The following is a 50,471-nucleotide window of genomic DNA, read 5'->3' as shown; positions in this document are numbered from 1 at the left end:
CAGTCATCTCTGCACCTGACTGGACATTACCATTCGAACTAATGTGTGATGCCAGTGACCATGCCATTGGTGCAGTGTTGGGACAGAGGCATAACAAGCTTCTGCATGTCATTTACTATGCTAGCCGTGTTTTAAATGATGCACAGAAGAATTACACAACCACAGAAAAAGAGTTACTTTTTATGCCATATGCCATTGACAAGTTTAGATCCTATTTAGTAGGTTCAAAAGTGATTGTGTATACTGACCATGCTGCTCTTAAATACCTAAGCAGGATTTACTCACAAAGCAGGATTCAAAACCCAGGCTCATAAGATGGGTGTTGCTTCTGCAAGAGTTTGATATAAAAATAAGAGACAGAAAAGGGACAGAGAACCAGGTAGCTAATCACCTGTCCCGGATAGAACCAGTAGCAGGGGCGTCCCACCCTCCTACTGAGATCTCTGAAACCTTTCCGGATGAGCAACTCTTCGCCATTCAGGAAGCACCATGGTTTGCAGACAGGAAAAGGAAGAAGCATGAAAGGCTTCTCTCAATACAGAGTCAAATAAAACCCCCCACATTCAAACTCTAAGTTTGGTGTTAAGAGGCCATCATCATGTTCTGAGTATCTGTGAGGCTCCATGAGAGCCCACTGTCAACCTACTGACATTAAAGAAGCGCTTGTTGGGAGGCAACCCAATTTTACTTATCTATGTTAATTTCTATTTTCCATTGTTATTTTATGTTTTCTATAGGTTGATGATCATGTGAAGTCACAAAAATAATAAAAAAAGCATAAAAATTCGAAAAATATAATGAAAATGGCACACCCTAGAGGAGAAGCCTACTGGCGTTTAAACGCCAGTAAAGGCAGCAGAATGGGCGTTAAACGCCCAGTCTGGCACCATTCTGGGCGTTTAACGCCAGAAATGGGCACCAGACTAGCTTTTAACGCCAGAAAAGGGCAAGAAGCTGGCGTTAAACGCCAGGATTGGCAGCAGTGGGCGTTTTGCACGCCTAACAGGTGCAGAGATGAGAAATCCTTGACACCTCAGGATCTGTGGACCCCACAGGATCCCCACCAACCTCAACTCACTCTCTCCCTTCACCAAACCACTTTCTCTCCCAAACCCACCCATACATGGCCAAAACCCAACCCTCTCTCCACCCCTATATAAACCCATCTTCACTCCTTCATTTTCACACTTCCTACACACTACTCCACCCACCTTGGCCGAAACCTTCACTACCCTCCATCCCCTCCATTTCTTCTTCTTCTCCTATTTTCTTTCTTCTTTATCTCGAGGACGAGCAAACCTTCTAAGTTTGGTGTGGTGAAAGCGTTGCTTTTTATTTTTCTATAACCATTTATGGCACCAAAGGCCGGAGAAACCTCTAGAAAGAGGAAAGGGAAGGCAAAAGCTTCCACTTTCGAGTCATGGGAGATGGAGAGATTCATCTCAAAGGTCCATCAAAGACCACTTCTATGAAGTGTGGCCAAGACTCCTCATTGATGAGGACACGCCCATCACTAAGAAAAGGATGGAGCAAACAAGAGAGCCCACTCATGAACCTCAACAAGAGCATGAGGAATTTCCTCATCATGAAATCCCTGAGATACCTCAAGGGATGAAATTTCCTCCACAAAACTATTGGGAGCAAATCAACACCTCCTTGGGAGAATTAAGTTCCAATATGGGACAACTAAGGGTGGAGCACCAAGAGCATTCCATCCTCCTCCATGAAATTAGAGAAGACCAAAGAACCATGAGAGAGGAGCAACAAAGGCAAGGAAGAGACATTGAGGAGCTCAAGCACTCCATTAGATCTTCAAGAGAAAGAACAAGCCGCCATCACTAAGGTGGACCCGTTCTTTAATCTCCTTGTTCTTTATTTTCTATTTTTTGAAAATTATGCTTTATGTTTATCTATGTTTGTGTCTTTATTACATGATCATTAGTGTCTAAGTGTCTATGCCTTGAATCTATGAAAATGAATCCATCACCTTTCTTAAATGAAAAATGTTTTTAATTGAAAAAGAAAAAGAAGTTCATGAATTTCAGATTTTAAAACAGTTTAATTATTTTGATGTGGTGGCAATACTATTGTTTTTCTGAATGAATGCTTGAACAGTGCATATTTTTTGAAATTGTTGATTCATGAATGTTAAAATTGTTGGCTCTTGAAAGAATGATGGAAAAGGAGAAATGTTATTTGATAATCTGAAAAATCATAAAATTGATTCTTGAAGCAAGAAAAAGCAGTGAAAAGCTTGTAGAAAAAAATATATATATGCGAAAAAAATGAATGAAAAAAAAGATAAAGAAAGAAAAAGAAAAAGCAAGCAGAAAAAGCCAATAGACCTTTAAACCAAAAGGCAAGGGTAAAACACGGCCAAGACTCATAAAGTAGCTGTGTTCAAGAATCAACATACTTAACTAGGAGAATCAATAACACTATCTGGATTCTGAGTTCCTATAGAAGCCAATCATTCTGAACTGCAAGGGATAAAGTGAGATGCCAAAACTGTTCAGAGGCAAAAAAGCTAAAAGCCCGCTCATCTAATTAATACTGATCTTCATATATGTTTTTGGAATTCATTGTATATTCTCTTCTTTTTATCCTATTTGATTTTCAGTTGCTTGGGGACAAGCAACAATTTAAGTTTGGTGTTGTGATGAGCGGATAATTTATACGCTTTTTGGCATTGTTTTTAGTATGTTTTTAGTATATTTTAGTTAGTTTTTATTATGTTTTTATTAGTTTTTAAATAAAAATCACTTTTCTGGACTTTACTATGAGTTTGTGTTTTTCTTTGATTTCAGGTATTTTCTGGCTGAAATTGAGGGACCTGAGCAAAAATCTGATTTAGAGGCTGAAAAAGGACTGCAGATGTTGTTGGATTCTGACCTCCCTGCACTCGAAGTGGATTTTCTGGAGCTACAAAAGCCCAATTGGCGCGCTCTCAATTGCGTTGGAAAGTAGACATCCTGGGATTTCCAGAAATATATAATAGTCCATACTTTGCCTGAGATTTGATGGCTCAAACAGGCGTTCCAAGTCAGCTCAAGAATTCTGGCGTTTAACTCCAGAACTGGCACAAAAGCTGGAGTTAAACGCCCAAACTGGCACAAAAGCTGGCGTTTAACTCCAAGAAAAGTCTCTACACATGAAAGCTTCAATGCTCAGCCCAAGCACACACCAAGTGGGCCCCTGAAGTGGATTTTTACACTAAACACCCTAGCTTACTCATTTTCTGTAACCCTAGGTCACCAGTTTACTATAAAAATTATTTTTAGTGATTCATCTTCTACCTCATGATATTTTACACGTTTCATATTGTATCTTCTACGGCATGAGTCTCTAAACCCCATTGTTGGGGGTGAGGAGCTCTGCTGTTCTTCATGAATTAATGCAATTACTACTGTTTTCCATTCTATCACTCTTGCTTCTATCCTAAGATATTCATTCGCACTTCAACCTGATGAATGTGATGATCCGTGACAATCATCATCATTCTCACCTATGAACGCGTGACTGACAACCACCTCCGTTCTACATGCAATCAAGCTTGAATGTGTATCTCTTGGGTTTCTAATCTAAGATTGGAACCTTCGTGGTATAAGCTAGAATTATTGGCGGTCATTCCTGAGATCAGGAACGTCTAAACCTTGTCTGTGGTATTCTGAGTAGGATCTGGGAAGGGATGACTGTGATGAGTTTCAAACTCGTGATTGTTGGGCGTGTGACAGACGCAAAAGGATTAATGGATCCTATTCCAGCATGATCGAGAACCGACAGATGATTAGCCGTGCGGTGACAGCACATTTGGAACATTTTCACTGAGAGGACGGGAAGTAGCCATTGACAACGGTGATGCCCAACATAAAGCTTGCCATGGAAGGAGCCTTGCGTGCATGAAGAAGAAGATAGTAGGAAAGCAGAGATTCAGAGGACAAAGCATCTCTAACGCCTCAACCTGTTCTTCATTACTGCATAACAAGTATTTATTTCATGTTCTTTTACTTTTTACAATCAAATCTGAGAATTATTGATATCCTTACTAAGAGTTACAAGATAACCATAGCTTGCTTCAAGCCGACAATCTCCGTGGGATCGATCCTTACTCACGTAAGGTATTACTTGGACGACCCAGTGCACTTGCTGGTTAGTTGTACGGAGTTGCAAAAGTGTGATTGTAATTCCGTGCACCACCAGCCAAATTGGTATATCTGGCGCTTGACAGAGGCTTCTTGGAATGCGTCCAATCCTTCTGGAGCAGGGGGGGAGATCTAAAGCTCGCTGAATGGCCCATTCGGATATAGGGACTTGCTTTTGACGGACGTAGACAGACTGCAGGACTGGCATGTGAAAATTAGAGTAGAATTCAACTACCCATGAGAGGTTGACCTGCCGTGGCTACCTCCGTAAGAATCTCCATTGTCTGCGCTCAATGCGGGGCTCTACAAAATCAACAATGTGGGTAGGGAGGATGAGTAGGTGCTCATTGTTGTAGTTTCGCTCAGCCAGGATGGGGAACATCTGCTCAAAGTAGTGGTTAGTGAACCGTGCAATGTCCCTTACTGGAAAGGCTTTCTCGGTTTCATCGACGTTGATATCCTCTTGACCCGATTTATTCTCGGTTTCAAGTGACGGGTTGTGCAATTGGCGCGAAGGCAGCTGACGAACGGAATTTCTGCTAGTAAAGAATTTCACAAATTAGCTCTCGTTGCTAGTATAGTTTCTAAACCAACAAAGAATTCTTTCGTACAAAAACTTGTTTGTCACTAAAGCAAACCTAATAAAATTAATAACCGAAGTATTTAAACCTCGGGTCGTCTCTCAAGAAATTGCAGGGAGGTGGAATTATTATTGCTTATGAGATTGTATCTTTTTGGAGTTTTTGAAATAAGGAACAAGAAAAGTAAATTGCAAGAAATTAAATTAATAACTAATAAAGCTCTTGGCAAGGTATGAGAACTGGAAATCATGTCCTAGTTATCCTTATCAATTGTGATGAAAATTGTTCATTACTCCCACTTAGTTAACCCTTACTAAATAAAGAAAAGTCAAGTGGACTAATCAATTTGATTCCTCAAGTCCTAGTCAACTCCTAAGGAAAGGCTAGCTTTAGAGAGATCCAAATCAACCAGCAAATTTCAATTATCAACCGACAAAGGAGTTTGATAACTCAAGTGTCACCAATTACTCAACCAAAGCCAAAAGAAGAGAAATCCAAATTAAATTGAAAGCATCAATCACATAAATTGAAGAAAGTAATCATAAATCTGAAATACCTTAATTTGCATTAAATAGAAAATCAAAGTAATCATGAGAATTCATAAACCAAATAGCAACATAAAGTAATCAATAAGGAAAATAGATAAACTAGAATGCTAGAATAAATAAAAGTAGAAGAGAAACTAAATTAAAGAAATATTGAACCTGGAATTGAGAAGAGATAATCCTAAAACTAAGAGAAATCCTAAATCATAAAACCTAGAGAGAGGAGAGAGCCTCTCTCTCTGTAGAAAACTACATCTAAAACCTAAAATTGTGAATAATGAGAAGTTGTGTGAATGAATGGATGGATTCTTCCACTTTATAGCCTCTAATCTGTATTTTTTGGGCCAAAAACTGGGTCAAAAACAGCCCAAAAATTGCCCCCAGCGATTTCTGATACGTCCAGCACGCGACAAAGTCACGCGTACGCGTGAATTGAATTTTCTCCAGGTCATGCGTACGCGTGATCCACACGTGCGCGTCGCCTATCTTCGGGGCAGCTATGGAAAATTATATACCGTTGTAAAACTTCGGACGTTAGCTTTCCAACACAACTGAAACCGCCTCATTTGGACTTTTGTAGCTCAAGTTATCGTCGAATTAGTACCAAGAGGTCAGGCTGGACAGCTCAGCAATTCCTTCAGTTTCTTGTATTCCTTCCACTTTTGCATGCTTCCTTTCCATCCTCTAAGCCATTCCTGCCCTATAAATCCTGAAATCACTTAACACACATATCAAGACATCGAATGGTAATAAGAGAAGATTATTAATTAGTAATTTAAGGCCAAAGAAGCATGTTTTCAATTATATCACAGAATTAGGAAGGATTTGTAAAACCATGCAAATTGTATGAGTAAGTGTGCAAAGAACTGATAAAAACCACTCAATTGAGTACAAGATAAACCATAAAATAGTGGTTTATCAATCTCCGATCCCCACACTTAAATATTAGCATGTCCTCATGCTAAGCTCAGGAGAAGCTATAAGAGAGTGAAGATGAATGGTAAAACTTATGAAATGCAACCTATCCATATGAATGTAACTAAATGCAAAAATACTTCTACCTACTTGGTTAAAAGTAAACAAATTCTCCAAGACAAACATAAATCAGATTTGACTAGTTCAAATCACACAATAAAAGACAAGTAAACTTGTAAGAAGATAACTCATGAAAGCAGGGAACATAGAATCAAGCATTGAGCTCTCACTAGTAGTGTATATGCACTCAAATATCTCAAGTGTCTAAAGTTAATTCACTATACTCTTCTCTAGTCATGCTTTCTAAACGTTGTTCTTCATCTAACCAATCAACAAAAATTTAGTATACCAATGCAAACATCATGAGGTCTTTTCAAGGTTGTAATGTGGCTAAGGTCAGGGTGAGGATATATGTATGGCTAAGTGAGCTATAATATGAATCTTTGACTAACCTAAGCTCTCACCTAACACACACACGCGCACTCTATGTAACTCTAGAATCATGCCTAGCTACCCAAAATTCCCACTTTTTCATCACATACTCATGTACCAAATATTTCTTTAGTTTTATCACGTATGCATTGATCTTTTATTAAACTTAGCATTGGGGTAATTTTCCCCAATTTTTTTATTTATATTATATATATTTTTTCTCTTTTTCTTTTTTTCTTTTTCTCTTTCTTTTTTCTTTTTTTCTTTTTCTCTTTCTTTTTTCTTTTTTTCTTTTTCTCTTTCTTTTTTCTTTTTTTCTTTTTCTCTTTCTTTTTTCTTTTTTTCTTTTTCTCTTTCTTTTTTCTTTTTTTCTTTTTCTCTTTCTTTTTTCTTTTTTTCTTTTTCTCTTTCTTTTTTCTTTTTTTCTTTTTCTCTTTCTTTTTTCTTTTTTTCTTTTTCTCTTTCTTTTTTCTTTTTTTCTTTTTTTTTATTTTTTATTTTTTTATTTTTTATATTTTTTTTATGATTAAAAGTAAATATAACATATCAATGTACATGAATTTTTAATTTTTCTGATCTCACATGAGTAGGTACCAAAATTTCTAATATTTTATCAAAGTAGAAGCATAACACATTCCCTATTAACCCATGTTCCCACAGTTTCTCCACACTTAGTTGATACACAATCTCTATCTTAAACTAACCAAAGATTCAATTGGGGTATTTAATTGTTTTTCCGCTTAAGGCTAGTGATGTGGTAAAATAAATGGAGATTAAAATGCTCAAGGTGGCTAACAAAGGTGATTGAAAGGGTAGGCTATTTGGGATAAGTGAGCTAATAACAAATGATGGCCTCAATCATATGCATACATATAAATACACTAAACATTGGACATATAGAGTGGAACAAAATATAGATTACAATGATAGAGAAGAAAACACACAAGAATAAAATATTATGGTTAAATAGTGTAACCATATAATTAAGCTCAAATCTCACTAGGTTGTGTGTTCTTAGCTATAAACTATGTTCCAAATTACAATCTTCAAACAAGTTTGACACAAAATTTTTTTAATTTAGATTAGTGAAATGCTATAAAAAGGGTCTTGAAAAAGAAAATATTACTTCAACCAAGTAGTAGCTAAATGCACAAAATTAAACAAACATGCAATCAAAATGCAAATGCAACAACTAAATTAACATAGAAAATTAAACATTGGTGTTGAAAAGAAAATAACTAACCCACGGAAGTCGGTATCGACCTCCCCACACTTAAAGATTTCACCGTCCTCGGTGCATGCTGAGATGTGCAAGTGGACGAGCTGCTACAACTGATGCTTTTCTCCAAAAATTGTGCAGATGGACTTGTCTGTCGCCCCATATAGAAGTTCTTCCTTTCCCTTCTCGGTGGTCATCCTGAAAGAAGAGGAAAAAAAGAGAAAAGTAACCCAGAAATAAAGATAAGAAAACAGATAAAGTATGGGTGGATTAATGCCAAATAACGAAAGTCTCAAATACATGGTAGCTACAACAAGCAAGTGAGAAAACAGTAGAAGCAGATGACATATCAATAATGCAAAAATTGCAATAATGGGGGAGAGATAGTGGGTAATGAAAGACAATGTAAGTGTATATCAATGCAAGTGGAATATAAGTATCATAAAGGAGTAGCATTGACTTAAATAAGATTACCCAATCAGAGTTAAACAAGTCATGAAGCACCAGAATAATGGAAGAAAAGATGCAATAGTTGAAAAAAATATTTAACACCAATGATAAAGTAGGAAATTAGAAAAGAAGATGAAAATGTGAATAGAATTAAAATGCAATGAAAGAAAGTATGCAAATAAATTAAGTAAAATAAAATGAAAGAGAATAAGGATGAGAAGAAAGTGAGAAAAGAAGAAGAAAGTGAGAAAGGAGGAAGAAAGAAGGAGAAAAGAGAGAAGAAAGGAGAAAGGGGATGAAAAATCGGGACGCGACGCGCGCGCGCATGGCACGCGTGTGCGTGAAAACTGCATTAACCATGTGACGCATACGCGTCACCCACGCGTATGCATGGGTGGTCTGGAAGCGAAAGGACGCGCACGCGTCAGGGATGCGTACGCGTGGATGACCTTGTGCCTCTAGCACAGTTCCAGCGTGGGGGCAGCACGACTTTCTGTCCAACACATTCTTTACACCGATTTCCCTATCCACGCGTGCGCGTGCTTGATGCGTACGCGTGGATTTCACTTGTGGCAGATGACGCGAATTGTGCGCAGAGCACACCAGCCACACGATTCCATCACAACTTTCTATTCGTTGGATAGGGAAGTGAAATTGCTATCGACGCCCACGCGTGGCCTGTGCGCACGCGTGGTTTGCCCTTTTTTTTATATGCAAAATGCAGAATGCAGCATGAAGATGCTAATGCAAACATTATGAATGACACTAATAAAATTAAAATAAAATAAACTAGGAATAAAAGGAATGATTATACCATGGTGGGTTGTCTCCCACCTAGCACTTTTAGTTAAAGTCCTTAAGTTGGACATATGGTGAGCTCCTTGTCATGGTGGCTTGTGCTTGAACTCATCCTGAAACTTCCAACAATGCTTGGACTTCCAATAAGCTCTATCAATACCAAGTAAATTTTCCAAGCTTTGATGGATTTCTTCACAAGCTTTGAGCTCCCAAAATTGATCCTCATATATTCTTGGATCCCAAATCTTGATTCTACACCCGTCTTCAAGTTGATCATCATGATTCCATCCGGGTGGTAAGCAATCCGAATTCTTACTAAGGCATATAAACAGCTTCCTAGACCCATTCATTCGAGCTCTGCACCAACCCTTGCATTTAGATTTTTAGCTCCCAACCACAACGAACCTAAGATTGTGTTGCCAACCACTAACCGTCTCCCTCTTACTCTTAAAGCCACAAAGAGCTCTAAGTTGCCCATCCGTCTCAAGCAGAGCATATTCAAGTGGGAAAGTAAAGGTTAAGGATAAGTATTTTACCCACTTGAATGTTGTATTGGATGGTAATGGCTTTGGAGGAGAGGTCTCCAACAGCTTTGGCAAGGTGATTTCAAGCTCCATTCCCTTGTGCTCTCCCTTGGCATCCTCCACCTCTTTGCAAGCTTCTTCAATTCCAACCTCTTCCTCTTGGTAGCTTTTTTCCAATTCAATCTCTTTTTCATTGCTTACCAAGGGCATGGGAGGTTGTGCCTCTTCTTCTTTAATCTCCATCTCTTGATCAGCCTCTTCAAAGTCTTCAACCATGATATGCCTTGGAGGTTGTACACCCTCCTCAACATCAATTTCAAATGTCTTGGAAGGAGGCTCTATGACTCGAGGTTCCCATGGAGGTTCAGCATCTCCTAAGTCTGCAACCACTTCTTCTTCTTTACGTATTACTGCTTTGTCCAGTTGTTTTAGTATAAAACCGTACTCCTCCTTGATGATTTCCTTTCCCTGACAACTCCTTTCAACTATTCCTTCATCTTCAAGGGTCTCTCCTACCTCCACATTTTGGGCCTTCTCTTGCTCTTCTGGAAATAGGACCGCGTGTAACCAATCCATTGCGACCCTAAGGCGATCCCTTCTCTCTTGTTCTATGTCACTAGCATAATTGGGATCGTGTTGCTCTTGGGTTGATGGATGTGGGTATTCTTCCACAGAGGGTGGTGGTGTACTAGAGCTTGAAGGTTGAGTATTGGGGGTAGAGGGTTGGTCCCTGCGGGATATAAGATTTTGGAGTTTAGAGGTGAGACTAATGAGATTAGAGATAAGTGTGTTGTTTAACAATGGAGGTTGGGGTGGATAAGAGGGTTCAGTATTTGGGAGGGAAGGTTCATAATAAGGAGGTGGTTCTGCTTGGTAAGGATATGGAGATGGTGAATATTGAGGTGGTGGTTCTGGGTATGGTTCATATGGTGGTTGGTGTGGTGGATAAGGGGCTTGTGAGTTTGGTGGTTCAAAGGTATGTTGTGGAGGTGGTTCATAAGCATAGGGTGGGCTTGTTGGTAACTACAAGGGAGTCTACCATATCTATCATCTTGGTACGTACCTCGAAATGGCTCTTGACCATAGTAATTTGGTGGAGGTTGGTTGTCACGAAAAGGTCCATCATAACTATTGTCTTGGTATGCATCATAGAATGGTTGTTGGTTATAGCGCATTGGAGGGGGTTGTTGCCAAGAGGGTTGATCAAATCCTTGTGGCTCCTCCCATCTTTGATTCTTCCAACCTTGATGTCTGTTCTCATTATAGTTTCCATTCCTTACAACAACATTGGAACTAAACTTAAAGCCAGAGGGGTGAGAATTCATAGTAGCAACAGAAATAAAAACTAATAGAAATTAATGAAAATAAACTCCTAAAACTAGAAACATGAACAAAGAGCGAAAAAGCAAAATTATTTACAATAACCAATAATAAGGCATACGTTTGCAATTCCCCGGCAACGGCGCCATTTTGACGAACGAAATTTCTGCTAGTAAAGAATTTCACAAATAAGATCTTGTTGCTAGTATAGTTTCTAAACCAACAAAGAATCCTTTCATACAAAAACTTATTTGTCACTAAAGCAAACCCAATAAAATTAATAACCGAAGTATTTAAACCTCGGGTCGTCTCTCAAGGAATTGCAGGGAGGTGGAATTATTATTGGTTATGAGATTGTATCTTTTTGGAGTTTTTGAAATAAGGAACAAGAAAAGTAAATTGCAAGAAATTAAATTAATAACTAATAAAGCTCTTGGCAAGGTATGAGAACTGGAAATCCTATCCTAGTTATCCTTATCAATTGTGATGAGAATTGTTCATTACTCCCACTTAGTTAACCCTTACTAAATAAAGGAAAGTCAAGTGGACTAATCAATTTGATTCCTCAAGTCCTAGTCAACTCCTAAGGAAAGGCTAGCTTTAAAAGGATCCAAACCAACTAGCAAATTCCAATTATCAATCGACAAAGGAGTTTGATAACTCAAGTGTCACCAATTACTCAACCAAAGTCAAAAGAAGAGAAATCTAAATTAAATTGAAAGCATCAATCACATAAATTGAAGAAAGTAATCATAAATCTGAAATACTTTAATTTGCATTAAATAGAAAATCAAATTAAACATGAGAATTCATAAACCAAATAGCAACATAAAGTAATCAATAAGGGAAATAGATAAACTAGAATGCTAGAATAAATAAAAGTAGAAGAGAAACTAAATTAAAGGAACATTGAACCTGGAATTGAGAAGAGATAATCCTAAAACTAAGAGAAATCCTAAATCCTAAAACCTAGAGAGAGGAGAGAGGCTAGAGAGAGGAGAGAGCCTCTCTCTCTGTAGAAAACTACATCTAAAACCTAAAATTGTGAATAATGAGAAGTTGTGTGAATGAATGGATGGATTCTCCTACTTTATAGCCTCTAATATGTCTTTTCTGGGCCGAAAACTGGGTCAAAAACAGCCCAGAAATCGCCCCCAGCGATTTCTGATACGTCCAGCACGCGGCAAAGTCACGCGTATGTGTCGTCCACGCGTACGCGTGGATTGAATTTTCTCCAGGTCATGTGCGCATGATCCACGCGTGCGTGTCGCCTATCTTTGGGGTAGCTATAGCAAATTATATATCGTTGTGAAGCCCCGGACGTTATCTTTCCAACGCAACTAGAACCGCCTCATTTGGACCTCTATAGCTCAAGTTATCATCGAATTAGTACCAAGAGGTCAGGTTGGACAGCTCAGCAATTCCTTTAGTTTCTTGTATTCCTTCCACTTTTGCATGCTTCCTTTCCATCCTCTAAGCCATTCTTGCCCTATAAACCCTGAAATCACTTAACACACATATCAAGGCATCGAATGATAATAAGAGAGGATTATTAATTAGCAATTTAAGGCCAAAGAAGCATGTTTTCAACTATATCACAGAATTAGGAAGGATTTATAAAACCATGCAAATTGTATGAGTAAGTGTGCAAAGAATTGATAAAAACCACTTAATTGAGCACAAGATAAACCATAAAATAGTGGTTTATCAGCAGCCTCATGCACGCACAACTTTCTATTTGAGACGCACATGTTCCAAAGTTTTTAACGACGCGTGCGCGTCAGGGACGCGTACGCGTGGATGGCCTAGATGGGAAAACGATGTGTACACGTCAGGGACGCATACGCGTGATAGGATTTGTGCTTCCAGCATAATTCCAGCCCCATACCATTATAACTCTTTGGCCATACACTCATTTACGCCGATTTGCAGGGTCACGCGTATGCGTGGGAGACACGTACGCGTGGACGGGTGAAATCGCAAGCGATGCCTACGCGTGGGCTTTGTTTGTGCCTAAAGCACGCCTCCAACCCTGCTCCCATGCAACTCTCTATTCAATTTTTATTTTTCACGCACACCCATATGACGCGTACGCATCATGGACGCTCGTGCGTCACGTGCCTCATTTTTTTTTTTTTTTGCAGAATGCAGAATCCAGAAATTATGACTGAACACTGATAAACTAAAATAAAACTAAGAAAAATGAAAGATCGTACCATGGTGGATTGTCTCCCACCTAGCACTTTTCTTTTACGTCCTTAAGTTGGACGGTCCACAAGCTCAATCTTCTTCTGTTGGTGGATCTTCCAAGAGGAAGATCTCTAGCTCCTTGGTGTTGTTCATCTTCTCACCATGATACAGCTTTAAGTGATGTCCATTGACCTTGATGAAATTGGAGCTTGAAGGATGACTCAGGTGAAAGACTCCGTATGGCTCTGTCTTCTCTACTCTGTAGGGGCCTTCCCATCTGGATCTCAGCTTGCCTGGCATGAGCCTCAGTCTGGAGTTGTAAAGGAGAACTAACAACTAACTCCCCGGGTCTAAACTCTCTTCTCTTGATATGCTTGTCATGACAGCCTTCACCTTCTCTTTGTATAGTCTGGAGTTGTCATATGCTTCGAGTCGAAGGGTCTCCAGTTCTGCCAATTGCAGCTTCCTTTCAGCACCAGCCTTCTCAAATCCCATGTTGATCTCTCTTACCGCCTAGAATGCTTTATGCTCTACCTCTACTGGGAGGTGACAGGCCTTTCCATAAACCAGGTGGAAGGGGCTCATCCCGATTGGTGTCTTGTACGCTGTCCGATATGCCCAAAGCGCATCTTGTAGCCTGGTGCTCCAGTCTTTTCTATGAGGCTTGACAATCTTCTCTAGGATACGCTTTATCTCTATGTTCGACACCTCCGCTTGTCCATTGGTCTGGGGAGTGGTAAGATGTTACTACCTTGTGCACAATCCCATGCTTCTTCAGTAAGCCTGCTAATCTCCTGTTACAAAAGTGAGTGCCTTGATCACTCACGATTGCTCGTGGTGATCCAAAGCAACAGATAATATGATTTCTAACAAAGGAGACAATAGTGTTAACATCATCAGTACGGGTAGAAATTGCTTCCACCCATTTAGAAACATAATCTATAGCTAACAGTATATATAAAAAACCGCTAGAGTTTGGGAATGGACCCATGAAGTCAATACTCCAAACATAAAAAATTTTACAGAATAGCATAAGCTGTTGGGGCATCTCATCCCTCTTGGATATATTACCAAATCTTTGGCAGGAGGAACAAGATTTACAGAAGGCAGTAGCATCTTTAAAAAGAGTGGGCCACCAGAATCCACAGTCTAGAACTTTTCTAGTTGTTCTTTGAGGGACAAAATGTCCACCACTCTCAGATGAGTGGCAGGCCTCTAAAATGGACTGGAATTCTGATTGAGGCACACACCTCATAATTATCTGATCAACAGCATACCTCCATAAATAAGGGTCATCCCATATATAATATTTGGACTCGCTTTTCAGCTTGTCCCTTTGATGCTTAGTAAACTTGGGAGGGAAGGTATGACTAACTAGATAATTAGCTATAGGCGCATACCAAGGAACTACTTCAGATACTGCATGCAAGCTATCAAATGGAAAAGTATCATTGATAGGAGTGGAGTCACTCTTAATGTGCTCAAGGCAACTCAAGTGGTCCGCCACTAAATTCTGAGAACCACTCCTATCCTTAATTTCTAAATCAAATTCTTGCAGCAGCAGTATCTAACGTATTAGCCTTGGTTTGGACTCTTTTTTAGCTAATAAATATTTTAGAGCTGCATGGTCTGAGTACACTACCACCTTAGTACCAAGTAAATAGGTTCGGAATTTATCCAGAGCAAAAACAATAGCCAGAAGCTCTTTTTCAGTGGTAGTGTAATTAGACTGAGCAGTGTCTAATGTCTTAGAAGCATAAGTAATTACAAAAGGATCCTTACCTGCGTGCTGAGCCAGCGCTGCTCCGACTGTATGGTTGGAGGCATCACACATAATCTCAAAAGGCTGGCTCCAGTCTGGTCTTCTCACAATCGGAGCTTGAGTCAAGGTGATCTTCAGCTTATCAAACGCATTCATGCAGTCCTCACTCAGCTCGAATTCAACATTCTTCTGCAGCAATCTAGATAAAGGTAGTGCTACCTTACTGAAGTTCTTGATAAATCTCCGGTAGAAACCTGCATGGCCAAGGAATGAATGGACTTCCCTCACGGAGGAGGGGTAAAGTAGACTAGAAATGACATTTATCTTTGCTGGATCAACTGAAATACCAGTATTAGAGACATGTCCTAGAACAATACCTTGTTTAACCATAAAATGACATTTTTCAAAATTTAAAACAAGGTTTGAACTAACACACCTGTCTAATACTCTAGATAAACTATCCAAGCAAAGGCTAAATGAATCACCATACACACTAAAATTATCCATGAAAACTTCCATATAATCTTCAAGAAGATCAGAGAAAATACTCATCATGCACCTTTGGAAAGTAGCCGGTGCATTACATAAGCCAAAAAGCATCCTTTTGTATGCATACGTTCCAAAGGGACATGTAAAAGTAGTTTTCTCCTGATCTTCAGGAGTTATATGAATTTGAAAATATCCTGTATAACCATCTAAGAAGCAGTAGTATGATTTACCTGACAAACAATCAAGTATCTGATCGATAAATGGCAGGGGGTAGTGATCCTTGCGAGTAGCCTGGTTGAGGCGCTTGTAATCAATGCATACTCTCCAGGAATTCTGCACTCTAGTTGCTATGAGCTCTCCTTACTCGTTCTTCACTGTAGTGACTCCAGAATTCTTGGGCATCACTTGTACTGGGCTGACCCATTCGCTATCTGAGATTGGATAGATGATATCAACTTCCAGCAGTCTGGTCACTTCCTTCTTGACAACCTCCAAGATGGTGGGATTCAGTCTTCTTTGGGGTTGACGGACAGGCCTTGCTCCCTCTTCTAAAAATATCATGTGCTCACAGACTTGAGGGCTGATGCCTACTATATCCGCCAAGCTCCACCCAATTGCTTTCTTGTGTCTTCTCAGCACAGTAAGCAGTTGCTCCTCTTGTTGGGATGTGAGTTCCCTTGCAATGATAATTGGGAGCTTCTGATTATCCTCAAGGTAAGCATACTTGAGGTGGGGTGGAAGGGACTTTAATTCCAATTTCTGCTCATGGTTAGGCACTTGATCATCTGGAGCTAGCGATAATGGAAAAGTGTCCTCATTGTGTTCAGAGGGTGTCCCCACACTTGGACCTTGCTCCATGTGCATCTCTTTTATTTCTTTTTGGTAAACTGCAACTACAGTCTCTTCAATAATGTCGCACTAGAAGATGGAATGATCTTCCGGAGGGTGCTTCATAGCTTCATTCAAATTGAAGCACACTGCTTTGCCATCTATCTCAAAGGAGTAAGTTCCTGAGAATGTATCCAGCTTGAACTTTGAAGTCTTCAAGAATGGCCTTCCAAGCAGGATGGATGACGGTCTTCCTGAGTCATTAGGGGGCATCTCCAAGATATAGAAGTCAATGGGAAACGTGAGCCCCTTAATGCTTACCAGCACGTCTTCAGCAATTCCAACCACTGTGATGATGCTTTTATCTGCTAAAACAAAACGAGCTGCCGACCTTTTTAAGGGAGGGAGCCTCAAAGCATCATATATAGACAATGGCATAATACTCACGCACGCTCCTAAGTCACACATGCAGTCAGAAAATATTACACCCCCAATGGTACAGTTAACCATGCATGGACCTGGATCACTATATTTTTCAGGTATATCTCCCATTAAAGCAAATATGGAACTACCTAAGGGAATAGTTTCTAATTCATTAATTTTATCCTTATTCATGAATAAATCTTTTAGAAATTTTGCATATTTAGGTACTTGCTGAATAACAACAAAAAGGGGAACAATTACCTCAACCTTTTTAAAGATTTCTACCATTTTGGGATCGAATTCCATCTGCTTCCTGGATTTCCTTGCAAGGTGTGGAAAGGGGATAGGAATGGCGTCTCTTGTAGCTTCAGCTTCCTTTGGTGCTCCATTCCTTGGTTGAGTTGCTTCTACTTCAACCATGTCTTGTACTTCATCTTCCTCTTCAACATCCTCTTCTTCAACCATATCTTCCACTTGAATGTTTTCCTTTAAGCTTGGCTCCTCATGATTCCTTTCTTGCAGTGTAGTTTCGGACCTCAAAGTGATGACATTGATTCCACCTTTGGGGTTGGATAAGGGTTGAGAAGGAATTGCACTGGAGCTTGGAGGTTGATTGTTGGAAGTGTTCATTGATCCAATCTGTGAGGCAAGAGCTTGTACAGCAGAGGTCAGACCATTTAAGGTGGAGCTAAGTGTGCTCTCCATGGCCTTTTGTCTTTGCTCAATAGACTAAAGCAATTCGTCATTAGAAGAGGAAGGGGATATGTGATTTGAGGGGCCTGCTGTTGGTTATTCTGAGGCGCTTGGGACTGCCATAGATGAGGTGCTCTGTAAGGCTGGTTCTGGTTCTACTGATACTGGTTTTGCTGATTGTTATTATTATTCCACCTCTGATTCTCCTGGTTGTCTCTGCCTCCTCTGTTATAGTTGTCCCTCCAGCCTTGGTTGGAATTATCCATCCACCCCTGGTTGGAGTTGTCTTGCCAACCTTGGTTATGGTTCCCACCTTGGTTATAGTTGTCGCCTTGTTGATAATATCCTTGGTTCGGGCGGTCATAGAAATTGTGAGTAGCTACCAAGGTGTTGTCCTCTTGTTGGAGTTGCGGACACTCATCAGTATAATGACTAAAGCATGCACATATACCGCACACTCTCTGAGAAACCAGTTGTTGACTATGTTGTGGTGAGGGAGGCTGAGATTGTTGTTGATTCAGTTGTATCTGCTTCAGTAGGTTGGTCATCTCACACAGACTCTGTGTGAGAGCAGTAGTCTCATTGCCAGAGGAAACCTCTGCAACAGCCTTGGGGTGGTTATTCCTGTGCCTGTGATTCCGAGTGGACTCAGCTAGGTCGCTGATCAGTTGTCACACTTCATCTGCGGTCTTGTACTTTTTTAGAGAACCATTACTTGCACCATCCAATGTAGTCTTATCCCGAGGCTTCATGCCTTGAGTGAAGTAGCTGATCAACACCAACTTGTCAATCATGTGGTAGGGGCATGCATCCAGAAGATTCTTGAAGTGCTCCCAATACTCATAAAGAGTCTCTGATTCACTTTGGATAATGCAGGAAATCTCCTTCCTCAGTCTGTCTGTAACTTCAGCCGGAAAGTATTTTTTCAAGAATTCTCTCCTGAGCGTGTCCTAGTTGGTAACAACTGCTTCAGATTGAGTGTAGTACCACTCCCTCACCTTTCCCTCAGGAGAAAATGGGAAGGCGGTTAGCAGAATAGAAGTTTCATCTGCACCATGACGCCTAAAAGTAGAACAGGCTGTCTGAAAATCCCTGAGGTGCTTTATAGGCTCCTGAGCAGGTAAGCCATGAAACTTAGGTATCAAGTTGATTAGCGCAGTCTTCAGTTCAAAATCTGTAGCCAAATTTGAGTGACGCACTTGATACGATTGCAGTGTAAAGTTTGGAGCTCCAGCTTCCTGGAGAGTGATTCTTCTGGGCTCCGCCATATTACCTGCACATAAATCAACCGAATTAGTGGAAGAAAAGCTTATTTTTTTTTTCTCAAATGGCAGTTCAGATTCGCCCTCAGATGAGATTGGTGAATTGACAATAACTACTTCACCACCCTCAGAAGCTAACCGACGCCGAGCTTGCCTAATACGCGAAAGAGTTCTTTCAATTTCAGGATCAAATGCGGCTAAGCTCGGATCAGGCAGTGAACGCGTCATTCAACGAAAGAAACATAAAGCTCATGGTAATAAAATAAAATAAAATATGCAAAAATTAAAAATATGTACACCAACGAATAATTTAGCACACTATTGCAACTCCCCGGTAACGGCGCCAAAAATTGACGTGGCGGAAATTAGCCGATTAAGAAATTAGTATAAGAAATACGTTGCAAGTATAGTTCTTAACCAGCAAAAATCCGCTTATCAATTTAGAAGGGTTGTCACAAATTTAGAATAAAAATACTGGGAGTAGGAATCCCAGGTCGTCTCCCAACGAGTTGACAAAAGAGTGCTAATTTATTAGTCAGGAGTTTTCCGAGAATTTTTTTAAGAGTTGGAGGACAGGAAATTAAATGATTGTAATTTAAGGCAATAAAAACTAACGAGAGAGTTTAGGTAATCAAATAAAAGTCTTGACCGGGGGTAGATTAATTGGAAATTCTATCCTTGTTGGTTTTTCCCAAGTGGAATAGCAAGAGATTGTTGTTCGACTTAGTCATACCTTACTGAATAAAGGAAAGTTAAGCAACCAACTAATCAACTCTGAATCCCAAGTCCTAATCCTCTCCTTAGGAAGGATTAGAGTCAGAGACTAGAGAGTTAGCCAACAACTTCCAATTTAACTAATCACTTGAGTATTCCAACTCTAGGGTCTCCTTTTAATCAACCCCCAAGTCAAGTTGGAAGTCTACTCTATTGACATAAAAATTACTTGCACAGAATAAAAAAGGGAATAAAAGAAAGACATGATAAATTAAATAATAACTAAAAAGTAATTAAAAATAAAAATAGTACTTTGCATTAATAAATTCCAAAATTATAAACATACTTATCTGAGCAGAGTTAATGGGCAATAAAAAGTAAAGGATTAAGAAAACAAACTAGAATAATGGAACTTCAACGGAGGTAGGGACTCTTCTCAATATCCAAAGCAAAAGCATAAAAGGGCATAAAAACAAGAATTCTATGAGTGTGAAGAAAACCTAGAAGAAGTAGTGTTCTCTCTCTAAGATTCAAAACTAAAACTAAAACTATGCGTAATGTGAATGTGTCTTGAGTCTCTGCTTGTCCCCTGACTCTAGTCTGTGTTTCTAGACCAAAAATTGGGTCCAAACTCAGCCCAAAATCGCCCCCAGTATTTTCTGCTATTTCTGTAAGTCACGCATGTCACGCGTACACGTCAGTCACGCGTACGCGTCAGTTACACGTACGCGTCGTTTGTCATTTTCACGTGTCACGCGTACGTGTCAGGCACACGCACGCGTCGCTGTGAAAATCTCCAGATCTTGCGCACGCGTGAGCCGTGCGTGCGCGTCGATGCTCGCTGGTTATCTTCTTAGTCTCTTGTGCTCCTTCCATTTTCGCAAGCTCCCTTTCCATCCTTTAAGCCATTCCTGCCCTATAAAGCCTGAAAACACTTAACACACAGATCACGGCATCAAATGGTATAAAGGGGAATTAAAATATGCAATTTAAGGGCTTAGGAAGCAAGTTTTCATTATAGAACAATATCTGGGAAGGAATTATAAAACCATGCAAATAGTATGAATAAGTGTGCAAAGGCTTGATAAAAACCACTCAAATTAACACAAGATAAATCATAAAATAGTGGTTTATCAGGGAGCCTTTGAAAAGAGAGGATGAAGAGAGGCTGGATGAAGTTGGATATGATGATGTGGGTGGAGTCAGGAAACAAATGGCACAAATTCGTGAGTTGGTAGAGCTTCCCTTGAGGCATCCACAACTCTTTAAGTCGATTGGTGTGAAACCACCCAAAGGTATTCTACTTTATGGACCCCTGGTTTTGGGAAGACACTGATAGCAAGAGCTGTTGCTAATGAAACGGGAGCTTTCTTCTTTTGTATAAATGGACCGGAGATTATGTCCAAACTGGCAGGAGAGAGTGAAAGCAATCTGAGGAAAGCATTTGAAGAGGCTGAAAAGAATGCACCATCCATCATCTTCATTAATGAAATTGATTCTATTGCACCCAAGAGGGAGAAGACACATGGTGAAGTTGAAAGGAGGATTGTTTCACAGCTTTTGACTCTTATGGATGGATTGAAATCTCGTGCTCATGTCATTGTTATTGGAGCTACCAATCGCCCAAACAGCATTGACCCAGCATTGAGAAGGTTTGGTAGATTTGATAGGAAAATTGATATTGGTGTTCCTGATGAGGTTGGCCGACTTGAAGTTCTTCGTATACACACTAAAAACATGAAGCTCTCTGATGATGTAAGTTTCATTGTCTCTTAACTTTGTTGGTGTGTATACACTCTACCAGGTTGTGCATGCCATGCTGTGGCTCTGGTTGTAGGTTGTTCCTTAATTCTTTAATGTTCTTAATTTTCTGTTGCTTAACACTAGCGCCACTTTCCTGTAGGTTGATTTAGAGAGGATTTCTAAAGACACACACGGTTATGTTGGTGCAGACCTTGCTGCCCTTTGCATTGAAGCTGCTTTGCAATGCATTAGAGAGAAGATGGATGTCATTGACTTGGAAGATGAAACTATTGATGCTGAAATACTGAATTATATGGCAGTTACAAATAAGCATTTCCAGACCGCTCTTGGAACGAGCAACCCATCTGCTTTGCGTGAAACTGTAAGTGTTTGCTTTGTATCCCTATAGTCTCAAATCATTAGTTGATCAGGTGATATGGTTTTCCTACATTATGGTTTATTTTGTAACGAATTGCCTTTGTTGACACTTGACAGGTTGTTGAAGTTCCTAATATTAGTTGGGAGGACATTGGAGGCCTTGAGAATGTCAAGCGTGAGCTGCAAGAGGTAAATCTTGCTACTATGCACTTCACACTGTTGCTTATTTTACATATTTATTTAATTTCTAACTGCTTTTTTGTTTTTCTGTGGACTCAGACTGTTCAGTATCCTGTGGAGCACCCAGAAAAGTTTGAGAAGTTTGGCATGTCACCATCTAAAGGAGTCCTCTTCTATGGTCCTCCAGGATGTGGAAAAACTTTGTTAGCCAAAGCAATTGCTAATGAATGTTAAGCTAACTTCATCAGTGTGAAAGGCCCAGAATTACTTACAATGTGGTTTGGTGAAAGTGAAGCCAATGTTAGAGAAACTTTTGACAAGGCTAGACAGTCGGCTCTGTGTGTCCTCTTCTTCGATGAGCTCGACTCCATTGCCACTCAGGTTGGTTTTTCTTATTACATCACACTCTTAGTCTCTTACTCTATTAATATGCTACTAAATCAAACTGAGTTACATTGTAATGTTGTGGGACAAAGTTAATAGTTTACAATTGTTTGTATAAACATCACTGTGTCATTCATGTATAGAGAGGAAGCAGTGTTGGGGATGCTGGTGGTGCTGCTGACAGAGTTTTGAATCAACTTCTGACTGAAATGGATGGCATGTCAGCCAAAAAGACCGTGTTCATAATTGGGGCAACTAACAAACCGGACATCATGGACCCAGCACTTATTCGGCCAGGCCGTCTGGATCAATTGATCTATATTCCTCTTCCCGATGAGGATTCTCGTCACCAGATCTTCATGGCCTGCTTGAGGAAGTCACCTGTGTCCAAAGATGTTGATTTGAGAGCACTGGCCAGATATACTCAAGGATTCAGTGGTGCTGATATTATTGAGATATGCCAGCGAGCATGCAAATATGCTATTAGAGAAAACATCGAAAAGGTATACTTTTGATGCAACATTAGATTAAGTTGTCATTGGTCATTACAAAACTCTGATGAATTGTATGATTTACTTCAGGACATAGAACGAGAGAGGAGGAAAAGTGAGAAACGAAGATGTCGTAGATGACGAAGTTGCAGAGATAAATGATGCTCATTTTGAAGAGTCAATGAAGTTTGCCCGCAGGAGTGTCAGCGACGCAGATATTCGCAAATACCAGGCATTTGCTCGGACCTTACAGCAGTCGAGGGGATTCGGAAGTGAGTTTAGGTTTCCAGAAAGTGCTGAGAGGACTACTGGATCTGATCCCTTTGCAACTGCTGGGGGCGCAGCTGATGAGGATGATCTATATAGTTAGTCGGTTTTATAAGCTCTGTATTAGTGTCTCTAGACTTTCCCTTTAGTAACATCGGAGCCTCTTGTTTATTTTGCTTTTTGTATACTTAAAAATACTCATAAACATAAATTTAGAGATGATATGTTACGATGTTTATATTATGGATGGAATCATGGAATTTTTAGTTTTTAGATAATAATTGTGAAGTTCATGCATTCTTGCGTGGTCTCACACGGGATTCTCAACAACCATGTTGTTTGTGCAGTTACACATCTAAGTTTTTTTACAGTCAAGTTGGTTTAAACTCAACAAAAACCACTTTCATTACATCAAAATATTAACAAGTTTTTTTATCTAATTAAAGTTTTAGAATAAATAATTTTATAACATAGTAATAAAATAAAATTCTTAAATTAAAATATTTAGAGTTCTATCTTTATTCATTTCCCAAAAAAAATTACAGAAAACAAATTTGTCAAAATTCAATAATCAATACTAAAGCCCAATTTGGATAAAAAAAACTTAATTAAGCTCTTTTTAACGAAATAACTTAAACAATAAATGTTTATATGAAAAGTTGATTATAAATAAGTTATTTTGTTTTTTGATTTTTAGTTTTAAAAGTACTTATTTTATAGAAATGTGATAAAAAAAATAGTAGTATTATGAGAAAACTCGTTTTTTTAACTTCTTTATAAGCTCCTAAAAAACTTCTTAAAATGTTGTAATTTGATTTTAAAAATTACACTAGAAATAATTTTATAGGAGGCTCTATGGCCAATGTCGAAACATGCAGTGCAGATCAAGTTGAACGATGGGAAATTTTTCATGGTCTTACCATGGCTTGGCAAATGGGTATGAGACGAGTTATCGTCGAGACTGACCGAGAAGAAAGTGTTTTTGAATTGGCGAATGAAGGAAGATCCTGCAGAGAACATAATGCAATAATTAGAGAAATTAAAGAATTGATAGGAAGACCATGAAAAATAAAGATTCAGCTTGCTTATAGAGAATCGAATCGATGTGTTGATATCTTAGCTAAGCAAAGTCTTGATGAACGGCAAAGTTTTCAATTCCTAGATCTCCCGCCTGAATACATACGGTCCACCTTAGCTGAGGATGTGAAAGGGTTTAGTATAACCCGATCAATAGAGATAGTACAAGAAAGCACTTACACTTTCTTTGCTGTTTTGGTCTTTTGGTTTTTGTTATTTTTGTTTTGTTTTTGGTTTTCTTTGGACTTAAACCCCTTTAATTTACCAAAAAAAAAACAATTACTTTTGCTTTTATATATTTAATTTTTTATTTTCATACTTTTGTGAATAGAATCTAAAAGCAGCAAAAATATGCAATTATATATGTTCCTTTTGGTATACTCAAACTCACAAAAGGAAATAATTCTACAAATAAATTAAATTTATTCCGTCTCAACAAACAAATAAAAAACATTCTTAATGAATTTAACCTCAAAAGCCAACCTACCGATAAGTGTAAGATCTTACTTAAAGAAAATTAAACTTATTCATAACTATGATTTTAATTAATAAATAGTTTTAAATATTTAAGTCAAGTGATATAATATAAAGACTGACATATGATTTTGAAAAGTATTTTAGCATGAAGAAAAAGAGAGGATAAATATCTAATGAATTTTGTTTCTAAAATATTTTTCCTTTTGAATTTTGTTTTCTTTAATAGATGTAAGTTCACGGCCATTGATATTAAATAATAGTATGTCATATTGGCATTGTTGATTTGTTTCTAATTCAGACAAAATTATACAGTGATAGGAGATAACAATCATCACTGACGTACATTAGTATTGGTATTAGACAATTAGTCTTTTCTTTCACATATTTCTTTTGGTCTTTTGGAAAATTTTTGCTTTTGGCAATGCAATTGAGCCTTTAAATTAGGCCGATTAGTAAAAACAAACCCTAGTACGAGAGAGTACATGAGAGTACGTGAAATGGAGAGTAAGGAGAGCGGGAGAGGGTCTTCGAGGGTGGCACATAGCGAGGCAGCCGGCCATGTCGGCGGAAGCAATAAGGGGGAGAGCGGAGGGGGGCATGTATCAGGTGAAAAGGAGGGGATTAAAGGAGATGGTAACAAGACTCAAAGTCAGCGGATATTGTTCAGAGATAAAGTTGTTGGTGCCTCAGCAAGGAGAGCTTTGGAAATTGCTGATTCTCTTGATGGGATAAGATGGCTACAGTAGTTGGTAAGTAAGGTGATTCGGAGACACCAACTGTGACGTTCACTGAGGAAGCAAAAGAGATATTGGCAGAGCCTTACAAAGATGCCATCGTGATCAAAGTTCTTGGAAAAAATTTTAGTCACGCACAGGCTTAAAGGCGTCTGGAGAACCAAAGGAGGATATGAGGTACTAGATGTCGGTTTTGGCTATTTCTCAGTCAAATTTGATCTCTTGGATGATAGAGAGAAAGTTCTCCCTGGAGGACCGTGGATGATTACTGGAAGCTATGTTGCAGTTAAACCTTGGAGTTCTTCATTCAGACCTTGTGAAAACACTTTTGGGTCTACCATGGTTTGGATAAGAATCACATGTTTAAACATTAACTATTATCAAGAGAGAGCCATGAAAATGATTGCGTCAGCTGTTGGCAAACCGATCCGCATCGACTTAGAATGTGTGCAAATTAACTTGGGACTTCCAGTTATAAAAAAAATTCAAGTTGATGGTCATATGTATGACAGAGAATATGAGCACTTGAATTTAATTTGTGAAAAATGTAGCTGCTTTGGGCATGTCACAAGAGAATGTGCGAAAGAGAACAACAATGGCATTGGGAAGGAAAGCACGATGAAGGAAAAAAATTTGCCATCACTTTTTCCTGTAGATAACAATGAGAAAACGGTGGAAGGTAGTCAAATCCCAGTAAAAAATCAAAATTTAACTTTTGAATTTGGAATTAATGCCAAATCAATTCTAATTATGGAGAAGCATGGTGCAGCAGATCTTGTGCATGATATTTTTCAAGACTCACGTATGAAAAGGGATACTCGTGCAAAAGAGGGTGAATGGGTTACAGTTAGTAGAAAAGGCAAGGAAAAAGTGGGTAAAGGCCACAATGTGGTGCCAAAAAAGCCAATGTAGCAATATGCTCTAATTTGGTGAGTAAGAAATTTTTCTTTGGGTCTAATAACATGCATGCTGAATCCTCATCAAATGCAAAGGTGAAGTCCTTATCAAATGCAAAGGTGGGGCCTAAGAAAAAGAAAGATCCTCCATCCACGCTTGACTCTTTGGGAACAACTCAGGTGGCTTTCAAGGATCAGAGTACTCCCTTTTTTAAAGCAGAGCACAAAAGGCAGCGTCCTATTTCGCTTCAAAACTCACCTACTGAAGCATTATCAATGGATTCTCGAGTACAAAAAGAGCTTGATAAAGTTAGTGCAACAACAAACTTGGAGACCCAACCTCAACAGAAGAATGATGGTTCTGCGGTGCAAGTCCACAAGGAGACACTTGGAGACAAGGGTCCATGAACGTGAGGTAGAATGATTAAACATTCTAATTATTTAATTAATTTTTTTGGATTGTGACCATTTAAATATTATTAGTTGGAATGTTAGGGGGCGTCAAATAAGATGTCTCGGGTGCACTGTAAGGAGTTGGTACGAAAATTTCAACCAACTTTTTTTATTTTGGTGGAAACTCATATTGGGTTTGAAACTATGAAAGAATTTTGGGAGAGATTAGGCTATTATCCTGTAGGGATTGTAGATGCTGTTGGACACAAGGGAGGAATTTGGTTCCTCTCTGCTAATTTAAAATTTTCTTGTAAAATTCTTTGGGCTATGAATTAATGTGTAACTTTGGAAATTGATGGTGGTGGGCGAAGATGGATCTGCAGTGCGGTTTATGACAGCCCTCAAGCCACTAATAGAGTAGAATTATGGAGTCATCTGCTTGATATTGGTTTGTGCATTCAGGACCCGTGGGTGGTGGTTGGGGATTTTAATGATATTTTGAGTGTTCATGAGGTGAAAGGGGATAATTTCTATTCAAATCGCAGTAGTATTTTTGTAAGTACTCTAGATTCTTGTGGTCTTTTTGATCTAACAACCTCTGGAAGATGGTTTACTTGGTTCCGTAAAATTCAAGGAAACAAAGAAATTGCAAAGAGATTGGATAGAGCTTGCTGTACTACAGAATGACACCTTCTTTTTCCAGAAGCTTTTGTTGAAGTTCTCAGTCGTTCCCACTCTAATCATTGTCCCCTACTTATTCGATGTCAAGGAGTTCCTATCAAGAAAGGAAACCGGCCTTTTAGATTCCAAGCGGCATGGGCAACGCATCCTGATTACAAGGCCATTGTTCAGAAATCTTGGGATAGTACAGGCTTTGGCATCCATAGGAAGTTGCTGGGGTCCAAGAAGCTTCGTTGGAATTTAACTCTACGGTCTTCGGCAATATTTTTATTAAAAATAGGGAATTGGAGGGTTATTTGAATCGTATTCAACGAAAAATAGAAGCTGACGATGATCCGATTCTGAAGCACAAAGAGGAAGAATTGAGAGCTAAGTATAATATAGTTTTGGCCCAGGAAGAATTGCTTTGGTACCAGAAGTCAAGAGATCAATGGGTTCGGTATGGTGATAGAAATACTAGCTTTTTCCATATGCAAACCATCCTTAGAAGAAAATCTAACAAGGTTCATGGGTTGCTAGTCAGTGATGGGTCTTGGTCTGATGATCCGGAAGTTTTGCAAAGGGAGGTTGTTTATTTCTTCAAAAATATTTTTTGTTCTACTGAGCCTGTTGAGGTTAATTGCATGGGAGAAATTTCTATGCCATCTCTTAGCCAGGATGCGTGTGATAATTTGTCTAAACCAGTAACAATGTTGGAGGTTAAAGAAGCTCTGAATAATATGAGCTCGTTCAAAGCTCCTGGGCCAGATGGTTTTCAAGTTTTTTTCTTCAAGGAATATTGGGATGTGGTGGGTCATGAGGTATGGCGTACTGTTTAGAAAGCATTCTTAGGGGAGACGTTAAGTCATTCTTTGTTGGAAACTTTGATTATTCTTATCCCTAAGTGCGACCCTCCAACTAGATTGAAGGATTTTCGGCCAATAAGCCTTTGTAATGTAATTTATAAGCTAGTAACTAAAGTGCTGGTTAATAGATTACGACCATTTTTGGATGAGATTGTTAGCCCAACTCAGGGAGGGTTTATTCATGGTAGAGGAGCACCTGATAATATTATTGTCGCCCAAGAAGTTCTTCACTTTCTTAAGCGGACAAAGTCTAGAAAAGGAGCTATGGCTTTTAAGATTGATTTAGAAAAGGCTTATGATAGAGTTGATTGGAATTTTCTTGAGCACACTCTTCAATCTTTTGGCTTTCCTTCTCTAATTATTCGGCTTGTAATGAATTGTGTTCAGGCCTCAAATCTTTCCATCCTTTGGAATGGGAATAGATTGGACAGCTTCCAACCTCGCAGAGGGCTCAGGCAAGGAGATCCAATTTTTCCGTATTTATTTGTTTTGTGCATGGAGAGATTGGCGTGCTTCATTTCCAAACAAATTGACGAGGGTATTTGGGATGGTGTGGCTGTTTCTAGAGGGGGACCTAGAGTTTCTCACTTGATGTTTGCAGATGACCTCCTCCTTTTTTGTAAAGTGAAGAAAAGTCAAGTTCAGAATGTTGTGCACACCTTGGAGTTGTTCTGTAAAGCTTCAGGTATGAAGGTTAACATTGAAAAATCTAAAGCTATTTGTTCTAGAAATATCTCTAATAGAAGGAAGGAAATGTTGTCTGGTGTTTCTCATATTCCTTTTACTAGTGACCTAGGCAAATACTTGGGGGTGAACCTTAATCATCCTCGAGCTGCTAGATCTATTTTTTCGAACTCTTTAGAGAAGATCAAGAATAGGCTGGCTAGTTGGAAAGGTCGGCTCCTTAACATAGCAGGCAAGCTTTGCTTAATTAAATATGTTGCTTCTTCTCTTCCTATTTATCAGATGCAAGTGACTCTTTTTCCTACTTCGGTTTGTCAAAAGATTGATTCTGTACTTAGACAATTCTTGTGGAAGGGAAAGGTGGGGGAGCGTTGCTTAAATTTGGTCAAGTGGAGCAAAGTTGTCACTCCAAGAAAATATGGAGGATTGGGAATTAGAGATACTCAATGTGTAAATTTTGCTTTACTCGAAAAGCTTGTTTGGCAATTATTGCATAATAAAGATAAGTTTTGGGTAAGAATTATGTTGGCAAAATATTTATCTGGGAGTTCTTGCTTTTCACCCAAATTTTCTAATAATGTTTCAAGCACTTGGCGAGCGATTTATAAGACAATAGAAAAGCTTCGTGATGGTTTTGATTGGTGTACAGGCAGGATGTCTCAATCCTTTTGGTATCATGCTTGGCGACCATGTGAAACGCTAGCTCATTTGGTTCCTTTTGTGCACATTTCTGATTCTCACTTGAAGTTAGAAGATGTCTGGCACCATGGGCATTGGCGGTGGGATATTCTTTGCACAATGATTCCGGAAGAAGTTAAACTTGATTTGATGCTCTTTGATCATATCAAGCAGGCAGGAGATAAAACATGTTGCTTTTGGACAAACTCAAATACTCTCACCTACTCGACTAAAAGCGGGTGTGAATGGCTATTGAAGAAGAAATTTGGCTGGAATGATAATGAAAATTGGCTTTGGCTTTGGCACTTGAGAATACCGGAGAAGATAAAGTGTCTGCTCTGGCTTTGCCTCAACAACGGAGTTGCCACAGCTAGTTACCGGTTTCAAAGAGGTATTTCTACTTCTGATTTTTGTCAGAGATGTTATCTTGCTCTAGAGGATATTAACCACTGCTTTAGGACTTGCCAAAAAGCTCGTCAAATTTGGATTAGCTTAAATTTGGGAATGACCGCTGAGGACTCTAGTTTGGAATTTGTGTCTTGGATTCGTTCTAACCTCAACAAAAATAAGTTTCTCTTTGCAGCGGCCTTTTGGTGGATTTGGAGGGATAGGAACAATGACATCTTTTACCAAGATGATCCATGGAGTAAGGAGAAAATTGTTCACTTAGTTAAACATGCTGTTCGAGATTTCTCTAATGTTGTTATCAACCAAAAACATATTATTCCTTCTTCTTTGAAATATAACTGGGAACCACCTCCAATGAATGTCTGTAAAGTGAACTGCGATGCAAGCGTTTTTGAAAATGAGCAATTAGCTGGCTTTGGATGTATTATTAGAGACAGCATGGGAATTTGGATAAAAAGTTGTTCTGCCAGTATACCTCTTTCTAGTGTTCTCTGTTGTGAGCTTCATGCTATTTGGAGAGGGCTTGTTATGGCTTGGGATTGCGAGTGCAAAGAGGTCATATGTGAAACTGATAATCTTGATGCGTTTCTTCTTGTTTCGCGAGGCACAACCAACATGATTAGGAATGACTCTGGTTTGCTTGACAAAATCAAAGAGATGCTCTAGCGCAATTGGACAGCTACTTTAGTGCTCATCCAGCGAACAGCAAACAAAGCAGCTGATTTAATGGCTAAGACTGCTGTTTTAAACAAGCAGGTGTATCTAGAGTGGTTACTGCCTCCTAATAATTTAGACATTATTATTAGAGAGGAGTACTACTCTTTTTCTTAGGTCTTTTTTCTTTGTGTTATGTTCAGTCACCAAAAAAAATTAGGCCGGTTAGTAAACCTCCATATTAGAGATTTGGGCCTTCATGTTTTGGATAAGCCCGTCATAACGTTGACCCCAACAATTCCTAGCTACCGACCTACGCTAGTTCCCAAGAAATAAAATATTTTAAAATATTCTCAACTTTGGGTTGAATCCATAGAGACCTGGTTGAGTTTTTGTGTATGTTGGTGTGGGTCGAGTCCTCAAAATCAAAAAAATTTTCAACTTTAAAAATTAGCAATATACAAATAGATTTGGCTCCTCTGAAGTTATTCATTTATTTTAGTGGGAAAAATGACGCAATCTGAATTCTTGATAATTTAAATAATTCCGATCATCTTAAGTAAATAAATAATAAATAAATACATTAAACATATAAACTTAAACTACAACATTAGACATAAAACAAGCATTATAAACACATAAAAATATAAATAAATTAATTTAATTTATATCAATATAAATTTATTAGAGATCTATTAAACCAACATTACATTATTAGTAATTCTAAACGTCTTTTAATTTGTTATTAGTTACATTCTTATTTCAAATATAAAAAAATTGAGTACATTTATTTAAAAGAGATCGAGTACATTTACATTAGTATTTTTTTATATTAGAATAAAAAATAAACAGCTTTTGACCTATTTTAAATTAATTTATTTTATTTTTTACCAGACTTTTCAAAAAAATGTTAAGGATTCAAAAAGATGAAAAATTACTAATAATCACTATTAATTTTTTTCATGACAATTTTAAATGTGAGTTAGAGAAAACAAAAATAAATAAAAAAGAGCAACAATATCAAGAAGAACATGATAATAAAACATAAAAAAAAATATTAAATGTTGTGAAAAATAGAATTGAAAATAAAATTTTTCTTTNCCTATTATGAAAAAAATCTAAATATCTTCTACATTCAAAAAAAAAAAAAGATAATAATTAGAGAATAAAACTGTTATTTTATCTTTTTCTTTTCTTTTCTTATAAAATGAGGACTCACTCTTGAACAAAAATATCAGATTTTGAGCAAGCTAGCTGCTTGTGAGTTCTGTTGTCATCGGCACACACAACCATCAACCAAGTCTCTCTCCGATCTTCAGCTTCAGTTCCAATGTCTAATCAGGGCGAATCATCGGACCCGTAAGTCAACTCTTCCATTCTTCTATTTCCTTTCAAAATTCGTCTCTTTCACTCCCCGCTAAGTAGTTCTTCTTGTTCATTCCTTAGGTAACTTTTTTATTCTTTTGGGATTATTGAAGTTTTTGTTTTTTGTGAATTTAAATTTTCAGGAAATCGGGGAAGAAGGACTACTCAACGGCCATTCTTGAGCGGAAGAAGTCGCCGAACCGTCTTGTGGTGGATGAAGCCGTCAATGACGACAACTCAGTCGTGTCCATGCACCCTGATACCATGGAGAAGCTCCAGCTCTTCCGTGGCGACACTATCCTCATCAAGGTGACTTTCTTACCCTCCTCTATCTTCTTACTTACCTTCCTCTTGCTGTGTCTTAGCTCTTAACTCTTAATTGATTTATTCGATTCCCCACAAAAAGTATTCTTTTTCAAAGTCTCTTTTTGGGGTGCTGTTTTTGTTTTGTTCTTTCTTAGCGAATGGTGTTGTGAGATTTTGAGTTTTATACTGTGAAGTACTAGGCCATATATACTAAGAAGAAGATCATGATTGATTGACATGGTTGCAAATAGAATTGGATTAAATTTAAGATGTTATTTACGAAAATTTGTATCTAATGAAAGCATTTCGAGTTTGAAGTACAACTATCTAATTTATCTCTTATATTTGTTCTTTGTGTTGCAACTTCTAAGTCAGATGGGGTTTTTGATTTTATATGTTTGCAGGGCAAGAAAAGGAGGGATACTGTTTGCATAGCTCTTGCTGATGACACCTGTGAAGAGCCCAAGATCAGGATGAACAAAGTTGTGAGGTCGAATTTGCGGGTTCGTCTTGGAGATGTTGTGTCCGTGCACCAGTGCCCTGATGTGAAGTATGGGAAACGTGTGCACATTCTGCCTATTGATGATACCATTGAAGGTGTCACTGGCAATCTGTTTGATGCTTTCTTGAAACGTGAGTTTCTACCTTGAGCTTCTCTTAAGTTGCGGGTTTAGGGATAGCTACTGAATTTGACTTGCTTTATGAGCTTGCTCTTAGTGATGAGTACTTTAATTTGAGTATTTCTATTAATGTTATAAGACTTCGTTACTGTCAACGTGTTTTGCAAAATTTCTTACCTCTCTTAAAAGTCCTTACAAGTTGCAACTTTTTGTTTTGAATAGGCTATACATGACTTGTGTTTTTCACATTCACATTGCTTGTGTTATAATTATAGCAAGCTATTATTATTATTATTATTATTATTTGGAGAGACAGTAGTCTTGGCTTGTCAAACTTGGTATGATTGATTGTCACCTTTCTTGATATTTGATTGAATTGAATTGATTTGAATGCATGCCAAACTGACTTAGTAGTATATATAGAATCTACAATCTTCAGTTTCTTGGACGACATTGATATTACATGTGGAATATGATTATTTTGGTGCTTGTAAAATATTATAACTTTTTAATGTAAATTTTGCAGCTTACTTCTTGGAAGCTTATCGTCCTGTCAGAAAAGGAGATCTATTTCTTGTCCGTGGAGGGATGAGAAGTGTGGAGTTTAAGGTCATTGAAACTGATCCTGGGGAGTACTGTGTGGTTGCTCCAGATACTGAAATCTTCTGCCTGATATTACTGAGATATGCCAGCGAGCATGCAAATATGCTATTAGAGAAAACATCGAAAAGGTATACTTTTGATGCAACATTAGATTAAGTTGTCATTGGTCAATTACAAAACTCTGATGAATTGTATGATTTACTTCAGGACATAGAACGAGAGAGGAGGAAAAGCGAGAACCCTGAGGCCATGGACGAAGATGTCGTCGACGACGAAGTTGCAGAGATCAAGGCTGCTCATTTTGAAGAGTCAATGAAGTTTGCCCGCAGGAGTGTCAGCGACGCGGATATTCGCAAATACCAGGCATTTGCTCAGACCTTACAGCAGTCGAGGGGATTCGGAAGTGAGTTTAGGTTTCCAGAAACTGCTGAGAGGACTACTGGATCTGATCCCTTTGCAACTGCTGCTGGCGCAGCCGATGAAGATGATCTGTATAGTTAGTCGGTTTTATAAGCTCTGTATTAGTGTCTCTAGACTTTCCCTTTAGTAACATCGGAGCCTCCTGTTTATTTTGCTTTTAATATACTTAAAATACACATAAACATAAATTCAGAGCTGATATGTTACTATGTTTATATTATGGATGGAATTTTTAGTTTTTAGATAATAATTGTGAATGTCATGCATTCTTGCATGGTCTCACACCGGATTCTCAACAACCATGTTGTGTGTTTATTTAAAACCGTTGAAAGTATACCCTGAAGTGAATTGGATTCAATATGTAGATTATGACATAAGAAACTATTAAAGTGTGTCTAATACTTGGCATTGACTAGTGTTATATTTCAGCTGAGGGAAAGAACCATATACTGAAAATTGAAGTTTCTGGAAAAGTTTGCATCAACCAAATAATACAATTTAGTAGATAAGAAAATGAATTATTCTTCACGTTCAAGTAATTTTAACATTCAAGTTCATTCAAGTAATTTAGAGTTCGTGTTTTTTTCCCTCTCTTTCTTCTCCCTTGGCGGTGCTTTTTCTTCTTCTTTCAAATTCATTCATGCATGCGTTCTTGTTCTTCTTCTTCTTCTTCTTCATCACCAACACCACCACCATCTCATCCTCCTTCTTTTCTCATTTGAATTTCTTCTCCTCCTCCTCCATCATCATCATCATTATCGTTATCGTTATCATCATCTTATACATATCTTCGTTATCGTTATTGTTATTGTTGAATTTTTTCATGTTGATGAATGATGATGTTGTCTGATCCAAATTGATTTTCGATGTATTTTTGTTCATTATTCAATTTTGTTTGTGTGATTGTTTTCGAATTGAGTTAATTTTTCGTAATTGTTATGTAATTTCAGTTCATTTATGAGTGAATTAAGGTGCATTTGGACTCGTTCTCTTACACAATTCAAAACTTTTTCTCCTCGCTTCTTCTCTTTCATCTTTTTCTTCTTCATCTTCACCTTCTTATTTTATTTTCTCAAAATTCTTTTTTATTTATTCTCTTGAGAGGAATGAAATCAAGAAAAAGAGAAGAAAATATCAAACAAAAAAGAAGAAAAAATATATTAATGACGTTGTCTGATCCAAAATTGATTTTGGATGTGTTATTGTTCATGATTTAGTCTTATTTGTGTGCTTGTTTTCAAGCTGAGTTTATGTGTCGCAATCATTATCGTAAATTTCGGTTCATTTCTGAGTTAATTGTGTCGCAATTGTAATATAATTTCGGTTCATTTCTGAGTGAATTAAGGTGTATTTGGACTCGTTCTGCACAATTCAAAACTTTTTTTCCTTCCCCTCCTCATTTTCTACTGTTTCTTATTCTTCTTTTTCATCTTTTTCTTCTTTATCTTCTCCTTCTTATTTCATTTTTTTAAAATTCTTTTTGATTTACTCAAATTTAACACAATTTCTGAGTTCTGCATATTCTTTACCATTGTTCTCTGCTTCTCTTTCTTTCTGAGTTAATTGTGTCGCAATCATTACGTAATTTCGGTTCATTTTTAAATTAATTGTGTCGCAATAATTATATAATTTCGGTCTATTTCTGAATGAATTAAACTGCACTTGGACTCATTGTCCTACTCAATTCAAAACTCTTTCTCTCCACCTTCTACTCTAATAACAGCAATAACAACAGCAGCAAAAGAATGACAATGAGGAGAAAATAGCGAAAATGAAGAAGAAGGAGGAGGATCAAGGAGAAACTGCACTTGGACTCATTGTCCTGCTCAATTCAAAACTCTTTCTCCCCACCTTCTACTCTAATAACAGCAATAACAACAGCATGACAATGAGGAGAAAATAGCGAAAAAGAAGAAGAAGGAGGATCAAGGAGGAAGAGGAGGAACGCTAAGAAGAAAAGATGACGACGATAACGTAAAATCTGTGAACGTAAATGACTTGGAAGAATGATATATGTGCGTAATCAACTCTTCTTAATAAGAGTAGTTTTTGTTAATATTGGGTCTACTTGATTGAATGGCAATATTACTTGGATGTGTAGCACATTGTAAAAAAAACTGAAGTTTCTATAAAAAAGTTTACATCTACCAATAACATCATGAAATTGCATATATAGTACTCCATAGTTGGATTTTTAGTTAGACGGTTGAAGGTTTTAGTACTTGGTGTGACAAAAAAAAATAAAGCTAAATGTTGATTCACTCTTTGGTATAATATTTAGCCAATGTCTCGGGCATCATCCATGCACCATCATTGTCAAAATTGTAGGTGACAATATATATATGTCAATAACCAAAGTGATGAAAACAGACATAGTTAAATTTCTCATCTTTTCTAGCTACTGATACTGGTGTTGAAAAGCCATATACAATTAGGAAGAGAAGCAAGAAAAGAAGCAAAAGCCTCTTCCATTTAAGAAAACACGTTCAAGGTTGTTGTTTCCCCGAACGCATTCCGGAGCAGCCGCTAGATCCTAGTGGATCATAGTTGACGAATCTGCTTGGGGCTGAGTTATGCCGGAACCCTTTCGGCAAGCAACCCTTCACCTCTCTGACTTGGAACACCTTCTGCTTGTGATCAAGTTGTGGCTTCACATATGTTTCAACTTCTGATGAAACCAGTGGCCTTGTCACCGTACTTGGAGCACTAGGGGGAATTATCCTTCCACCCATGGTTAAGTCTAGTGAAAGGAGAAGATAAAGGGTTATCACCATAAGAGACACATGTGCTGTAGACATTCTTTTTGTTAAAATGATCTCAATTGAACTATTTTCTATAGTCTCTTATGATTTTGGCTTGTAAATGTGAAAGAAGCTAAGCTAGATAGATGGTTATGTTTTGTGAGTATAGAAGAGGTTTTTATGGTACAAGATTGTTGAAAATGGCTTGATACTATGCAGCCTTAAATAGGCCTCGTGAATAGGCAAAGAAATGTCACAAAATTTTCACGACATGGCATTGTTTAATGTTTAGTACTACTAATTAGTACCTTACCCCACCATTACTATTGAGGTTGTGGTTTCATTGTGAGTTGGCAGGGTGGGTGCACCTTATGCTCGTGAGTTCTTGTTATTGCACTCACCCAGATACTATATTACTATTCTGTATACTCTCTAATGGTTTCTTCTTTGTTATGTTCTGCAGATTAGGAGAGCACTTAATGAATATTTAAAGGTTACATAATGATATAGTTAAGACTTATGTGGTTTTGTTTTATTTTTCTACATGGCAGTTGAATAGTTGATTGTTCATTATAAGAATTCAAGGCATTGAACAAATTTCTATAATGACTATTGTTATGTAGCTGTATTTCCCATTAAATTTGTTGGTTACACTATGAAACTAACCAGACTTCTTTAATTTTGTGGTGGTAGCTTTACCCCATCCACAAATTGTTAAGCTCCCTTAATAACACCACCTTCTCCAATTAAGTTGCCATTTAATACTTTGTTTCTAATGAATTAAACAGCTATAGAATAAGTTTACAATTTTATCCAATGAGATTATTTTTAGATAATCGTTCAAAGTGTGACTACAGAAAAAAATTATTTTACTTATGTTATATTAAACATATTTGTGTAACATTTTATTAAATTGGTAGTAAAAACAAATTAAAAACCACTTAAAAAGAGTTAGCTTAATTAGCAAGAATGATATAAGTTTTAAGTCTTTGAAGTGAATGACACTATTTGGACAGGGCTGTATTATTTAGAAGTTGTAAGAACTTAAAATTCTCTGCCTATTATATCTTTTATTATATAACAAATAAAAAAGTTAGGAACCAAAACTTTATTACAGATAAAACGGCATTGAATGAGAGGATTCATCAACCACAAGCAAAGTATAACTACTCATGAAGTTTAATTTTTAAAGGAGAATATCAAACCATGGTTCCCTCTATTTTCTCCCTCCTATAAAATTGAAAACTTAGCACAATAAGTGTGGCTAGGTAGGACTTAGGAGCATAATTGGGTTAGTTTGGTAGAATGAAATATGATAGATATGGTTGCAACCTTCAAGGTAACTACCGACAGTAATAATTGGACAGTTAAAAAAGAATGAAAGAAAGAAAAAATGGAATTAAGATTATACCAGACACATTTACAGAGGCTCATAATAATATGGTCGAACAACTCATGTTGAGGGTCATAAAAATGTGCAAACTTTACCATTTATGATACATGAACCGCTAGGGTAGTGGATGAAAGGAGATTCATGAGATTCTACTGAAACTTCAATTCGAAAATTGAAATGCACATAACATATTTATTTATTACTATCGATATGAAATTCGGGTGCCACATTATAATAGTAGTAATTGCATGAGGTGTGTTATTATTAACAACTTACTGCCTCGAAAAGGCAAAAAAGGTTTCAGAGGCGACAGGCCTCAAATTTACTTTCCTCACGTGAAACTCCTCACTCCTTGGAGTGTTTAGATTTTGAGCCCATGGCTACGAACAAACAAAATCTTTGTCGATTTTTATTTGTATTTTATATTTATTGCTATGTCTTTGTTTGTTTCATAGGATTGTTATTGCCACTGGGGCTTCACAATAATTTATAAATGTCTTCTTAGTAAATGATTTCTGAGTATCTTCTTAAGTGCTGAAAAAACTTAGATTTGTATGGATTTGATGTAATAAAAATAATTTTTTTATAATTTTATAGGTTAGGCTTCGTCAGACTATCTTCATTTATATTGCATTCTCACAATTTGGAAATTGAAATAAATTACAAGTTGAACTTTAACAATGGGTATTATTGTTGTAAACTTGCAATTGTAATATTAATTGAAAGTATGGTAAACTTTTAAGTAATTAAAGAGGAGGAAGTGTTGTTTTCAAGGGCATTTAGAGAGTTGGTCTCCAGTTCGGTGGAACCACCATGACAATTCATTGCAATGTTTATGGTTATGGAGTAGTCAGTCCACAGTTTCACCATGTTCTCAGAGAGAAGGTCCCGTGTGGTTGTCTCATCAATAGGTATCATAAATTGAGTCTTTTAACTTAAAAGTAAATTATTTAATTAACAAAGTTGCTTTTGTGCTGGCCAGAACTCAAACATCCTCATACAAAACGTGTTATTAGAAGTTTTTCACTTATGAATTATATTCTTTGACCCACTTCATCTAGGGATGATTAGATTGTACCTCCTTTGTTTCTTTGGATTCTAACATCTTACACATTCTTTCATTTTCTTAGTATTTTTTTTTTCTCAACATATTCCTATTTGTCTCTTCAACAGTAGTACTAAAACTCCAAGAAAGCAATGAGGGGTAGCCCCTTCCCTTGCTGTTAAACATGGTAATATAGTACTCATTCAAAGCCAATCAAGACGGCTCAAATAATGTGTTAGCTTATCAATGTTTTGCACAGTTGACCACTTTTTTGTGGCTACTCATTTTAACTTAATTACATGTATGCGCACAGTTGACCACTTTTTTGTGGCTACTCATTTTAACTTACTTACATGTATGCGCACGCATTTTTAGCTCATTGACCAACAACGGCTTCTTAAAAAAAAAAAGAAAAGTATCTCTTATCTTACTAATGGCATTATTCACCGATAAGGTGAGTTACCTGATTATATATTAACATAACAAATTACAATCACCTGAAATATCTCAGTTTACAAGATAGACCACAAAAGCAAATATGCAATGAACAATGATCCAACAGTAGTTGCATGCCAATTTTATGAAGATACGTTTGCGTGCAAAGAATGAAGACGAATATTCATATGATAACTATCCAACTACTAAAAGAGAATCTTCATTCTCTTCACCATTTTTCCTCTCCACCATAGTATGCACCAATAAATAGATAATAGATAACAATTAGTTCATTATTAGACAATTTATTACTTAAAAAAAAGGTATATAATAGCAAATGAACTCCTCTCTTAAATCAGTCACGATTTTTCTCTAAGTAAAATAGTTGTTCAACCTTTACTGCATAACATTTTAAAACTACAACTATGCAGCCAAGTTACTAAGAACCAATCTATATGTTCATTGAAATATCAGGTCACGCTAATTCAAATATGGAGTCTACAATAAATCATTACAAACCAACAGGGATTTAAGTTTTCAATTATGCACATCAAACGCTTGTACTTCCCCTTCTTTGCACTGGTTTGTAGAGCACAACTGTAACAAACTTGGAACGAAAGCGATGAGTGAATCCCAAAGCCACCACAGATCTTGGTGGCTCTCTGTTCTCAATATAAAGATGATTTAGAATCACATTTTGAGGCGATGGAAGAGTTGTTGAATTGTCTATACTAGCAGGATATCCCAGCAAACTGTGCTGCAAATGTGAAGGAACCATAGGTGGATCCCTTGTCTCATCTTCATTTCCTGGATATACATTGTTGTAGCTAGAGTCAGGTGACTTTGGAACTTCAAAGCCAACCACGGTCCGTTCATCCTGCAGAAGATTGTATAATTATTAACCATATTACAAATAAGCAATTGATATAATTTGTATTAGAATAAGTTACTCACATGATTTTCGGCATATGAGCTGCTCATATTGCAATTGGAGCCAACAACTAACAACGTGAATTCATCAACTAGAGCTCAAGATATCAATATAAGCCTGAAGAAAGAGTAGTTCTGCCTTCAATTAAGAATGCATAATAAATATATGTAAAGATCCATAATATAATGAACACTTGCATATCATTAATCTAAGGAGCTAGTAAATTGTCATTCTAAAATGTATGCATGAATAACTATTATATATTCTAATTGATTAGACTTCTGTCTCTTGCTCATCAATCTCATGCCTATTATCAACTTATGTACTTTGATTACCCCTTATATTTCACTTCAGCATGTTCCCTTCTTCCAAAGCACGAGAGAAGAAAACATCTTCACCACTGGAGCTTCTATGATGAAATTATTCTATCCTAATAGGTAAGCACATCTAATAGGGAAATCTTATGACTTCACTCTGCATAGAGTTTGCTATGATAAACATGGGAACATATCCTTTGGTGCACACAACATAATTGCATCGCACAGCGAATGCAATGCAATCAACAGTACATATTAAAACTACCATTTGATTACTACACACATTTCAACAACTCTGCACTATTAGTGAAATTAGTTCATGCTACCATACAGTCCAGACATGCTGCTATATAGAATAATCAGCTAAGAAGCAGCTATTTTTGCAAGAACCCTAAAGTTTCAGTGAATCGTGCATTTCACACTATAATACCAATTAGCCAATCATACACTCATAAATCAAGACACGGTTTATAGCTACAACTTTTACAACAATAAGCTTAGAATTACAGCCATTTATTTATACAAAAGAAAACCCTGAAAAAACAGAGTACACGTACAAATCTCTATTAGTTCCGGACCAAACAAAAACCCAAAGCACATCAAATTGAGCGCTCCAAATGCACGCCGCAATTAATAAAAATAAATATTTAAGAGAACAAGAAGAATATTCGAGAAGATGGTACCTTGTAGAACAACGCTTTCGATTTGGCTAGTTACCGAAACAAAGGTAATTATGAAGGAATTGCGAGAATGCGCAACCTGGTTGGGCACATTGAAATTGAATTGAAATAATTTAGGGTTTGATGATTGTGAGAAAAAAGGATGGGAAGGTGGAAGCGCATAAAAGAAACCCTAAGAAAATGGAGGGAATAGGGATTTGGACATTGAAGAAGAAGGACGACAGCTAAAGCAATGTGCTCAGCTCACAACACAGCTGGCATCACTGTGTTCTCTTCTTCTATTCTTTAAAACGCACCGCTTTGCAATTTTTTTTTTGGGCAAGAGGACTATAGGAGGAAAGATTTCCAATTTTTTGTTCAATATGGTAAGAGACCATAGGAGATTTTTATTTTTTAGTGCCAACTAAAAAAAATTATATAAATGTGGAACGACCAGAATCAATCAATAATATAACTTTAATTTATTCGTAAAAGTTGAACTAAAATCTTATGAATGAATATAACTGATGAATAAATACAAAAGGAGCATCGTTAAAGAATCAGAATTCGTTTGGGAAGTAGGAGAAGCTATTTTTTTTTTTTTTTACTTTTAGATTATAAAAAGTCAAAATATGTGTATTTGACACTATTTTAAAAAAAAATTTTAATTTTTCGAAAGGTTAATTTACAGCTTTTTGAAAAAGTAGAAATATATGACTTCTCTGTTTCTCGATAAGTCATTCTACCATTTTCGTAAAAAAATTAATTTCAAAACAAAAAAAAAATTACTTTCCTTATTTACTCTGTAAAAAATACTGACCCTTCACCACCATTTTCATGTAAGGTCAGCACTGGCCTTCCACCATTATTCCACCATCATTCTCACGCAATGTTTCAAACCTCACCATTTTCACGTAATGATTCATGTGATGGAAGTATTGATCCTCCACTACCATTTTCATTTTCAAATAATATTGCATCTGAACATTCTACCGCATATATTTATTCTAAGTATTTTTTATCATTTTATCACTCTATTTTTTATTATTAAATTTGTATTTAACTGTGTTATGAAGTTTCAGTTTTAATTTTATTTTTTTCACATGTGATTTTATAGCAAGTTCTTAACCTCAATAAAGGAGAAGGGAGTTCTAATAGGAGTAAAAAAATAAAAAAACAGCAACAAAATATACATTGACACACATTTTATATTTATTTTTTATTTTCACCTACCATATCATACACAATATTAGTGATTAGGTTATGTAAAATCAACATTCAATATTGGAAAGTATTTGTTATCATCGTTATTTTAATATTTATTCTCTTCTGTAAAAAAAATTTATTTTTTGAGTTATTTATCCAAACACTACAACTTTAAAATAAGTACTTTTATAACTAAAAATTCAAATACAAAATAATTTATTTATAAGCTGAAATTAATAAAAATTCTTATGCTTTAAACTCTTTTTTCCAAAATAACTTATTTAAGTTATTTACCCAAATTGGATCTCACTATAATTTATTATTTTTATCAATTATTAATTAATACTATTTTAGAAATATTGATAACAAATATAATATTAAATTATTAAACTAAAAATATTAACTTATTGGCTAAAAGTACTTGTTAAAATAAATTAAATTGTTAGCCTTAATATTTTCTCATACAAAAAATTAAGCATAAGTTCCTGTAGTTGTGTATTAGCTCCAAGTCTAACTAAAAGAATTTATAGAAAACGATTGATTATTGTAATTTCTTATAGCTGTAATTTTTTTTCTATTTTTTTAAATTTTAAGCTTAGTTATATATTCATATTTTGACCTAAACGATAAGTCAGGCCTAAGTTAAACTAAAAGGCCAATTCATAATATTGGTTTTCACTGTCTATCCGACCTTCTCGAAGAGGTCAGGATCAACATGAGTAGACACTTAGCACTTATCTAAGTAATTGCCTCCGTAAATCTCTCTCCCACTACTAGAAGGAATATCTCAGCAACCCTAAAATAAGGAGACGGTTATCCACCATCGAAAGTGGAACTGCTTCAACGGTGGTTATTGGCTCATCACCTATAAATACACTGACACCCCTCAGGTATACTTAAGTTCCAATATATTCAAAACTTGCTAAACCCCTTGCTGACTTAGGTATCGGAGTGTCTTTGCAGGTACCACCCCCCATTCTTCAAAACAAACAAATCAGAAGGCGGCTTACAGACGCTAGCCAGCCTAAGACCCTTTCTTTCCAACGTTTGGGCCACACGTTAAAGTCCAATCAGTCCGATTTCAGGTAACTCCCGGAATATTGGCGCCGTTGCCGGGGACTCGGAGATCATCGCATAATGGCAGACGATCAGCATAAAGACGGACACACTGCATCTGAGTCTGATCAAGAGCATCAGGACGCAATCAATAATGACCAAGCGATAATATCCCTACAAGGAGCGGAAGGGCCGCGTGGAAAAGGTCCCTCGAATACGCAGGGATCAAAGAAAGTCTCCTCTGAGGTTCATCAGCCTGGAAAAGAGGAGCAACCTCATTCCACCGACCTCATGGGACTCCTACATGGCCACCAAGGTCGACTTGAGCAGCTAGAACAAGAGCTAGAACGACAACGTGAAGTGGACCGAAGCCGAAGGAAAGAAATCTAGCAACGAAGAGAGCTTGAATAAAAGCTCTCGAGGTTGGAATCCAATCTCCGAAACAAGGATTCTCACGTGGATCAAGAGGATACCCCATTGGGGAAAGAAGACCCATTTATTGAGGATATCATGAGGGCTAAAGTCTCCAGAAACTTTAAAAGTCCCGATATGGATCTGTATGACGGGACGACTGACCCGAAGCATCACCTTAGTAATTTCAAAAGTCGAATGTACTTGGCTGATGCCTCCGACGCTACCCGTTGCAAAGCCTTCCCGACAACTTTGACAAAAGCGGCCATGAAGTAGTTCGATAGCCTCCCCCCAAGGTCGGTTACTAGTTTTGACGAACTCTCACGCAAGTTTCTTGCACGATTCTCAATCCAGAAATACAAGGTCAAGCACGCCCCAGCCTATTGGGAGTGAAATAGGAGGTCGGAGAACCCCTGAGAGACTACATGGAAAGGTTCAATAAAGCGTGCTTAGAAATCCAAGACCTGCCCACTGAGGCAGTAATAATGGGTCTCGTCAATGGACTCCGAGAATGACCTTTCTCCCAGTCCATCTCAAAGAGACACCCGATTTCTTTGAGCGATGTACAAGAGCGAGCTGAGAAGTACATCAATATAGAGGAAAACGCCAGATTATGAGAACCGAGCTGGCGGCTAGGGCACCCTCACTAATCAAAAGAAAAGAAAAGGAGAAGGAGCCCAAAAGAAAGGAAGAAGTCGGGTTCGAAAGGCCTAGAAGATACTATTCCTATACTCCCCTACGAGTTTCCTTAGTCGACGTCTACAGGAAAATTTGTCATACTGAAAGGCTTCCTCCCCCACGACCCATCAAGAACAAAAAGGGGGGAGCCGTAATGAATACTGTGAATACCACAAATTGTATGGACACTCCACTAATGATTGTTATGACCTAAAAAATGTGATAGAAAAGTTGGCCAGAGAAGGTCGGCTAGATATATATCTCATGGAAAGGTCGGACAATCATGGGAAGAGGAAAAGAGATGAGGAATGACAGGAATGGAGGGGCCCGCCCCCGCAGACTCCCAAACGACATATCCATATGATATCGGGGGATTTGCGGGAGGAGGGATGACCAAGTCATCTCGAAAAAGACATCTGAAAGAAGTCTATCAAGTCGGAGTAATGGACCCGACCTCCCCACCATCTCTTTCACCAAAGAAGACGGACAAAAAATCATACCCGGGCATGACGACCCGGTGGTAATCACAATGATCCTAGCTAACGCTCATCTACATAGAAACTTGATAGATCAAGGAAGCTCAGCCGATATACTATTCAATCCAGCATTTGATAAGCTAGGACTAGAGGAACAGGAACTGAAAGCCTACCCGGACACCCTTTTTGGCTTAGGAAACACGCCTATCAAGCCACTAGGCTTCATCTCCCTGCACACAACTTTTGGAAGGGGGATGAAGTCTAAAACTCTAAGTATTGACTTCATTGTTGTCGATGTAGCTTCCGCTTATAATGCTCTGATAGGCAGAACAACTTTAAATCGGCTGGGAGCCATCGTTTCTACCCCTCATCTCTGTATGAAGTTCCCAACTTCCGAGGGGATTGCTACCATTAGGGGAGATCAGAAGTTGGCAAGGAAATTTTATAATGAAATCCTAAACCTTAGAGGTAAAGGCAAGGAAGTTAATAAACCCTAAACTCGGAGGAACCCGAGTAAAAGAAGAATTACGACCACACCCGGAAGAGAAGACGGAAGAAGTCCAAATTGGGCAAGAGGTCGGAAAAAATACCAATATAGGAGCCAACATAAGGGCAGAACTGAAACAAGAGCTCCTAAAGCTGCTACAAGAAAATTCCGACCTCTTCGCCTGGAAAGCTTCCGACATGCCCAGAATAGATCCCGAGCTTATGTCGCACAAGTTGGCAGTCTATCCAGGATCCCGACCTATCAAAATAGAGGAGACGAAAGCTCAGGACAGAGCAAGCTCATGTGGTCCAAGAACAAGTGCAAGCCCTACTAGAGGCCAAATTTATCAGGGACGTCAAGTATCCGGCCTGGCTGGCAAATGTGGTGTTGGTCAAGAAGCAGAATGACAAATGGAGGATGTGCGTGGACTATATCGACCTCAACAAGACATGTCCAAAAGACCCATATCCCCTACCCAATATTGATACCCTAGTAGAATTTAGCTTAGGTTATCAATATTTGTCATTCATGGATGCTTACTCGGGATATAATCAAATCCCGATGTACAAACCGGACCAAGAGAAAACATCGTTCATCACGCCCAGAGCAAACTATTGCTACGTGGTCATGCTATTTGGACTAAAAAATACAGGGACCACATATCAAAGGCTGATGAATAAGGTGTTTGCACCTCACTTGGAAGAACTAATAGAGGTATACGTGGACGACATGGTGAAGACCAAGGATGACACTTGCCTCTTGAGCGACCTCACGCAAGTCTTCAACACTATAAGAATGCATGGGATGAGATTAAATCCCGATAAGTGCACCTTCGCAGTGGAGGCTGAAAAATTTCTAGGATTCATGCTAACACAAAGGGGGATTGAAGCTAACCCCGATAAGTGTAGAAAGGTCCTAGAAATGAAGAGTCCGGCCTGTCTAAAGGAAGTCCAGCAGCTAAACAGCCGACTTGCAGCCTTATCCAGGTTCTTGGCAGGATTAGCACTAAGAGCCCTACCACTTTTTTCCCTACTAAAGAAAGGATACCAGTTTGAATGGACTCCTGAATGTGAAGAAGCCTTTCAAGAGTTCAAAAGGTTTCTGAGCCAACCTCCCATCCTTACCCAGCCAAAAGCAGGGGAAGAACTCGTGTTATATCTAGTTGTCACTGAGAAGACTGTGGCATCAGCATTAATATGGAAAGATGAGGTCAGACAGCATCCCGTCTACTTCACAAGCAAGGTGCTGCAAGGCCCTGAGCTAAGGTACAAAAAACTTGAAAAGTTTGCATATGCCTTGGTTGTAGCATCTAGGAGGCTTTGGCCTTATTTCCAAACTCACACCATAAGAGTTCGGACGAACCAGCCTATGAAGCAAATCCTTCAGAAAACAGATGTTGCGGGCAAAATGGTTCAATGAGCAATAGAACTATCCGAGTTCGATTTGAGATATGAAACTCGGAAGGCAATCAAAGCTCAGTACCTCACCGACTTCACAGCAGAATATGTAGGCGACCAAGAAGAGGCCTCCACAATCTGGGAGATATATGTGGATGGGTCTTCCAATAAGGTAGGATGTGGAGCTGGTATCATACTGGTTAATAAGGAGGGAACTCAAATAGAATTATCCTTAAAATTTGAGTTTCCTGCCTCCAATAACCAGGCTGAATATGAAGCTCTGATTGCGGGATTAAAACTCGCCAAAGAAGTCAGTGCTTCCAAGGTAATAATCTTCAACGACTCTCAAGTCGTGACTTTCCAGATTAATGGAGAGTACCAGGCAAAAGATCCCAACATGAAGAGGTACTTAGAAAGAACGCTCGAGCTTCTTGGGCAGTTCCTCAAAACTGAAGTCAGACACATAACACTGGAGCTCAACAGCAGAGCCGATGCCCTTTCCAAACTGGCAAGTACCAAGCTGGGAGGAAACAATAGAAGTCTGATACAGGAAACTCTCCAAGAGCCCCCGGTCACAAAGATGGATAACATGTTGGATATCTTGCCAGTCTCTGGCTTAGACCTTGGATGGATGACTCCTCTGATCGAATACTTAAAATTCGACATCCTTCCCGAAGAGCAAAAGGAGGCTCAAAAACTTAGAAGAGACACACTTATCTAAGTAACTGCCTTCGTAAATCTCTCTCTCACTACTAGAAGGGATATCTCAACAACCCTAAGATAAAGGGACGGTTATCCACCATCAGAAGTGGAACTGCCTCAACGGTGGTTATTGGCTCATCACCTATAAATACATTGACACCTATCAGGTATACTTGAGTTCTAATACATTCAAAACCTGCTAAACCCCTTGCTGACTTAGGCATCGGAGTGTCTTTGCAGGTACCACATCCCATTCTTCCAAACAAACAACTCGGAAGGCGGCTTACGGACGCTAGCCAGCCTAAGACCCATTCTTTCCAACGTTTGAGCCACACATTCAAGCCCAATAAGCCCAATTTCAATTAATTAGTAAAATTATAAAATTAATAAAGTAATTAAACCTACAAAAAATCTATCTATAAAAAATAGGTGAAAAAACATGCACTACAACAATTCCTTAAGATAGCGACCGTTATTTTGTGGCAGTTTTGTGAATGCGTCGCAAAAAGACAAATTGGGGCACATATAGCGGTGGTTAGAGGTTGGTACTGCAATCAGGCTGACGTTTAGCGGCGGTTTTGTTCAAACCGCCGTTATATTGCTGTCCGGTTTGCATTTCGTGGCGTCTTTTCGAAAACCGCCGCGATATGTCCGCCGGTGATTTCTTGTTAGGCATTTTGCGACGGTTATGTTTAAACCGCCGCAAAATGCGTATTATCACATATTCTATTGTTCTCTTTAGTAATAACCATCTAGGTATAATCTATTTAAGTAACGATTACTATCTGAAGATACTTATGTTTAAATCATTGTTACTTAAACTCGTAACACTTTTTTTACATTTGTTTTACGTTAAAAATATTTACAAGTTACTTGTAAACTATATATGTTAACTCATGTGAACAAATTTACCAATAAGATTTTCTTGATTACGTTATTAGCATTTAAAAACTGCATTCAATCATGGATGTAAAAGAAGAAAATAAAATCAAACTCTAATATTTATGAAGTTAAAATAAAATTCTAGAGAGCATAAATCAAAGTTACTCCTCTTTGAAGTTATGCCTTACTAAACCTAAATCAAGAATAAACATGTACAACTGCGACCCAAATCATTAAACTAAGGAAATCAGCGTAACTGTTATAATAAAAGATCAAAATTTCTCTCCAACATCGTATTGACTCGGCGAAAAATATTCTGTTATGAATCTATGGGCTTCATGTTTCAGAGGATCTGCTATTTCACCTCCATACCATGACATTTTATTCAGATCAAAGCACCTTTTCTTAACATGTATATCATCTTGTTTATCTTGTTGGTCTTCTAAAGTTTCATCCTCTTCATCCGGACCCTTATTCAGATCAAACTGCATGTAGATAGAACACTTTAAATCGGACAAGCAACTTTACACACATACTGGGGGCTCCAAAATATTGGCAAAAAAAAAAAAAGACGAAGTGGTAATAAGTCATTATTTGCATTAGATTTTGGTTAAGCTTCCTGAAAAATGTTGTTGTTGTTTACTAAATTGTGTCAATATCAATAATATCGGAGAGAGAGCAAGGAAGACCCGTTGGTAGAGGAGAGTTGTTTATCATGACTCATAAGAAAAAAGATGGCTCGTATATCCATCTCGATGCGCGTGTTGTTAGTGTAAGTCATGTTTGAAAATTTGAAGCAATATATAGCTTACTGTATATATCGTGCTACTGTTAACTTCTTCCTTTCCAATGTTGTATATTTGTAGGAAGTAATTGCGAATGTTGAGAGGCAGGATGGATCCTTTAAGCACCTTTCACAAAATGACTCGCTAGCATAAGTTCTCGGAAAGGAGCACCCAGGACGAGTTCGTGCCCTAGGTGCTGGACCATGTCCCACCCAAGTCTTTGGTAATGCTGCTGGACAACCGTCGGGTTCTACAGAGTCCAATGCAGAGGATAAAAGGAAGATTGCAGAATTGACGGCTAAGCTAGAAGAAGAGCGGGCAAAGAGACAGTCAATACATAAGGTCTTGGGATATGTAGTCCAACAGTTAGGAGGCAATTTGCCAGTTGAGATTGCTGAAGAGCTGGCTTTTGTGGGCGGTACACCGGACTCGTCATGCGCAGAGCCATCTTCATCTGGAAATTAGGACCCGCAACAAAAATTTTGAATTTCAATTAATGGTCTTGGATACTTTTACATTTAAATAGGTTTAGTACGTTATGCTTATTTTATTCGACTTGAGCATTCTTACTTTATTTTGGATGATGTTATGACAATTTCGTTATATATGTTATGTTTGCATATGTTTAATTTGGTTTGTTATGTTAATTGAGCTGTTTTACTTGGTTTAAATTTGTTTAAATTAGTTAAAAAGTAAAAAATTTAAAGTTTAATAAACATTCTTTGTCAAAATAGGCAAAATAATAGAAAATCTAAAATTTTAATGGAAAATTTGAATTTGGCGGCGGGCAAAACTATAATATGTTTCCTTTTTGTCCGACATTTAGCGGCGTTTTGTAACCGCCGCAATTGGGTAATAGCAATTTTCCTTCACATACTGCGGCGGTTAACAACCGCCGCCAAACCCAAATTGCATTTTGCGGCGGTTATTTCAGCGGTTGACTAAAACCGCCGCTATCCGTTTTGCCGCGCCCTATCTTCCGACGTTCATGAAACTGCCACGAAATATTTTCTGGCGGTTCAAAATCGCCACCAAACGGCTCCAGGAACCGCCGCTAAATGGCGTTTTTGTTGTAGTTATGGAAGAGTGATGCGATTTTCATTTTTTAACCGAGTAATGTTATGATCTACAATATTATAGTAATTAATTTTAGTTAACATTACAGTAAGATGTCAAACAATTTAGTAAAAAATTGAAGTAAAAATGAATTTTTATTGAGTTTAAATTTTGAATTTTTTC

General features: G+C 37.8%; 1 protein-coding gene and 1 pseudogene across 3 annotated transcripts; one reads left to right on the top strand and one right to left on the bottom strand.

Moving 5' to 3' along the window:
* On the top strand, window positions 17,811–33,930 carry LOC107610424 (annotated as a pseudogene).
* On the bottom strand, window positions 39,518–41,523 carry LOC107614227 (SNF1-related protein kinase regulatory subunit beta-3). Of its 3 annotated transcripts, none has more exons than XM_016316454.2 (3): window positions 41,177–41,523; window positions 40,200–40,314; window positions 39,518–40,122 (listed from the first exon to the last, which is right to left on the bottom strand). In XM_016316454.2, exons 2-3 carry the CDS (start codon window positions 40,224–40,226, stop codon window positions 39,796–39,798), a joined length of 354 nt encoding a protein of 117 aa, XP_016171940.1. In that variant the 5' UTR covers window positions 40,227–40,314; window positions 41,177–41,523; the 3' UTR covers window positions 39,518–39,795. The 3 variants fall into 3 exon arrangements, with proteins under 3 accessions (XP_016171940.1, XP_016171941.1, XP_016171938.1); XM_016316455.2 differs by having other exon boundaries at window positions 40,200–40,310; XM_016316452.2 differs by having other exon boundaries at window positions 40,200–40,293; window positions 41,177–41,518.

Source organism: Arachis ipaensis, chromosome B08 (genome assembly GCF_000816755.2).
Source record: "Arachis ipaensis cultivar K30076 chromosome B08, Araip1.1, whole genome shotgun sequence".
NCBI lineage: Eukaryota > Viridiplantae > Streptophyta > Magnoliopsida > Fabales > Fabaceae > Arachis > Arachis ipaensis.
This window is presented reverse-complemented; position numbering and strand designations above follow the sequence as displayed.

Coding starts and splice junctions, on each gene's coding strand:
- LOC107614227 (XM_016316454.2), bottom strand. CDS start 40,226: ATGAGCAGCTCATATGCCGAAAATCAT. Junction 40,123..40,199: donor GCTCATATGCCGAAAATCAT/GTGAGTAACTTA, acceptor AATCTTCTGCAG/GATGAACGGACCGTGGTTGG.